Here is a 72,089-nt window from a genome sequence, read left to right on the forward strand (position 1 = left end):
TCAAAGATCTCCTGCATGGAACAATATAACAATATTGTAATGAAAACCTCTCTTCCAGAAGTAATTTCATTGTACAGTGAACTGGCAGGGGTGGAGAACCTCAGGCCCCAGGGCCACATGTAGCTCTTTAGGCCTCCCAATTTGCCCTCCAGGACTCTCCTTAAGCCACACCCTTTTCCCAGGCTTACCCTGCCTCCCCAGGCCACATACCATATTGGCCCTCATATATACACACACACAGGCCATATTCACACCATACACTTATTCCACTATTATTCCACTTTAAACAGTTATTACTTCCCTGAAAGAATCCTGGGATGTGTAGTTTGTTAAAGGTGCTGAGAGATGTTAGGAGATGCCTGTGCCCCTGACGGGGTTACAGTTTCCAGAGTGGTTTAACAGACAGTCCCTCTTCCTAGGTAACTCTTGGAATTGTAACTCTATGAGGGAAATGGGGTCTCCTAACAACTCTCAGCACACTTCACGAACTACCCTTCCCAGGATTCTTTGGCTGTTTAACATGGAATAAATATATGGTGTGAATGTGGCCCTATATAGATATGACTTTCATGTTGCAGCCTCTTATGCAAAGGTAAGAGTCACACCCACTGCTCCACTCACTTTTGCCTCTGGCCCTGCCCACCACTGGCATGTGGCCCCTGGAGCATTCTCCATGAAGGAATATGGCCTGTTTTCAGAAAAGAGAGGTGGAGATGCACTGGAACCAGTAGAACAGTAAGTGTGTCTCTACCCTTATAGAGATGTGGGGATTATGCTATGCACCCTGTGAAGAAGCTACCTTACTGCCAGTAGGTATATGAACTGGGCCTTAATTGGCTGAATTCTGATACAATAATCTGAGTTCTTTTCTTGAAGGAATAGCTTCTTCAAGAATGATGTACTTCTTTTGACAAAAAAGGGGGGCAAGAGGGGAAGAAAGAAAGAAAGAAAGAAAATGAAAGAGAAAAAGTAGCATATGTGGTATTTATAAGTGTCTAATCCGAGAATGAACATTTGCATTAGTATAAAGCAGATCATTCGGCAGAGCTCAGAGTAGGGATTTGTTTTCATGCAAGCTTATATAATTCACACTGCTTGAACAAATATCTGAATCAAAATCCAGGTATCTTTTGAAATGTGCACTTCACCGAATTTTGCTGTGCAGCTATTTAAAAAAAGTGTACAAAAACATATATTAGGAGAAAGTGTGCGCAAAAATGCACAGTGAAATTAATGTACAAAATGCATTACATTAGTGAAAATTGTGTGCAAAAATATGTATTCTATGAGAAATGCACTCAAAATGCATATGAATTTTCATTCCTTTTTAAAAAAAAGTTCACAGTTTGATGCAGAAATGGAACAAACTGAACTTACAATTGGAAAAGTGAGAAATGGAGATAAGCCCAAATGGACAGATTTATTCATCCTTAGTCCAGAGCTCAGTACTGTAATGCCCTTACCAGTAGGGATCAGTGAGGCAGGGCAGGGTGGGATTGTGTTGCTTACCTGGCTTCTCACCATAGAGGTTTCTGCCAGTAACTGAGGGAGAGGGGTGACAGGGAGGTCACCATGGTGCAGGCACAGTGTTAGGAGCTTCAGATTGGTTCTGCCGCTGCACCCACACCACACTGACCTCCCTGTTGCCTTGCTCCTCCCCTTCTCCATTACTAGTAGAGACCTTTGCATTTGGGAAGCCAGGTGAGCTACATCACCCACACTGCTCTGCTCTGCCAACTGCTGCTAGCCCTTATTAACACTGATGTGGTTGCCTTTGTACAGCTCTGCTTGCTACATCATCATCAAGAAGCTTCATATACCTGGAACAGGGCAATCAAAATTACCAAGGGCCTGGAGCACCTTTCCTTAGAAAGAAAGGCCAAAACGTTTGGGGCTGTTGAATTTAGGGGTATGAGAAAGACCAAGGAAGGACAATATTCTGTCTGGCAAAAGATTCAGGACAGACAAAAGAAAGTACTTCTCACACAATAGACAATTAATTTAATGAATTCACTGCCACAGAACATGGTGATAGCCACTAGCTTATAAGTTTTGAATGGTAGTTAAGATACATTTATGGATCAGTTACTGACAAGTACTCCTCATGATCACTATATGAAACTTCCAAGTTCAGAGACAGTATGGTACAGAATAAAATTTGCTGGGGAGCCTGATCTAGCAGAACTCCTCTTGTGTTCTTATGATCTCAGTGTTAGAGCACATGCTTTGCATGGTCTCATGCACACTACCTGGCATTTCTAGTTAAAAGGGTCTGAGGTGACAGCACTAGAAAATATCATTCTCTGAAACCCTGGAGAACAGCTTACCGTTAGATGAAACAGTTCTTTGCTAGATGGAGTAATGGTCTAATTCAATATAAAGCAGATTTGTATGGCTGTTGTTGTTATATGGCTTCAAGTTGATTACAACTTATGGCGACCCTATGAAACAGCGACCTCCAATAGCATCTGTTATAAACCACCCTGTTCAGAACTTGTAAGTTCAGATTCAGGATGGAATCAATCCATGCCTTGTTTGGCCTTCCTCTTTTTCTACTCCCTTCTGTTTTTCCTGGCATTATTGTCTTTTCTAGTGAATCATGACTTCTCATGATGTGTCCAAAGTATGATAACCTCAGTTTCATCATTTTAGCTTCTAGTGATAGTTCTGGTTTAATTTGTTCTAACACCCAATTATTTGTCTTTTTCGCAGGCCGTGGTATGCGCAAAGCTCTCCTCCAACACCACATTTCAAATGAGTTGATTTTTCTGTTATCCACTTTTTTCACTGTCTTGACTTTAGTGTTCAGTGATACATCTTTGCATTTGAGGACCTTTTCTAGTCCTCTCATAGCTGCCCTCCCCAGTCCTAGCTCTTCTTTGAATTTCTTGACTATTGTCTCCATTTTGGTTAATGACTGTGCCAAGGTATTGATAATCCTTGACAAGTTCAATGTCCTCGTTGTCAACTTTAAAGTTACACAAATCTTCTGTTATCATTACTTTAGTCTTGACACTCAGCTGTAGTGAATGTAGCTTTTGTGCTTTCCTCTTTAACTTTCATCAGCATCCATTTCAAATCATTACTGGTTCCTGCTAGTAGTATGGTATCATCTCCATATCTTAAATTCTTGATATTTCTCCCTCCAGTTTTCACACCTCCTTCATCTTGGTCCAATCCTGCTTTCTGTATGATATGTTCTGCATATAGGGTGATAAAATAGACCCCTGTCTCACACCTTTTCCATCTGGGAACCAATTGGTTTCTCCATATTCTGTCCTTACAGTAGCCTCTTGTGCAGAGTATAGGCTGTGCATCAGGACAATCAGCACCCCCATTTCTTTTAAAGCATTCCATAGTTTTTCAAGTTCTACACAATCAAAGGCTTTGCTGTAATCTATAAAGCACAGGGTGATTTCTTTAATTCCTTGGTATGTTCCATTATCCAACGTACGTTTGCAATATGATCTCTGGTATCTCTTCCCTTTCTAAATCCAACTTGGACATCTGGCACTTCTCACTCCATATATGGTAACAGCCTTCGTTGTAGAATCTTGAGCATTACTTTACTTGCATGGGATATTAAGGCAATAGTTTGATGATTACTGCACTCCCTGGAATCCCCTTTCTTTGGAACTGGGATGTATATTTTGTTATGTAAATTTGTATAGATATTAGCAGAGATCGGCAAAGGTCTGAAATGCTTGTGTGCCAGTGTGTGCATTTACCTAAGTAGCAGGCTTTTACCCTGCATTGAGATCACTGAGTCTTAAGACTTAGTAAAATAAGAAAAGCTACTTTACTTATAGAAATACATAGTAGATAGGAAAGGCATACCTGGTTCTAACTAGCTAAGTTGGAGGCACAGCACTCAGGTTTGGGAGTTGCCCTCATGGTTCAAGAGGGAGAGAGCAGAGACAAAAGTGTCTCCTCTCTCTTGGACAGTTGAAGAAGAGAGGAAGGGGCAGAAGGAGGAGGGGCAGATAAGCTTCCCTAAGCATATCAGTCTGACGGAAGGAAGTCAGTCAGAGCATCACAGGTAAAGGTAGTCAAGCCTAGCCATCTGGAGGACCTTAACTCTATCTCTCTTCTGGAACATGAACAAAAGAACAAAAAAGTAGTTGCTCTTGCCCCATTTCCAACATATTGAATGCTTCCAGTCTGTGGGCGATTGCTTTCTTTGCCATATTTGTTGATACATTTTTCTCAAAATTTGGACAGATTCAGTAGCTTGTAGCAACTCTGTTGATCTGTTCCTGGTGATTTGTTTCTGCCAAGTATTTTAAGAGCAGCGTTCACCTCACAATCTAAAATTTCTGGGTCTTCATGATACGGTTCCTCCATTAAAGAATCTGCCATCTTTGCATCTCTTTTATAGAGTTCTTCAGTGTATTGCTTTCATCTTCCTTTTATTTCATCTCGGTCAGTCAGTGTGTTCCCCTGTTGACTATTCAACATCCCTACTCTTGGTTAAATTTCCCTTTAATTTCTCTAATCTTTTGGAATAGGCCTCTTGTTCTACCCTTTTTGTTGTCCTCTTATATTTCTATACAATAACTATTGTAATAGTTTTCTTTGTCCCTACATACTAGTTGCTGTATTGTTGCATATAAGATTCTAGCCATGTTTCTATTTCCTTTTGCTTTTGCTTTCCTTCTCTGTTTAACGATTTTAAGGGCTGGTCCACACAGATTTTTAGTATGAGTCTGGTGCTACTCACATCCTTTTTTAAATTGCATGGTTCAGATGACGTGACTGGCAATCAGCAGCTAAAATGCAGTTTTCCCCTTTAAATCCATAGTAAAAACATGCTGTTTTAATCCGAAAAGGGAAGGTAAATAAGTCTCCAGTTCGTATCTCTAGGGGCTTCTGGACGCTTTACTCCGATGCTTCCCCTCTCCATGCCCATTCCCTCCTCCTTTTGTTCATGTCATTTCCTGATTGGCTGCTGACTCCCGTTCTGCAAGCCTGCATGGTCATTAGGAAGCTATGTGTTTGGTCCTTTCCTTTCAGTGTGAATGAAAAGCACTGTGTTTACAGCTGGTTTTGAGTCCCGTGTGGACTGTGCAAACAGAAAATGAAGGTAAAAGCAGCATTTTTAATGCAATGTTTTGCTCCCATGTGCATAAGCCCTAAGAGTTTATTCAGTCATCCATTGAAGTATTCTCTCTTTTTAACTAGAGGTATTGTCTTTTTGCATTCTTCCCTGATAATGTCTCTGACTTCAATCCATAGTTCTTCTGGTTCTCTGTCAACTAAGTTTAAAGCCTCAAATCTTTTCCTTATTTGATCTTTATATTCTTCTGGGATGCTATTCAAATTGTATTTTGGCATTATGATTGCTTTGTGGTTCTTCTTCAGCTTTACTCTGATTTTCAATATTAACTGTTCATAATCTGTACCTCAGTCTGCTCCTGGTCTTCTTTTTGGCAGAACTGGTATTTTGCAAATACTAGGTCAGGGACAATAAAAGCAAACTCACAAATAATCATAATTAGTGTAAGGTTGTGATTGGCTTAATAAAGTGTCATCTGGAGTCATAGTGCACAACAAATAAGTACTGTAGAAAATTTCATAAAACAATCTACATGTGTCAATCCCACTGTCCAGCTTCTGCATGTCACCATGCAATAGATCGATAAGCTAGCCAGCCTTATATAGTCTTAATAATTGAGCACAGAAAACAAGTGCAAATATTCAGTGTTGAGAGTTGTTTACTTCCATGCTATTGTTCATTGGGCTCCACAACTGACATATTTCCAGCAAATGTTACAAAGCTTCAGCATCCAAAACATGAGAGGTGAGGGTATCTTCATTACTGATAGGGGTTCATGGAGCTGTCTCAACTTCCCTATGAGGAAAGGTTGCAGCATATGTGACTTTTCAGTTTTAAAAAAATGTGTAAGAGGGAATAAGGTAGAGATGATGTATGGTGTGGAGAAACTTGATAGAGGGATGATTATTTTCCTCTCATAATACTAGTCATCTAATGAACCTGAAATTGGATGATCCAGGATAGACAAAACAAAGTACTTCTTCATAGTTAAATTATGGAATTCACTCCCACAAGATGAAGTGGCAGTTACCAGTTTGTATGGCTTTTAAAAGGGATTAGACCATTTAACGGAGGATAAGACTATCAATGGTTCACAGGCTATGGCTATTTTACTTCCAGTACCAGAGGTTATATTTCCTCCAATATCAGTATGATGCTAAATACCAGTTGTTAGGGATTACAGATGGAAAGAGCGCTGCTGCATTCATTCCTGCTTTCGGGCTTCCCCTGGGCATCTGGTTGGCCATTGATGGACCTTCGGTATGATCTGGCAGGGCGCTGCTTGTATTCTTAAATGTACTGAATTAAATAAATAAATAAATAAAAGTTTCCAATTAATTAGAACATTTACTAGTGAGAAGACAACAGTGTTTGCTGAAAACATGTTTCATCATGAGAATCAGTGCAGGATTGACTGGAGCAACAGTCACCAGCTTCATTGGAAACTGAAGGATCTTCTCAAATATCATACGAATTGCCAATGGTGAATTTCCCAGCTGGAGGAAAAATGGGGAAATCTCTGTCATTTCATTGTGACCTGCTTCCAAATAAGGTAGAGACAAGGTGAGATGAAGATCATGTGTCTACTACCACAAAAGCAAGAGCTTCATATCTTCTCCTCTTCTTTTTCCACACCTCCTCCCCAAGATCTTGTAAATTGCTTCAACATTGGCTATCATTTTTGAAAGTGGGAAAAGCCACAATGCAATGGTATCCCATGTTTTAGTTTACTTGATACTACTGAGGGAGGAAGATACTTTTAGCAGAACCACACAATGTCTAGCAGTTGCTGCTGAAAGTAATGCATAGTGCAACAACCTACGCCAACTACAATGCAAATAATATTTTCCTTCTGTTATTTTTTGCATTGCTCATATTTGTCTTTTAGACCCTTGGAAGCCCTGAAATCCAACTTGTTGTGCTTTGTATGCTCCTAATTATTAAGGCAGAACAAAAGCCTGCTGATGGAACATAGTTAGTCCTGACATTTCAGCTCCTGATCTGACAAGGGAATTTATCTATCTTAAGTTAACATTTTCTCATACAGTGGGAGCTCCTCCATTTGAGCCTACGTGAACCTGACTAAAGCTTTTTTAGAAGTCCCCTTGGACAATGCTGACACTCACTCAGGTTGCTGACAGCAATACCCCGCAGGTTGCTCAAGGGCCTTTCTGCATCGTTTCATCTACTGCTATGATCAGGTTTTTTTTAAAGTTCTCCTTGACGTTTTTGCCTATGAGGGTTTGAAAGGCAAATACTTCTAAAAGCATATTCGGCAGATTGGATGGAAAACCCAGAAAATTGCACTGATAGCCTTAATAGGGAGGGGGGTGAAGCACTTGAATCAACTACAAAGCAGATTTTAAGACAGTTATATGATGCTTCATTATATTAAAAGGTGGTGCAATGCATTATTGAATGATTGGTTTGCCTTTTGATAGGACATCTTACTACCTCTGCGGTCAATGGCCTTGATCCAAAGCTACACAATTCAGCCTTGCCTAGAGCCCCTCAATAAGCACGTCAGTGATTCAACAGGAAGGAGAGAGCAGGTAAGGACTAAATGCAACACTCTCACCCAAACAGCTGATTGGTGCTACTTAAAGACTCTGTATGGGGGTACATTTGCTTCACGCTGCTTGGCCAATCATTCTGTAAAATCACAATGGTGGCAGCAATTCATGTGCACAATGCCCAGTGCATTTGGGGATTCTGCATGCATGTGGCCCCCAGTCCCATCAGGGTGAATGTGTAATCATTTCAGTTAAACATTCTGCTAAATACTTTATAGCAGAGGTATCCCACATGGTGTCCTCATGATGTTGTTGAACTTCAATTCTCATCAGCCCCAGCGAGCATGGCCAATAGCCAGGCAGGATGGGAATTGTAGTACAACAACATGTGGACGGCAACATGTTGGCCATCCCTGCTTTACAGAATTCCTCACTAGGACTTAATTCTTCCCAGCTCCTGAGTTATATTTATTTTGAAGGATTGAAGTTATATGTTTTGAAGCTGAATACCTGCATGAAGATCACAGCAGCCTATATTATAATTATTCAAATATTCCCTCTGTTACACACTTAGAAATATCACATCAGCAATTTTAAATCTATATATTGCAGAAGAAATTTTTCCTCATAGGAAAACACAGGAATCTGCCACGAGTCCATCCAGTTTGGTATTATACAGCCACGAGATTAGCTGTATTCTATAGCCAGTGTGAATTTTTCACATTCCGCAATGTTAAATTGAAAATACTCCCATGCCATTCTGATGCTTCCCAAAAGCTCATTTCAAAACAAAGCTTTACAAAACTTATAGTCCTGAACTCAGAAACGCTTGCTTAACAACCATGTCAATTTTCATTGCGATACACAAAATAGTCAGAGAGAATAAAGAGTCCAAATTCTAAAAAGCAATTAAAGAAACCCAGAGCCCTTTTGGACTTTTTTCTGTCAGAGTTCTCATAATCTGTTGAAATTTATTAAAAATCAGCTATGTTCACAGAGTACCTGCTCAGAGGCACATGTTACCAAATTCTTCCAAGCTACACAGGAAGTGGATTGGACTGTGAAAGATCAACCCAAATTGTGTTTGCATTTTGACAACTTTGTAGGGCAGTCCAATATCTCAGAGAGGAGGTCAGGTCTCCTGCTCCCCTGGTGCATTCACTCTAGCTGCCCAATTTCCCTGCTTTTTAAAGTTTGATAGAAATTCACTAATAGGCAAAAAACCTTGCGGTTTAAAAATCTACCTATAGCCCACAGATATTTCTATCAAACTTTAAAAAGCAGGGAAATTGGGCAGCTAGAGTGAATGTACCAGGGGAGCAGGAGACCCCTAACAGATCTACAGTTTGCGGCTCCCTTAACAAACCAGAGCTCCCAGGATTCTTTGGGGGGTGGTAGAAATTTTCTTTAAATGTATGGGGTGTACGCTGCCACAAACAATGGCTGCTTGTGATTGGGGGTAAACCCTTAGTCTCTGGACCTGCCCTTACAACAGGGATGGGGATCCTGTGGCCCTCCAGATGTTGCTGTACTACATCATCCCTGATCATTGGCCATGCTGGCTGGTGCTGATGGAAGTTGGAGTCCAAAAACATCTGGAAGGTCTAAGCAGTATTCGGGTGAAAGAAATGGCATAGGGCAGTCTTTCTGCTTTCCTCAAAGAAGGATGTAACAATTCCAGCTAGGGGATGTAACAGTAACTTTAGCCTTGCCTCCTGCACAAACTGAACTGAAGTTCCTAAAACATTTGTCACCACATTCTCCTCTTTAAAATTTGATGGGTGCATATTCTTCAAGTAGTTTCCGGGTGTGTGGAAATTCACCAAATATTAACTGCACTCTTGTACATGTTCTTTGTCTTTTCTTCACCTCCTCCTCACTGCATTGCTTTAATATTCTCTAAATACAAAGCAGATTCTTTCAATGTGACTACCAGTGTCCCTTCCCAATCAAAATGCCAGGTAGCTTCCTGCAATGCATGCAAAATTCTCATTCACAGGCAGAAATCATTAAACTAAGACATTAGTTATATTATACATAATTCTCATGAAAAGGCTAATTTTCTGGATGTTCTGTAAGCTTCCCATCAACCTATAGCATTTCTCCTTCTTCATTTCAATTAGCAATCATTGCCCACAAAAACAGAGAGCTGAAAAAAGACAGCTGATAATATTTCAGAGAATGCAAGACCCTTTCGATTGTTGAATTAATGAATTGATCAGCTGGGATGACACCACATGCATTTTTACAGCTGCCAAGAGAGCGTAAGTGTATAGGATCTGGTGTGACATTAACTATATTCATTGTGATAATGGATGTATTGGAGTTTGACTTTCAGGGTGACTCATCAGCAACCATCCCATCATTTCTACATTTCAAGGTATATCTATACATATAGACACACACATAGCGGAAGAGACTAGGGGCATGAGGGGATGCAGGGGCAGCCCTGTAGTCAGGGTGGGGCAAATGGGTGCACCGTCCCCCCAAGCTGTGCTTCCCCCCCTCCGGGATTTTTTTTTTGAAAATTGTATTTTTCATTTGTGACATGACAGACAATGACAGCCTCCATTTAAAGAATGAGTTTGTTTTAAGAACATGAGCATTTTAAGAATAGGATCCTCTGAAGAATTCAGTGAATAAAGCAGGGCAATTGCACAACAAAAGCCTCATCTGGAAGAGCCCCCCAAAGTCTGCTCACTCAAGACTTTCCCTGACTGAGGATGGATTTTTCATGATCACAGTCCTCTTTAATTACATAGGGCAGTAGTGTAGTGGCAAATTCAGATGTGCAGGGCCCCTTCATAATAGTCATAGCCATGCCCCCTTCTAAGTTTATATACACTTCTAAGATTATAGAATAACCTTGCTAGGCTTAAATTCTGTTTTCTGCTTCTCTGTCATTGTCACCATTTGACTGTCTTTTCTCACTGTCAGAGTTATTGCTTGAATTACTGAATTCAGTGTCTACATGTTTATCTCCTGCTGCTACCAAACTGCTTCATGATGTAGATGGGATGCTATAATGAGAATTCACTATCTATTCTTCTGCAATTACAGAATCCTCACTCACCACAACTTGGCTTTTTAGGAACTAATAGTAACTCCTTTCACTCTGATTGGCTCCAGTCAGCAGGAAAAGAAAGGAAGTTAGAAGACTCTTCTCAGTGGCTAACACACTCCCCTTTCATTCTGATCGGTTCATGGGATGTTGGAGATGTAGAGACCCTGCTGGGACCTGGCTCCCCCCAAAAGTAAGGGGTTTAAGACACCCCCCCAAGACACTGGACAGCTATACCCCTGCTAAGTTATTCTGAAAAATCAGTCCATATTAATCACATGACCCTTGAAAAATTAAATATTCCAACATTGTTTTATGCGCTAGAGTTAGACTCCATCTCTTGGACTTTCCTTTGCTCTGCTTTTCAGTTTCAGTTGTGTTCTCTACCCAGCCAGCAATGTTTGTTTGCCTGAAGCCAGAAATATGAGCTTGTTTATTCTGCAGTTATTATGTTGACTAGAGCAGGATTGGGTGCTTATTGCTAAAGGGTAAAATAAAGATATAACAACGTGATCTGGAAAAAAAAACTACCCTAAGTCACCCTTTACTCTTTTAAAGCACTCACTATAATCATAATCATAGTGGCTATTTTTCTTTTTCTTGAGCACTTGATGGCAAAAGATGAAAACAGCTGTTTCTATTCTAGAGGAATAGAAACACTGTCGTACACGCTACAGTCAGCTGGCTGGCTGGCCACCTTGGCTGTATCCCTGGTCTAATTTCTGATTTTCTCAATGTGTGCAGCTGAGCATGAGACCCTTTCTTTCTCTCTGAAAGATGGAGGAAAATGGCGACCAGCAGGCAGTCGTTGTTTTGATAGCTCTGCAGTGTTTCTTCTGTTTTTTTCCTCTCGCTTGAAATGGCAACACAAAACTACTGAAAATTATTGAATTAATTACCAACCTCTGTCATCTCGCCGCCTCTTATCTTTCACTGCACCAACTATTCCTGAAAAGCCTCTAATCCTGCTTGTCTCTTGACTGATGGACTGCAAACTTTACAGTGTCTCACCCCACCCTCCCCTCACCCATCTGGAATGGTCCTGCTCACAACGAGGAACACTAACAAGTAAGCAAAGATTATAAGCTATTTTACAACAGAACTAGCTTTAATATCTCCACCAGCGCTGGGGATTAGTTTGTTTACTTAGCCATGAAGGTCAAAGGAAATTCTCCCTGTTTTAAGCTGCTTTCTTGCTTAAAGAGACAGCCTAGAATTATGGTCCACACTAGGAGGGACTACAAATCTTGGGGCTGGCCCCCTTGGAGTCTATCCCTTTTGCCAGAAAACTTAAGCAAGCAAAAATTAATCACTTTTTTACCCCTAAAGAACATTTGCTTTCAGCGGATATGGAGGACGGAAAGAGGCTCATGGGGAATAAGGCTAGCAATCCCAGTAGATTCAGCAGAGCCAGCAGTCCTACAGTAAAAGATGAGGACTCGCCAACCCTAGCAAATACCCCCCTGGATAGGTCGCTGGATTTCAACAGAGTGCTGCAAATGGAAGCTCCTGCTCTCTCTTGTCCTAATCTCACTTGGGAGCTTGCCACAGCGGAAAAGCCAGCCCAGACAGGGGCTTCCCCCCCATCAATAGTTGAAGACTCGACTGAGCCGAAAGCTGGGTGCCTAAGTCCACTTGTCTACCCAACTTGCAATGACTCATTGCTCAACACAATCTCACACAGCCTTCCCAAATCACTTAAGGGGATGAACCTATTGATTGTGGCTGACAAGTTTCCAACTGAATGCTGGCTTTTTATGTTAGCAAGGGACATTGACCTCATCAAGACCTTCCTCTCTAAGTCCAACAAGCTTTTAACCACCCTAGTGGAGGCTCATAATAAGCGTACCCTATGGCCTGGCAGAGCATCGCAGGGAGCCCAGACCTGCACAAGCTTCAAGCAAATCATGCAAAGAGCCAAATCTAAGCGTTGTGGCAGTAGGATGCACAGGAATCTCCTTAGAAATAAATGAGGTAATACCAGCAAGAAGAGCAAAAAACATCAAAAACCCAAGGACCAAGCACTACAGCAAAATGAACTTTGCCAAACTCTTCCGACTTCTAGACACCACCCCCAATCGGAAGAGTGCACAGAGGACAAAACTTATAGCATACTCAGAATGGACAGAGGAAGGCAATTATCTCCCTAACTGTAAAGCTGTTTCCCCCCTCCCACCCTCTTTAACTGCTAGCCCCCAACAGTGTCAGACTCCAGACCAGCAAGATCTCTCACCGCATATACTCCTGGAGGTCAAACCAGTCCAGAGCCGGTCCTCTCTGGCTAAATGGAGTTTAGTCCTAGACCAACAAAAGTTTGCGCTTTCCAACTACCCTAAACCTCCGGGTCATATTGCACATAATGTACGCAAAGCTGATCTCCTGGGAATACTTGAAATTATTATGCCAGGCCTTTTTTCTCCTAGAGATATATCCAACGTGGAATATTTTTACTTCAACCAGGTCACGGCTCAAACTATAGTGACTTTCAGCTCTCCTGAAAAAACTAGTCAGCTTCTCAAAAATAGAGACATCTTACAATCAATCGGCATAATAACAACAAGAGTCTTTGAAAACACAGCTCTCCCACAGGCTTTAATCAGCTGCACGAGTATACCAACCAAAAGATCCCCGACAACGATAGACCCTCTGCTTGGAAAAAAATTTAATAGAGCTGGAAGTCGAGCCTGATCCACCCTTCCCTCTGCGGGTGCGATCTCAGCTCGCCAATGCCAAATCAGAGGCCCCAGATCATGATTCAGCCCGCAGCTTTGGGAGCGCTGATGGGATTGACTTGTTCACCGAAGAAGAAATGAAACTATTTGAAGCCTTTGTTGCTCTACCGTCACCAGCCCAAACAGACATTGTTTTAAGGCTACAGAGATTAATCACACAACTAAAATGCTTGCCGGCTGCGAAGACCAAAAACAGTTCCCGGAAAGGAAATCAATGGCTGGGGGACCCTATTAGTATGTTAGGGGCTGACCCTATGACTATGACTTTAAGCCACAGGTCCCCAGCAAGTAATAAACATGCCCTCCGGGCAACTACAGCATGAATCAACTTACTAGCCCCAAACTCAGTTCCAGCTCCCATAAGGAAGAATCAGATCATTACATCTTTCAGGGCAACACCTGCAACATGTGTAACTCCCTCCTGGACAGAAATGAGATGGTTAGACAAAAATGAGGAAGGTTCTCCCCAGAAGGCATATGCCTATAGGGGTTCCTTCCTTAACTCTAAGCAGGCACTAATATCTAATGTTAGCCGGATGGATCCAACTCTAGAGTCAATGGAGCCCTTGCTGATCAAATTGCCTCCTGTGGCCAGTACTCTTCACCAGCAGAAAACATCATCATTTCAACAAAACATGGGAGGCCAACCTCCCAAGCCCTGAATACAAGCGAGCCATTCTGCATCTCGGTTGCTCTTTCTTTCTTGGAACGTCGCAGGGCGGAAATCCAAAGTCGCTGACCCCTCCTTTCTAGATTATGTAACCAAGCATGACATTGTCTTCCTCCTTGAGACCTGGGCTACAGAGCCACTTGAACTGAATGGATATTCTGTTTACTTGCTGGCGGCAGTGCCAAATGACAAAGGCGGCTGCCCCAACGGTGGCCTGTGTGATATTCGCTACTAATCTTAGAACCAGTGCCACCAGACCAGACTCTCTGTCAGGGCTAGCCATGGCGCTAGTCCTCAAGTTCAACTGGGCTTGCCTACTAATAATAAATGTTTACCTCCCTCCAAACCACCAAAAAAGGTGAGTGAATGACAGCTGCCAAGAATTAGAGACCTACATAGCCAAGCTGACAACGCTATACCCTGAAGCGACGGTGGTGATAGAAGGCGACTTCAACGCTAGGATAGGCCCTAATGATGAGGCCCTGTACACCCACTTCCATGAAATCCCCCCTGCCCTAGATGAGACCCCTATCTTACCAGCGCGACATTCTAAAGATCCTGGGTTCAACTATGCTGGCCTTTGCCTCATGCAAGCGCTATATAGACTAAATCTTGTTATAGCAAACGGGTCTGTGGATGGTGATAGAAGTGGTGAATACACCTATTTCGCCAGCACAGGAGCATCAGTAATTGATTTCTTTATAGCGTCTACCGACTTACTAAGCGGCTGTGAGAAACCCTATGCTAACTCACTAGAGTCCCGAACTATACTCTAGACATGCTCTGCAACGTGTGAAGGAAGTTGACTCAACGACCCCCCACTGGGAGTGGCAGGCTTATATAGGAAATGTTTTCGAACGTAATCTCTGACTCCTTCATAATTCCTGTCTTTGCCCTGTCCATTTCTCATGGCGATGGGAACAAGGAGACAGGGGACGCGCATCCAATGGCTCATCTGAAGACACCTGCTCCCGAGCAACGGGCTCAAGGTCAGGGGGCGGCGCCACACTGGAATCCCCCTGGGAACTGCTTGGCAAGGGAGGAGCTGGCACTGTCTCTGAAGCTTCCCCCCACAAGTCCTCTGCATCAACTGGGGTGGTGCGCTCGGCTCTTCGGAAAGGACGTTACTCGTGGGAACTGGCTGGAGAGCAGGCTGCCCCCCTCCCGCACGATCCTGCTCAGACACAACAATCCCCAACTCTGCTTCTTCTGGCTGCGGAGGCGCCTGAAACTCATGCCTCCCCCCTTCCTGTCCCTTCTGAGTTGGCTGCAGCGCAACATCATTCCCCCCTCCATGTTTTAACCCTTCCCACCCCTGAGATCTAGGTTTCTCTGGATAAGCCTCATGGAATTCTCTCACCAAAGTCAGAGCATGCACATTCTCCTCTGTTTCCCAGGAACGTTCAGTTGGATCATACCCCTTCCAATGAATCAGGTACTGAAGACGCCCTCGGCGTTTTCGCGAGTCCAAAATGTGTTCTACTTCGTATTCCTCCTCCCCCTCTACCAACAATGGCGGTGCGGGCTCCACTCGCGGACGGTGAGGGTCGGGGGCAGAGTCCTTGGTCAACAATGCCCTGTGGAAGACTGGGTGCATCTTGAAGGTGGGCAGCAATTTTAGTCTGTAAGCCACGGGGTTAATCTGTGCCACCACCTCGAAGGGCCCTACATGCCGATCCTGCAGTTTATGACACCGGCCAGGCATAGCTAGGAAACGTGTAGAGATCCAGACCTGGTCTCCCACTCGTATGAGGTCCCTCTCTCTCCGATGCTGGTCAGCTGCGCGTTTGTAATCCACTTTGGCCTGTTCAAGTTGCTCTTGGAGTAGCTGTTGCATAGCGTGAAGTTCCTGCAAGTAATCCTCAGCGGCTGGGACTGAGAGACTGTCTTTTGGGACAGGGAAGGCTCGGGGGTGGTAGCCAAAATTGTCGAAGAAAGGAGTCTGTTGCGTGTGCGAATGCACAGCATTATTATAGGCAAATTCTGCTAAATGCAGGTAGGACATCCAGTTGTCCTGCTGATACCCCACAAAACAACGTAAATATTGTTGCAACACTGCGTTGACCCTCTCGGACTGCCCATCCGTTTGGGGATGATGGGCAGACAACAGTCTCAGCTCACTTTGCAGCAACTTCCACAACACTTGCCAAAAACGCGAGGTGAATTGTGTGCCCCGATCGGAATCCAGGCTGTCTGGCAGACCGTGCAGCCAATACACATTTTGCACGTACAACTTGGCAGTGTCTTGAGCGCTTGGGAGCCCTGCACACGGAATGAATTGAGCCATTTTCAAGAAGGCATCAATGACCACCAAAACTGTGGTTTTCCCCTGTGAAGGTGGAAGGTCTGTTATAAAATCCATAGCCGAGGTCCTCCTGGAGTAGGAAGGGGTTCCAGTAGCCCCGGTGGCTTCCCAGTGGCATGTTTAGCCCTCATGCAAGTGGGGCAAGAGCGAACATAATGCTCTACATCCTTCTTCACCTTGGGCCACCAGAACTCCCGAGTGACAGCTTGAATGGTCTTAAAAAGCCCAAAGAGGCCTGCCGTGGGGGCGTCATGGCACTGACGTAGTACCCTCACTCGCAGTTCTCCAGGGGGCACATAAACAGCTTCCTGATGGTGCAGTATGCCATCCTTCCATATAAGGTCCTTCTGTTCTGCCTGGGGTGATGCGCCCTCTTCAACCCGCTGCTCCTGCACAAAAGGGTCTGGTTGTTGCGCTTCACGCACTTCAGCTTCCCAAGAATCTTGGCAGGCCCCTACTACTCCCCGCTTGGGAGGGATTATGTACTGTAACGGTCTTGGGGTGGGATCCCTCAGAAATTCTGGCTTCCTTGAGAAGACATCAGCCCACTTATTCTGTGCTTGGGAGATATAATGAATTTTGAAATGGAACCATGCGAAGAACTGAGCCCAGCACACTTGCCTCTGATTGAGTTTATGGGCGGTATGAAAACTCTCTAGATTACGATGGTCCATGCACACCTCAATTTCATGCTGTGCCCCTTCCAGATGGTGTCTCCAGGCTTCAAAGGCATCTCTAATGGCTAATAACTCCTTTTCCCACACAGTGTAGTTTTGTTCAGAGACGGTTAACTTTCTGGAAAAGTAGGCACAAGGCATCAGTTCTCCCCCTTTCTGGGCTGGTTGCAAAAGAACCCCTCCGATCGCGATGTCCGATGCATCCGTCTCTACCACAAAAGGGAGTGCCGGGTCGGCATGCTGTAGTATGGGTTCAGTAGCAAACCTTTGCTTCAGGCTCTCGAAAGCCTCTTGTGCAGCTTCTGTCCATTGGAAAGGTCCTGAGCCCTTCAGGCAATCTGTGAGCGGTGCGGTCTGATGGGAGTAGTTGGCTATGAAACGATGGTAGTAATTCGCAAAGCCCAAGAAGCATTGCAAATCCTTCTTGGTCTTGGGGGGTTGCCACGTGAGTACACAATGAACTTTTTCTGGGTCCATTTCTACTCCTGCTAGAGAGATCCGATACCCCAGAAAGTCCAATGTGGTTAGGTCAAACCCACACTTTTCCAGCTTTGCGTAAAGACGGTGTTCCCGTAACTTCTGCAGCACTGCACGCACATGCGAGTCGTGTTCCTCAGGAGTATTCGAATAAATCAGGATATCATCCAAATACACTATCATAAAGCGGTCCACAAAGTCCCAAAAGATGTCATTCATAAAATTTTGGAAGACTCCAGGTGCTCCCGACAACCTGTAGGGCATCACCAAATACTCAAACTGACCGTAATGGGTCTTAAATGCAGTCTTCCATTCATGACCTGCCTTAATCCTCACCAAGTTGTAAGCTCCTCTCAAGTCCAGTTTCGTGAAAATTTTGGCGGAACGCAACCTCTCCAATATTTCCCTAATGAGCGGCAGCGGGTAACTATTGGGGATAGTGAGCTGGTTTAGGGCTCGATAATCATTACAGGGACGGAGCTCCCCCCTTTTTTCTTCACAAACAGCAGGGGTGCACCAGCTGGGGACTGTGAAGGGCGAATGAAGCCTTTCTTCAAATTGGCATCCAAAAACTCCCTTAACGCTGCCAACCCTGGTTCAGACAGAGAGTAGATCCGCCCGGCGGGGATGCGTGCCCCAGGCATCAAATCAATGGCACAATCATAGGGCCGGTGATGAAGGAGTTGCTCTGCTTCCTTTTTATCGAAGACGTCCCAAAAACTCCCATACTTGGTGGGCAAAGTTATCTCCCTTGGGGGAGGCGCCCCTGCCAACACCTGTGGCTCATCTTCAGGCTGGCAATGTTGATGGCAGTACTTGGAGGTAAAAACCACCACAGCTTCATCCCAAAAGATTGTGGGGTTGTGCCTAACCAGCCAACACATACCCAACACCACCGGGAAACACGGCAAGGACGCCATGTAGAACGACAGGTCTTCCCGATGCCCAGGGACCTTCACTTCCATGGACTCAGTCACCCGAGTCACCCCCCCCAGACTTCAGAGGCCGGCCATCTATAGTTTCCACTGCCACGGCTGACTCAGTTCTCTTGTGGGAATAGCGTAGTGTAGCGCCAACTCTCGGTCTATGAAACAAGAGGATGCTCTGCTGTCGATCATAGCCTTGGCTGAGAAGCTCTCGCCTGAGGATAGGGTGATGCGAATGGGCAACAGAAGGGCCCCTTGGGAGGGAAGGGGTCATAACGGAGGCTCAGTGTCTGTAGCACCCCCCAACTCTCTAGCCTCTATGAGAGCTGGGATGTGAAGTTTTCCGGCGGCTGGGATCTTCCGGTTTTGGCTGCACAATTTCTGGCGAGGTCTCCAGACTTTCCACAATAGAGACGCAGTCCTTCCCTCCGGCGTCTTTCCCTCTCCTCCTCTGTCAATCTCAGTCTAGCCCCCCCAATCTGCATGGGCTCCTCTCCTGAGACAGTAGGGATGCCAGGATTGGGCACGGGGTGCGCACGGGGCAGCGGAGCAGCAACCTGACTCCGTGAAGGCTCCATTCTTCGCTCCAACTTTCTTCCTTCTAAGCGGCTGTCTATCTGCAAACTCAGTTGAATCAAACCCCTCAGTGAGTCAGGGTGTGTGGAGCGCGCCAGTTCATCCAACACTTCTGGACTCAGTCCATTTCTGTAGAAGTACATCAAGGCTGGGTCATTGTACTCTGTCTCCTGAGACAAAACTCAAAAAGCATTTGTGTATTGCCCTACAGACCCCCTTCCCTGTCTCAGGGTCCCTAACTGGCGGGCAACTGTCTCCTTCCTCTGGGGGTCTCAGAACATGTCCCCCATCGCATTCTTGAAGGAGTCAAACTGGCGCAATATCTGGTCATTGTGAATCAAATACGGGGTGGCCCATTTTGCCGCTTCCCCTTCCAATAAACTGATGATGAATGCCACCTTCGCATCATCAGTTGGGAACTCAGCTCTGCGCACTTGAATGTACAACTCACATTGGGCTAGAAATGTGGCAAACTGTTCACTCTGGCTCCCGTATTGCATGGGGAGCCCCACTGGAGACTTCACAGGGGCTGCCACCCCGGGGGGCGCAGCCTGGACTTGGGCGACCAAGGCATGGAGATTCTGGTTATCCACTTGCAAGGCTTGTGTTGCAGCTCTGAGGTTTTGGTTCTCGGCTTGTAGGGCTTCCGTAGTCACTCGGAGGTTCTGGATCTCGACATACAAAGCTTCCATGGTGATAGGTACTCCCCCTCTTGCTCCGTAATGGTCCATGTCATCCGCCATGGGAACAGGTTTGAGTAGGGATGGTGGTTGAGTCAGTCTGTCCTGTCCAGAGCCGAAAGAATGAGGCTGGAGTGTGTGTGCAAGTAAATCTCATTTTATTAGAGTAATGGATACATCAAAGGCATTGTGCTTCATAAGAAACCCTACACTAACTCACTAGAGTTCCTAACTGTACTCTAGACATGCTCTGCAGCGTGTGAAGGAAGTTGACTCAACGACCCCCCACTGGGAGCGGCAGGCTTATATAGGAAATGTTTCCGAACGTAATCTCTGACTCCTTCATAATTCCTGTCTTTGCCCTGTCCGTTTCTCGCGGCGATGAGAATGAGGAGACAGGGGACGCGCATCCAATGGCTCATCTGAAGACACCTGCTCCTGAGCAATGGGCTCGAGGTCAGGGGGCGGCACCACACTGGAATCCTCCTGGGAACTGCTTGGCAAGGGAGGAGCTGGCACTGTCTCTGAAGCTTCCCCCCACAAGTCCTCTGCATCAACTGAGGGTGGTGCACTCGGCTCCTCGGAAAGGGCATTACTCGTGGGAACTGGCTGGAGAGCAGGCTGCCCCCCTCCCGCACGATCCTGCTCAGACACAACAATCCCCAACTCTGCTTCTTCTGGCTGTGGAGGCACCTGAAACTCATGCCTTCCCCCTTCCTGTCCCTTCTGAGTTGGCTGCAGCGCAACAGCGGCATATCCTCATGCCTCGTCGACAAACGGCCCGACAGTGACCATCTCCCCTTGACTCTCTCGTTGTGTTGCGACACTCACATTACTCATAGCGATCAGCCTCCATCTTTGACAGTGATTCCCAAAGTAAGGGCTGCGCGGGTCAGATGGTCGACTAAGTTAGAGAAGGAACTGAAACAAATACTCTACTTGCCCAGCTGTCTCCGTCACCACAAAAATCTGTTAGCAGCGGTCCCCGGAGAAGCAATGCTTGCCGCTTACAACGATTTAATTACGGACATTCAACACTGCCTGATACCAAAAACCATCAGCAAGGCCCCTTATCTGTCTACAAAATTCCAAACCGTGGTTCGACAAAGAATGTGTTGACTTTAAAAAAATGCTAGTTGAGAAATAGAGGGAGTACAGAACAAAGGATCTTCCGGCACTGCCCGCTGAATGCCTAGAGCTAAAGAAGAGATACAAACTTCTAATTAAGCAAAAAAAAAAAAAAGATCAGGACAGGCTTACCTCTGGCAGTCCCTAATTACAGCCTCAAGGACCAAGGATTCGTCGATTTTCTGGAGGCTAGTGGCCAGGTGTTGGCCCAACAATTCTACTAATTTGAATTACAATATACCTGTGAACTCCTGGGAATCACATTTTTATAACATCTATTCAAAGGGCTAAACCAGGGCCCTGTGGGTAGAGAACCCTATAACTGAACTCCCAAAGTGGCCCCAAGTCTCTGCCAAGGAAGTCATCTCCTTAATTGCCAACCTGAAGCTGGATAAAGCTCTAGGGCTTGATAATATCCCCCCTGAAGCAATTAAATCTAACCCAGAGTGGTGAGCTCTGGTCCTGGCAGCCTTATTTACAAGTATCGACCAAACTGTTTGCATCCCCAAGGACTGGGGCCTTGCCACTATTATTCCAATCTTCAAAAAAGGTAGCCGTGCAGACCCAGCCAACTATAGACCTATTAGCTTGCTGAATATCGTCAGCAAGCTATATGCAAGTCACCTACTTACAAAATTACAAACTTGGATGAAACAGGAAAATATTTTGGAGGAGGAGCAAGCCGGCTTCAGGGCGAGTCGCTCCCCATTGGATCATGGCTTCGTCCTCCAACGTCTTGTTGAAAAATACACTTCCAAGCTGGGCAGCACCCTCTATGCTGCTTTCATCGACTTTAAGTCAACATTCGATCTCATTCCAAGAGATAGACTTTGGGGAAAACTCGAATCCACCAATATTGATAGATGCCTATTAGCATTGATTTGTGGGTTATACCAGAATACCCAGGTTTGCATAAGATGTAACAATGCTGGCAACCTGTCTAAGCCCATTGCCACCCAAAATACAGGGCTGTATTTTAGCCCCTACATTGTTCAACCTATATATCAACTCCCTAATTAAAAGTTTGGCGTTGTGCCCCTCGCATCATCCTACCCTGTCAAACAGGCCTCTTTCTATCCTATTATATGCAGATGATGTAGTTCTTTTGTCCCTCACAAGTACTGGCCTCCGACACCTGCTCAGAGCCCTCTCCAGTTACTGTAATAGAGAACAGTTGATTATTAACCACAACAAATCAAAGGTCGTAATATTAACTAGGAAGAGAGTGAAACATCGATGGCGATTAAATGGTACCCCTATAGACCAAGTATCATCATATAGGTACCTTGGGATAACCCTTCACTCCTCAGGAGCATGGCATCTACAGGCAAAAAATGCCAGGGCAAACACGATGAGGAGCACAAAGGCGCTTCTCTCCTTTTTTTACATGAAGGGTGGGCAACATGTTCCATCTGCGCTACAGGTATTTAGCGCCAAAGCCATCTCTCAATTACTTTATGGTGGCCAGATAGGTGTGTATGCCAAACACACCTCGTTCAAAAATATCCAAACTAAGTTTCTAAGGAACATATTGGGCACCCCCTATGTGTATTGAATGCCACCTTACATCTTGAAGTCGGGTTGCCTATGATCAAGGCTCGTATGTGGGTGCTCAAGTTTAAGTACTGGCTTAAACTGATCTTTCTACCAGTTGGTTTGGCTCCACTAGTGTTATCTGATACGTTTCAGTCAAAACGGAAGAAATCACTACTCACCCACCAAACTCTCAGCTTTAGGCTTTTCTCCTGCTAGTGTCCTCTTGGGTGGTTTTTTCAAAGCGAAATCAGCTATCACCCAGAGAATATTCGATATAGAATTGCAAAACCATTTGCCTCTTGCTGGCTCCATCTCTGACTCTTGCCTTTCTACAAAAACCTTTACGCCTGCGCATTATCTGGCCTTCCTATACATCTCCAGACTTAGGAAAGCCTTCATGCTGGCCAAGCACAATGCCCTACCATCGGCACTTTTAGAGGGCAGATACCAAAAAATCCCATTCACAGAATGTTACTGTCCATGCGATGTTGGCGTAGTAGAGACCGTGAGCCACGTTTTATTAGAATGTTCTCTTTATCATGATGCCGATTAATTACCCCCATACTGCGGAAATTCCCAGGTAGAGATGCCGTTTTCTACGTACAATATCTTCTACAACTAGGGTTGCGAGCTTTTGTGATGCAGCCATTAAATACCGAAAAACGTGCCAACCCAACGACTGTTATAGCTTATAGATTGGTTTTAGATTGACCATGTGTCAGTATACAGTCTATTGTACTAACTTTTTATACATTTTGCACTGTTAACTTCTTATGATGTTTTATACTCTGTACTTTGGTCTCTGCTGGTCTTTGACCATAATAAAGCAATGAAACCATTATCTCTGAAAGGGTGTATTGTGAACCTACCATTCAGAAAATGTTCTTGCATGTTTATCAAACACGTTTGTAAATTTATCAAAGGAAATCTACTATGCAGTAAATATTTTACAAAATTAAGGACTCAGTCTCATTGACTTCAGCAAGTCTCATATTGGTCTCAGCACCACTCTCCCTAAATGCTTGACTATGTTTGCATTGTGTTATGGGCTGACCCCATGTTTAATGTAAATTTCCTCTGGAAGAGTCCTGAAAATGTATTAGTCCTTATGTATGGGATGTTAAAGGCTGGCACTCTCCTTTCTTAGCATATGCAGTTAGAGCAACCTTTCCCAACCAGTGTGTCTCCAGATGTTGTTGGACCACAACTCCCATCAGCCTCAGCCAGCATTGCCAATGGCTGAGGCTGATGGGAGTTGTGGTCCAACAACATCTGGAGGCACAATGGTTGGGAAATGCTGAGCTTGAGTAAAAGGAGACATTTTTTTCCTTTGCTCCCCCTCCATTTCTGGCCAGCCAGCCAGCGCAGAACACATTGTTCTGTAAATATGTGATAATGCACAGTCCAGCCAATGGACAGTGAGAGATACCTCATTTGGAGAGTCTGGAAACTGCACCTGTCCTCCAGCTAGTTTAGCTAGTTAAGTACATGATTAGAGATGGAGGTCAGGGATGGAGATCAGAGATGGAGCTCAGGGATGGAGCTCAAACAGCTGTGACACCAAGAGATAATGTTGGAACACTCCTATAAAAGAAGGAGAGTTTAGACAGTAAACTATCAGAGTTTTGTTTGTTTTAGCACTGGTTGAAGCAAGAAGCATGTGTCCCATCCATGTCATCTGATGATAAGTATTATTGTATGTTTGTGTATTTCCAATTACTTTGTAACTCTGACTTAGTAAGACTTTGAGCTTGGACTCAGTCTTTTGCAACAGACCTAATAGATCTGTACCTAATAGATTCTGTAACGTGAAGGCTTTAAAGTTGAACGTTTCTGTACTTTGTATATTGATTGTATATTGCAATATATCTGCTTTTGAAATGTATTACTGATTTATGATTCTGAAATGTTGGCCATGGCTGACTAGAGTGCATTTAATAGTGGTAGTGCATAAGACAAGAATAAATAGAACATTATAAGAATATTCCACTGTCAGCTTCCCATTTATTTTCCTGTTATCTTCACCAAAATTACCCCTCCCCCAGTCATTAGCTCAGGCTGGGAAAGGGAGGAGTGGGATGTTTTGCAAACCCATGCTTGAAACAGGATTAGTTCCTAGACCTCCTGCAATGCTCTAGCTCTTCAGGTATTAAAGCATTTTGACCCAGAACAACCTCTGGGCCTACATACAAGCTTTTCACACCAGCCCACATGGTGTCATTGACATCAAAATGCCTGCTTGTATTTTTTTTATGTTTTAATCCAGATTCCCTCTTACCACAGAAAATCTGTTAAGCAAAACTAAAACATTCCACATCTGGAATCATTGCTGGTGTGAAAGGTCATTAACACATTGTTTGGTGAGTGGCTTCAACAATCCAGTTTGGAACAGCTGTGGAACAGCTGTTCCTTCAAAATCTCAACACATGTGGGGTATTATCCTGGAGATGGTAAATGCACCCAGACTAAAATAAAAACAACAGAAGTGTTGCACAAGACATCTTTATCTTAATTGCAGTATAACTAAAGATCAGACTCATTCAAGACCTCTGTATTAACAACAACAAAGGAAATGGAGATTAACACACACCCAGAGCTTGGAAGTAACTCGTTATTTTTAATGAGTTACTTGTAATTAGTTACAATTTTAAATAACGAGTGGGTAATTCCATTACATTTGGCAAGTAAAGGAACGACTAGTAATTTCCCTACTTTTCAGCTGCAACTTTAACGTTTCCACATTAGGTTGGACGTTACTTGGGGGCGGGAACAAGGGGAAGTCAGCTCCTGGCTGTGATTGGTTAACACAAGACATGTGCCTCACACTGATTGGACCTCTGCGCAGACTCTCTCTTCCCTCGTGATCTGTGTTAGGAGGCACGAGGGAAGAGGTGAATAGGCAGGGCCTGCTGCTAGCGTCTGAGAGGACAAAATGGATGCCGGAGGAAAAAGCCAGTTGAAGGACAACGGAGAAGGCAGCAGCAGAATGGCGAAGAGCTGTGGAGGTGAGTGATGATGATTTGTGTGTGTGTGTGTGTGCCCTGGTGTGTGTGTTTTTGGCTGGAGTCTCTGGTTTTGGGGGGCCCTCCGGCTCTCTGGCTACCACCCCTTACTCTCCAGACTCTCAGCTTCAATTTAAAAAAAAAAGTAAGTTTCTAGGTGGTCTAATTCCCGAGATATACACCAAAACGTAAACCCCCACACACAACTTTTTAAAAAACAGATCCATGCTCTAGCTACAACTCCCATCAGCCCAATCCAGTGGTCATGCTGGCTGGGGCTGATGGGAGTTGTAGTTTTAAAAAGTAGCTTTTCAAAGCTCTAGCTGTAACTCCCACCCTTTCATGATTGTAGCCAATGACGCCAGAGTTGTGACTTGTTGATCCAGGCATGCCTAGGCTGAACGTCAGAATATGGTGGCTTTGAGTTTTTTGCAGTTTGCGTAAGTAATATGGCTTAATGTTTTTTTCCTCTTCTGTCCAAGAGTCAGAACCTGGGCTATGAAATATGAAAGTATTTGATCCAATATCTGCTTTTCTGGGAGTAAAGCCATTTCTGGGAGTAAAGCATGTACCTGGAGTAAACCCCATTGAACTCCATTAGGACTTGCTTTTGAGTAGACATGGTTAGGATTGTGCTGTAAATTAATGGGACTTGTGAGTAAACATAGTGCAGACTTGTGTTTGTGTTGTAAATCTCTCTCCCTCCAACCCTATTTTTAAAGAAATTAGGCAGGGTTTATCACAGTTTTTATTATGTAGGAAACTAATACTCATTTTTTTAAAAAAATGAATGAAGTTTATTTATTTATTTTTATTATTTGATTTATATCACACCCTTCCTCTCAGTAGGAGCCCAGGGCAGCAAACAAAAGCACTAAAAACACTTTAAAAATCATAAAAACAGACTTTAAAATATATTAAAACAAACATCTTTAAAAACATTTTTAAAAGCTTTAAAAACATTTTTTTTTAAGAAAAAGTTTAAAAACATTAAAAAGCAATTTCAACACAGATGCAGACTGGGATAAGGTCTCAACTTAAAGGACTTGTTAAAAGAACAAGTTCCTTATCACTTGAGGCTGCAGTTTTCCCTGGTTGAGTAAGCCCCATTGAATACATTGGGACTTGCTTCTGAGTAAACAAACATAGGATTGCACTATAAATATCTTTACAGGTTATATAAATAAACATATTTGATAGTCATGCTTATATAAATATTTTCATAGAATCATAGAATAGTAGAGTTGGAAGGGGCCTATAAGGCCATCAAGTCCAACCCCCTGCTCAATGCAGGAATCCAAATCAAAGCATTCCCGACAGATGGCTGTCCAGCTGCCTCTTGAATGCCTCCAGTGTCAGAGATCCCACTACCTCTCTAGTAATTAGTTCCATTGTTGTATGGCTCTAACAGTTAGGAAGCTTTTCTGATGCCCTCCTCTGTGTGGCAACCTTTCAAGTACTTGAAGAGTGCTATCATATCTCCCCTCAGTCTTCTCTTCTCCAGGTTAAATATGCCCAGTTCCTTCAGTCTCTCCTCATAGGGCATTGTTTCCAGTCCCCTGATCATCCTTGTTGCCCTCTTTTAAACCTGTTCCAGTTTGTCTGCATCCTTCTTGAAGTGCAGAGACCAGAACTTGACACAGCACTCAAGATGAGGCCTAACCAGTGCTGAATAGAGGGGAACTAATACTTCACACTGTTGGCTCATATTCAGCTTGTGATCAACAACAATTCCAAGATCTTTCTTGCATGTCGTACTGCTGAGCCAAGTATCCCCCATCTTATAACTGTGCATTTGGTTTCTTTTTCCTAAGTGTAGAACTTTGCATTTATCCCTGTTAAATTTCATTCTGTTGTTTTCAGCCCAATGCTCCAGCCTATCAAGGCCCCTTTGAATTTTCTTTCTGTCTTCCACGGTATTAGCTATGCCCCCCAATTTTGTATCATCTGCAAATTTGATAAGCATGCTCTGTACCTCGTCATCCAAGTCGTTAATAAAAATGTTGAAGAGCACTGGGCCCAAGACCGAGCCCTGTGGTACCCCACTCATTACTTCCACCCAGTTTTGTCATGCTGTGTCCCTATAAGTATCCAATTGCATACTATGGTTGTACAATACTTCCTTTACATTTTAAGTATGCCTTGGGGTAGTCATGGTTCTCCATTGTTTTCATCCTGAGGGGCAGATAGGCTGAGAAATGGTGCGTAGCCCATGGTCACCCACTACACTTTATAGCTTATTTCCATTTTGAAAAATTAATTAAAACAATTTACATGCAGGCAAAATTTATTAAGCGGATTCACACAATATGTGTAAAGCACATCCAACTCGCATTTAAAGCGCATGACTTCCCCTAAAGAATTCTGGGAAGTGTCATTTCCCCCTCACAGTTATAGTTCTCACCACTCTTAACAAACTGCAGTTCCCATGATTCTGTGGTGGGATTCATGTGCTTCAAATGGGTGTTGAATGTGCTTTAAAGGAATGGTGTGGATCTGCCCTAAGTATGATGTTCATTCAAGAGTGAATTGAAAAGAACAATTTTAAAAGATACTTCTTGCTCTTACTCATTTTTCAGACCTCTTTCTGAAGTAAAGGGTCAAATCTGTAAAAACATTTGGAGCAGCCACATTAAAAGATAAGGGCAGGGGGTTGCCAACCCTGCTTGGATATGGATGTCTTTGCAGAAGAACCCTAGTCAAGGTTTACCAACAGCACAGTCCAAACTATATCTACTTAGAAGTCAGTCCTGTTGAGTTCTACGGGGCTTAATCCCTTAGTAAGTGTGTTTAGAATTGCAGCCTTCAGGAGCCTCCATCTTTACTCCCCAAAGCTCCCATCTAACATCTCCACAACACTAGGCTCCTTTGCCTCTGCTGTGGCCTTCTGGTGACTGCCCTAGCCTGAAGGCACTTAACCCTTCTTGCTGAAAGCAAGTAGGCTAGATTAAATGTTCCCTACCCAGGCTCATATATATATATATAATATAAAATATAAAAGATAAACGGCATTTTGTCAAAAGTATTTTTGTCTACATTTTATACCTCATCCTTGGTTTTCCAAGCTTGGCATGGAATGCTTCTCATACAGAATTAATTTGAAATGCTGCATATTTATTATCATAATCATCATATTCAAAATAAAAAATATATGTACTGCCTTCAAGTTGATTCCAACTTATGGTGACCTTATGAATAGGGTTTTCATGAGGCTGAGAGGCAGTGACTGGCCCAAGGTCACCCAGTGAGCTTCATGGCTATGTGGGGATTTGAACCCTAGTCTCATTTTGTTCTCACAACAACCCTGTGAGATAGTAGGTTAGACTGGCCCAGGCAGGGTTATTCAGTGAGCAAAAATGATGCAAATAGGATCTCTTTTAATTGTGCTATCGACCTGCTTACTTCCACTCTGACTGGGGGATCTTGCAGCATGGGGAAGAGATGGGGGCACATCACAGCTGAAGTTCACCCATATAGGAGCATTATCTCTTGTTTATTACAGAGACGCCTGTTGCAGGTTTTGCTGCTGAGAGCAGCAGTCAGTTAGTGCGGCCACTTGAGTCACAGCTTGTTGATCCTGAGGAGGCAAAACTAGAAAGTGAGGTTCAGAAAGGAGGCCCTGTGCACGAGGAGGAGGAGGGCATGAAGCAGTGCCAGTTGCCCACAGCCACATCTGCAGAACAGCAAGTACCATGGTTTGGCTTTGAGAAAGCTTGTACATTTGTGAGCCAGAGTGGGAAAAATGTTGTTGTACGATGCAATTAATGCCTTCCAAGGATCAAAAATCTGAGATCAGCTGTTTCCTCCTCATCCAATGTGAAGAAACATTTTGAGATAAGCCTTTGTCATGCTGGTCCTCAAAGAGTGTCCATTATCTATTTATGTTTAAATTGTGAAGTTCCTCTTCCATTTTTTCTTGGATTCATGCTTTGTTCTTCTTCCTCAGAGGGCACACCCTGAGAAGCTGAGAGCAATTGAAGAAGCAATAAAGGCAAGGAGACGTGGCCTTCCTGAACGAATGCATGACACCCCTCCTCCCAAAATGCTGAAGCAGCAGCAGACAACCCTTGAGAGGTGGGGATATGGCAGGGAGCCTGTCACCCAGAGCAATCTCGACAGGAGAATCATTGATTTCATTGTAGAGGAGACATTACCACTTCAGACTGTGGACAAACCATCATTCATTAATCTGGTTCGCATTGGACTCCCCAAAGATCTCACCATCATATGTGCCAAGACTCTGAGAGACAGAATTGAGAAGAGAGCATGCCACATGTGAGAAACTCTTGCAAACCGAATGGGTGCTGTGGCATATATAGCAACCACTGCAGATTGTTGGACCAATGGCAAGAAGAGTTACTTTGGGGTAACAGCCCACTGGATCAACCCAACTACCCTGAAACGTGAGGTCGGGGCCTTGGCTTGTAAGCGTCTGAAGGGGTGCCATACATACGATGTCCTTTCAAAAGCACTGAATGATGTACATGTGCAGTACAGGATCCACAACAAAGTTATGTGCACTACTACAGACAATGGCTCCAACTTTGTGAAAGCATTCAGAGTTTTCATGGCCAAAGAACCAGTGGAAGCTGCAGGCACCAGTGACGATGATGGTGATAACCAGGAGGAGGAGGAGGCTGAGGTGGAGTTTGTGCCTATCTGTGAGATCCTGGACACAGGACATGAGGCAGAGGAAGAAGCTGCAGACTCAGGAGAGGATTTTGTTTTACCACCACACCAGAGATGTGCTAGCCACACCCTCAACCTTGTGGCAACACAAGACATAGAGGCCATGCTTTCTGACTCCTCCAAAAGTAGTCTTCTTGGTCCTTTCAAGAAACCATTTCGTTCCTTGATGGGAAAGTGCAGCAAGTTGTGGTCCAAGCAGAACCAGTCAGCCCAGATTGCTGAGTATATCCATGCGCAATGTGGTGTGTATCTGAAGGTACCGAATAAGACCAGGTGGAATTCCACCTTTGATGCGTTGAAGCAACTTCATGAGCTCCTGTCAACTGTGCCACTAAAAATGCATGCCATAATGGACCGCTGCTCCTTGTCCAGGATCACAGCTTCTGAGATTGAAGTGGTACAGGAATACACAGAGATTATGGAGCCACTAGCCCAGTCCCTAGATATCCTGCAACGGGAGAACGGCATGTTCATGGGGTATTTGCTACCAACGCTCTGCAATCTGGACCGCAAGTTAGAAGGACTGGAAAACAAACCTGAGAGGTACACATACTGTTTTCAGCTGCTGAGAGGTGTGCGCGAAGCCCTAAGAAAGTGGTTTGCAGCTATCTGGGAGGACAATAGGCTTCTTCTGGCAGCCTGCCTACACCCTCGCTTCAAACTAGATTGGCTGGAATTGTGTCAGGCCACCACCCATACCAACAAGTAAGAACATTAGGGAAGCCCTTTGGGTAGATTACTCCAAGGGAAAGGTTGTCTCAAGGGAGGCATCAGAGGGCTTAAGGTGGTAGGCAGGGGCTGGGCCTTTTCTTCCTGGGGCTCCTCATCACAACCTTGGGTTGCTGCAGGTAATCCTTAGGGATCTGCTGTGCTGCCCCATGAGTGTGGTGACTTGGTCACCTTCCTACCTTCCATGTCATCATCCACAGGCTCAGGCTGGACCCTGAACCAGGGGACATGACAAGAATCAGGAAATGAAGAGCAGATGATGGTTTCCTAACATATATGTGTTAACATATCCTCTCTCTTTCTTGGATACACAATGGAAGCCTTGCTGAAAGCTGAAATAAAGATGGGTGTACTTAATGAGGACAGTGATCAGTCTTCAGATAAAGACCAGGAAGGAGATGACTTAGAAGATGACTTCTTTAACTTTCTGCCCCAGGGCAAGAAGTCAGCAGTGGACACTGCTGAGGAGGAACTGGTGAGGTACCTGAGGTCTCCCAGCAGGGAAGTGTCATCACTCCATGGCTTTCCATGTGTGCTGCGGTGTTTTTTGCAGCACAACACAGGCATGCCTTCAAGCGCCGCAGTAGAACGCCTGTTCAGTACTGGTGGCAACGTAATGACTGTAAAAAGACATTCTTTGTCTGACATGCTCTTTGAGTATCTTGTTCTTTTGAGACATAACAGAAACATATTATAAAAGCATTTCAAGTGTAAAATTTGATTTCAAGAGTTGGGGTACCTTCATTGCTTGGGGGGATGTGAGATTCTGTTATGCCATTATGTTAATCTTATGGATAATTTTTTTTATTCTACTACCCCCTGTGTGTGTGTGTTTATTTTTAATATTGTTTTAGGCTTCTTAGATGTGCAGCAGCCAAGGCCAGCACCTTGTAGGAGTTTTTTTTAAAAAGTAACTGAAATGTAATTGTAGTGATTACTTTTGAGAAAAAGTAATCAGTTACTTTCAGAGCAATTGTAATTGTAACGGTAATTACTACTTTTTGGGCCAAGTAATTGTAACTGTAATTTATTACTTTTTAAAAGTAATCTTCCAAGCTCTGCACACACCCCTCCAAAAACACAAGTCTCCATTTTGTCTATTGTGAAACATGATAACTAGGGGCTTATAACATTTGCTCTTGTGCTCCTGTACACGTCCTGGGTTTTTTGTTTTTTAAAAAAACTTTTATTAAAGGTGTTCATGTACAGGTACAGAAATATTTGTGCGCATGTCCAGAATGGGAAAAGGTACTGGAGGGTGCATGAGTAGTGACTGGGGAGAGAAGCCAGAAACACAGCGCAGAAACATTCCATCAAGGGATGTGTACTGATATGGATGGGCAATAATGGAATCATGAATGAAAAATCTAAGACTAAGAAACAGAGTGTGTGGCTGCTTGGGTGCCAATTGGGTGCCATTTCCAACCCTCACCCTCCCCAAGGACTCACTGTAGCTATGGCAACCAGTAGACCATGGAATTGAACCAATCAGGAGAGGGGGCAGTCTGAGCAGGCAATTTTGCATGCCCGAGCATGTTCTGAGCCTTGAACACATTCTGAGTTTTGAACATGGAAGCAGCCAGCACTCCTGAGTCCTGAGGAATTAACCAAGCAGGCAGCATATGGACTACTAGGTTTTTCCTATCCTCCAGCACCATTGAAAGTGCATTCAAAGAGGTCTTTAAAGCCTAGGCGTTTATCATTTCCACCAGCAGATGTGAAATCAGACCTTGGAAAGAAAGAGCCTGGGCAGTTCGGTAAAAAAAGGTTCCGTTTCAACAAGAAGCTTACCGGTAGCAGTGTTTACAGCTGGACAAGATCCAGACCCCGAAACCATGTTCCTGGCAAATTCTAGTGATATGAAGACTTACTTCGCAAAAGCTGAAGAACTGCCAAACCGTGATGAGCTCTTAGAGTGTGATTGTGGATGTAATCTGAAGATGAACTTTGCAAAAGTTGAAGAAGAACTCATGAAACCTGTAGAGTTTATGGTTGGGGGTGTCTTTTTTCAACCCTTGGAGGAAATGGACGATAAAGAAAATGTGCTGCCAGAAGAATTAATTGAAGACATGGAGCATGGGGGACCCCAGGTAAGTGTTTCTGAGTAGTGATTTAATAGCGTGTTGTTTTCCAGTATGCTGCAACCTCAATGCTAAAAAAGTGCCTTTTTTTTCTACAGGAAGATGTGCAGACTGATGGTGATTATGAAAATCCACACATCAAGAGTTCAACAACTGTTAATATTTGCTGCATTTCATGTGTCTGTCCTCAGCCTGAACCCTGAAAGCAGAAGTTTTTGTACCAATAAAAATAGTTTGTTTTAATGACAAACTCTGTGTCCATACTTGTATCAATCAGCAATATGGATGAGCATGAAGAAATTCTAAAAAACATATATTACTCACCTTGGGAGGTTGGGAACTTTGGGGGTGTGAATCCTCTATTTCAGGAGGCAAAAAAGCAGAGTAATACCCTAAGAAGGAAACATGTTTTGACATGGCTTTCAGACCAGGATGCTTACATGCTGCATAAACTGGTCAGAATCCGTTTTAAAAGAAACAAGACTGTTGTGGTGGATATTGATGCCCAATGGCAGGCTGACCTAGTAGATATGCAACAATTTTCTAAGCACAACAAATACTATAGGTACATTTTATCAGTCATAGATATCCTGTCTAAGTATGCATGGTCATTACCTTTAAAAGACAAGACAGGCAAATCAGTCTCTAAGGCTTTTAATGTTATATTCAGTCAGAGTGGAAGAAAGCCCAGAAAGCTCCAAACGGATCGTGGCAAAGAATTTCTAAACAGAGCCATAAGCGGTTTGTTAAAACAGCATAGTGTTCATCACTTTGCCACCAATAATGAAGTAAAAGCAGCTTTCATTGAAAGATTTAACAGAACTTTGAAATAAAAAATGTGGAGGTATTTTATAGCTAACAATATGTATAGTTATATTGATGTCCTGCCACATCTTGTAAAAAGTTATAATCACAGCTTTCACAGAACTATCAGAGCAAGGCCTGTTGATATTAACCATTCTAATGCCTTGGCAGTATGGAAAACAATGTATGGAGATTACATTTACAGAAAAGATGTACCACAGCTATTCACTAAAGGCAACCACGTGAGGATTTCTAAAAGCAGAGGGATATTTTTCAAGGGCTATGAACAAAATTTCACCACAGAACTGTTTATAGTGGATCAGGTCATCAGAAGAGGTGGGGGACCCGTCTTCCTGTTACAATATTATGCTGGGGAGCCGGTAGTTGGTTCTTTTTTTCTGAAGAATTGCAGAAGGTTAATGCTAATCAGGACAAGGTGTACAGGATTGAAAAAACTTTATCAACAAAAGGCAGGGGTAGGAGAAAGTATCATTTAGTGAAATGGTTAGGCTGGCCCAGTAAGTTCAACAGTTGGGTACCTGCTTCTGACCTTCATGAACCTACCCAGAAGAATGGAAGTTAGTAGTTTTTACATTACCCTACCTAGCAATGCCTGTATGACTGTTTTCCCACAGAACACGAGCTCCACCTTTACTATTCGCCTAGCAAGGCCTCTGGATCTACCAGGGGCTTGGGAAGCCAGGTTAGTTGAGATACAATACCCACACAGCTGGAACAATCTGATGGCTGCTTTGAAATTTCTAAGGGAAGAAAAGTATGGACCTGCTATCTGTGACGTGGCTATTACTCAAGCATCCCTGAACTGGTGGAAAACATGAACAGCATTATACGAAGCCAGAGTGGCGAACACCCCGCTGCGGTCCTACACTATGACCAAGTGACTAGAAAGGTTAGCCTTAAATCAGATGGTGGTTACGCTGTTAAAACCGGCAAAGAACTAGCCTACCTATTAGGGATGATACCCAACACCCTAGCACTACAGATGCCCTATACAGTAGACATTACAGGAGGGTTCAACACGCTGTACCTATACACAGACATTGCAGAGCATCAGGTAGTTGGGGACTTCTATGTACCCTTATTGTGGTCCATACCGGTGCATGGTCAGAATAACGACTGTGTTAACATTGTTTATGACAAACCACACTACATTCCTGTGAGTAAGCATCATATTGACACCATTAATGTTGAGATAAAGATGGACCAGAACAAAAATGTGTTATTTCGTTATGGAAAGGTGATTGTGAAGCTACACTTTCGCCCGGCAGAGCTCTGTTGGTTTAAAAAATGGTGATACTGAAAACTTATGGAGACCCAACCCTTTACCAGAATTATTATAGGGCCCAAGCAGGAATTGCTCTTCTGGGTTACCATGGCACCCTGGTTATGTATGGGGCAGGAATAGGGGGAATATTCAGGAGCCTTTTTTGAAAAGCCATGCCACTTTTGAGAAGAGGTCTAGAGATTCTTAAACCACATGCTAAGACAGCTGTTCGGAATATTGCTAACGATGTGCTTGACCAGGTTACTCGGGCAGTTTTGAAAAGAGTTAATCCACAAGAGGGGTCAGGGCTGATGTATATTAAAAGGAGAAAAGCCCCAAAAAGAAAAGCATCACGGGTACAACTAACAGGCCCACCCAGACCTTTTAAAAGAACATCTCTGATGTGGAAAAAACCTCAGAAGCAGAAAGCCGCAAGAAAGAAGAGGCGTACAGCACCAGCTCGAAAAGGAGATATATTTTAAACCATCATGGCTTTCATCCATGGCAGTTCTGAGGAATGCACTAAATCTGAATTAGATCTATTCCAGATTGGACCTACGCAGACCTGTATTGAGAGAAGCCTGTTTATCGAAATGCCACCTTTGGCAGCACTGACAGAAACTGCACTGCTAGAATTTTACATCACTGGAAATGGCGAAGATTATATGGACTTAAACAATACATTGCTATATGTGAGTTGTAAAATTGTGAATCATGATGGAACAAACCTGGCCAGAGGTGCTAATGTGGGTCTGGTGAATTATCCATTGGCATCCATTTTTAGCCGATTGGATGTGACTCTGGGAGACTGACTCATCAGTCAGAGCAACAACTGCTACCCTTATAGAGCCTTCATAGAATCTGTGCTGAATTACAGCGAAGACACCCTAGCCACACAATTTTCTGCAGGGTTATTTGACAAAGACACAGCCGGACATCATGAGGCGGCAGCCCTGGATGGGGAAAATTTAGGCTTTGTTAGAAGGGCTGCTCTGACAGCTGAAAGCCAAAAACTAGACCTCCTAGGTCATCTCCATGCTGATCTGTTTTTTCAAGAAAAAATGCTTCTGAACGGAGTGGATGTGAAAATTAAATTGACACGCAACAAAGACACTTTCTGTTTGATGGCTGATGATGCAAACAGCCAATACAAATTACAAATTGAATGAATGTACTTTATTACAGTCATAGGACCAGCCATGGATAAATACATTTTGATCACATACAATTAAATTTAAATAAGAACAGCTTAAACTCTTAACATCATCTGTTAACAGTTATACATTTTGCTCACGTACAATTAAATTTAAATACATACATCTTAAAACTCTTAACAATATGAAGTGAAGCATATATTACGATCAGACTAGGCGAATAGGGATGAGAATAAATCTCTATAAGTCAATCATATGGAGCTTAAGCCATATAAATCTTTTAGCTATCATAAAGATAACTAAATTAAAACTAATACAACTTAGAGTTTAAAATTAGTATTAAAAATTTTAATATAAAATCCTGATCATGTAAAAGCTAATCAGTATTGTTTAGCATATCTTTCCTATGGTTTAGTGCAGCCAAACTATACTTAGCAACTGCTAAAGTCGTCTCTAGCGAGTGATCACCTAGTAGATGTTCCAACCAAAAAGATTCAGGTCTATACAAATAAGGGTCTAGGAGGGGAGAAATTAAATGAAGTCTCTGAGAATGATAGAATGAACAACGTAGTAACACATGAGCATTGGTTTCAATTTCTCCCGATCCACACGGACATATTCGCTCCTTGTACGGAGTTTTGTTAAATCGTCCGTCAAGTAGGGCTGAAGGAAGAACATTGAGTCTCATTCGGGTAAAAGCCTTCCGATATTTAGGAATGGCTAAATCTGATATATATGGCATTGGCCTTAAAAAACTTAAATTACATCTTTGATTTTTTTATTAGCATTTGCTGGTGTTGAACATCAATATCTTTTAGGCACTGACTGATATTAGACTGAGCGGCTTCTAGGCCCATAGCATAGATTGCTTGTATGGAAAAGCCTATTTTTAGAACTTTATTTTGTATCACATTGGCCCATATGGATTTACACTTGTCCCTCAGAATGAGGGGAGCTAATCCTGTCAGTTCCAAAATAAGTTTTAACCAAGTATTGATCCTATAGAGCCATATTCTGGATTCAATAGATTGAACACCCAGCTCTAGTCTTAGCACACAATTAGAGACACATGAAGGAACTGCCATAATCGATCTTAGGAAACTATTCTGAACTGTTTCAAGTTCAGTTAGTTTTTCATTGGTGCCCACTTGAGACCCAAATATCAGTTGCGGAATAATTTTGGCGTTAAAAATTTTCAGAGCGGGTAGGATAGATTGTCCTCCTTTAGTGTAAGAAAAAGTTGTCAGTGCTTTTGTTGTTGTTTTTTGCATTGAGAACCGCCAATTTGGTGTGTAATCGATAACTCCCTGATGCTTGAAAGGTTATTCCCAGATATTTAAAGGAATTTACCTGTTCAATTTCTTGGCCTTCTATGTACCAACGGTGTTTGGTTCTTTTTTTAGTGAAAACTTTTGTTTTTTGATAATTTATTTTCAATAATTCGGAAGAGCAGTAGGAGGCTATTTGGGACAGTAAGCATTTTAAACCTATTGGGGTCCTTGATATTAATACTATATCATCTGCATAAAGAAGAATGTTTCTCGGACTGCCTGCTAAAATCGGAGAGTGGGAAGATACAGAAGCCAGTTTTGAAACATCATTAATATAGATGTTAACCAACAGAGGTGCCAAAATGCAACCCTGCTTAACACCTTTGAATGTTGGTATAGGGTTTGTCAAATAACCCTTATTGTTCCATCTCACTTGGAGGGAGGTATTTTTGTGAAGTCCTTGCAACAGTATAAGCAATTACAAACTGTGTTGGCCTCACTTTTTGTAAAGAAGGTGAGAGTGGCACCAGATGTCCGGTTAGGACATGCAGAAGCATTGTTGACATCCAACGCCAAATACCCCGTGGATTGTGTCAGCATGAAAGTGTTTAGTATCCCCCGAGGAAGCCGCATCAGCAATCAGGAGAATTGCAAACCCCAAACTCTGACTCCAGTGGCTACCATTGCATGTTTTTTCTACAGCAGCGTTGTAAGGGTCTAACATTTTAACAGATTCAAGAATTGTATTATCATGATTTAGAGAGAAATGACTGGATGGTGGAAGAAATTGTAAACAACAAGAGACACATGGCCAGGGCTTCCTCAGTTGTGTTTCATCCAACCCAAAGCTGTATATCCTGCAACGATTTTCATAGACGTGTTTACCAATAAAGCACCCCTAGAGGCTTAAATAATTTACAGTGTTGTTTTTTCTTTTATACCTGTAAAACAATCAATCACAGACGGTATATAAGGTTAAGTACACTTTTGAAAATTTTTATTGCTTTATAAAATATACATCAGAGATACTAGAAATCAAGCCATGCAGCGGTCTTTTTCTTTTCTTTTTTTCTTTTTCTTTTCTTTGGAAGAGATAGGGGGGTTCTTTAGATTGTCTAAAGCTTCTCTATTGATAGGATTGCCCACAACAGATGTAGGTACGTTTAGTTCAGCTAGGGCAGCCAGAAAAGCATCCCAGTCTTTAGGGATATGTTTGGCGGATAGGGCCTGGGTTTGAGTGATTCCCTTAATCAAGTCCAACATATCTGAGCCATCTGTAGCAGCGCCCTTATACACAAAAGCGCCTTTTTCATTCCAGGAAGAAACACTTTTGTTCTGCATCATTTTGTTTAACAGCACCCTTGCATGATTCCTATATCTATCAGGAAGATTGTCCAGTACTTCCTGAATGAGCGCATCAGAATTTACAGAGGCTTCTGCAGAGGCCTGGAGCAGAATCAGGTTTAGTTTTTCTTTCTCCACCTCCCTATGTCTTACATGAATGAGATACCTTTGAAGAAGAGCATCATAAAGTTTGACTTTTTCAAATTCTGTTAAGTTGGTCCTGTGAAGAATCCCCAGCATTTCAGTATCAAGGGTGTTGATGGCAGCTTTCCTGATGTTTTCCTCCTTAGGAGGGATTCCCTTCAATTGCTCTAACTGATGGCTGGGAACCAGATACATCTTTTCAGTATATTCTATCTCCGTTTAGCTAAAAGTCCAGTTATTATGGGGATGGTGATACTCAATAACAGCGCAAGATACCCCCCAGACTGCTTCACTAATTGTTTCTTCCTTCTTAGCGACACTCTCTTGCTGCTTAGGCTTTTGATAAGGGTGCACTTTTTCCTTAATATACACACCTGCTGGGGAGTCAGGAGAACTTTGCCTTTTAAAGTGTTCAGAGCTATCTCAAAAATCGCCTCTATGAGCTCATCTGATGCTGCACATAAAACAGCTTTCCTCTGATGTGGAGGGGCCTTAATAAGAAGATTTAATAGGGTGAGGTTTCTTTTTATATGACTGGACATGTTGACTAGTCGGGTAGGCAACTCAACAGAATGCAGGGAGATGAAGTCACCGCCTTTTGTACCTGTGTGTGGGCTTTTTCATGGTGTATACCACAGGCCAGTCTGGAGGGGAAAGTCCAGCTCTTAATCTGTATGGTTCAGGTGTGGAGGCATTTAAATCCACAACCAAGTAACCGTAAGGTTTTTGTGTAGCATCTGCAAAAGCCTCCATGAAGAACTGGGCATTTCTGGGATACATCTGCCATGCTAAAGTTGCAATCTGTAATTTATCTCTGGGATTCTTAAACAGCACCATATGTTTAGCGTTTAGGCTAATGGTGTGGTTGCTTTTTCCCTTGCAGAAAATATTCTGCGTAATGAAAAAAATACTCAGATTCCTATGATGTACATATTGAGTAAAAGCTTTTTCCACTTCTTGATCCTGTGATGCACAATTCATCAAATCATCAATAATAACATAATTTGTTCTATTAGGAGGTAGTAAATTGTCATCATCAAATTTCTCAGGCAAGCCCTTCACAAAATTAATAAAAGGGTAATTACATAGTAATTCTTGGTATAGAGGCTGCCAAACATTGTAAAACCATAGAATATTATCAGGAGGTGGTGAAAGTACACTATGAGCATTGTCCAACATGTTTTTTATATAAAAAAATGTTTCCCACAGTTACTAGGTCCTGCTAAAATGGCTGAGAATGGATGGTGCCATCTTGTATCCATGACTTAAAATCCTTAAGGAACGGTTTTAAATCCTTGGGTAATTACCCTTTTGTCATACACAACTTTCTGTGTTTTCTTGAGAGTTTTTGTTTCAAGAGTCCAGAGCCGTTTGTTTCAAACAATACCCTGCTGATGCACTACTATCTCGCACTGTGGCCCCTCTTCCCTGTCTGGGACATAGGCAAAAACTAAGTCTTTCAGACTGTTGTAGTTATCCACTGTCAAGGTTAACCCTTTGACCTTCAGGCACGCAGTCCCTCCGGACAGCTTGTAACCATATGATTTAGGACCTGCTGACACATACTCTGTGATATATTGTTCGTTAGTGACCTCGCTTGTGAGTTCGCCTAAAAAATCACCTAGAGGTGGATTCCACTGTCCCTTCCGACTCACAAATATAACAGAAACTGTTTCATGATACAGGCAGTGCTCTTGCAGCTTGTCTAGCAAGCTGTAGAGCTTCAGACAAGCATAAGCAGTTGTTAAGCAGGCTATGAACACGTTCTTACCCCCTGAGACCACCATGTGACCTTTCAAGTGTTTCCAAGTCATACATGCCACTTCATCATCAATAAATTCACACATTGAAACCTCAAAAGCATCAGAGAACAGAATGTTAAACAAATCATCAGGATCACTTACCACCTGTGTGTTAGGTAGATCGGATTTCTGAGCAAATTTCCCCCACAGAGAATTCAAAAACAGTTTGGCAATATTTTGTTTGGCTTTGTTTTCAGAGATCAGCTCGTGGCGCAATAGCACCCCCTCTTTTTTGAGAAACTCCTCTACATATTTCTGTTTATCATCTCCGCTGACACACCACTTGGAATACCCTGATGCCTCCTGTTTCTGACAAAGGTGCATGTCTATATAGTCTGAAAACAGGCCTGTAGATTTTAAAATGCCACACTTCATAGATTTCTACAACCCTGTATCCCTTCTCTACAGCAACGTTCAGTTCCACTGTACACCACATTCCTACTAGAGCCCTCTCCTCATCCAAATGGGTGCATGTTTCCAACTGTGCTTTTGCACAAGCTGCACACAGGGGAAACATGAGTTTTCCATTTGTCTTGAAAGGTAGCACTGGAAAGAAAAGGCCTCTGGGAGGGTACACTTTTACCTTTGCAATCCCAAAATAATTAGAGAGGGGTTCAAAGTTCTAATAGATTACCTGCAGATGCGATACGGGGTAGGTTTTTCATTTAAGTATGAACAGATATAAACTGCAAAAATCATAATAATGTATCTGCTCATCTGCATTTGGTTTATAGTAAAGACTGATAGCGTTAGTTCACCCACCGTAGAGAGTGTCTCTAGGTTCTAGAGGCTCAGGAAACTGTGCTGCAGTGAGAAAGTTTTTAAGTTCCTCATCTGTTTTCAGCATCTGCCTCCATTCATGCTCCCAAGTGCTCCTGACTTCATACCCCAACCCTTTCAGTTCAGCAGCTTTTTTCTCTGTAGAGTTGTAAAGAGACTCATAAGATTTACCCAACAGAGGATTCCTTTTTTCTGGAGGAACACAGGACACAGCCATGCCAAAAGCATCTGTTAAATTCAAAGGCAGCTTTCTTATTATCTAGTATAGCATAACCATCAAGAAAATAAGTCTCAGCCTGGAATTCGCCACCCTTCAAGGCATGCGGAATCTGAATATTTTCTTTATGCTGTATGTATGAGAGCCACTGGATTGAAGGGGTAGAGAATCTCTTGCGCTGCTTGTGATAGTTTGTCAGGCTGGGGGATGGCTATGGTATTCTGCTTCAGAAACTTAAACCTGTACATGGCCAGGCTCACACTAGCCAGAGCAGAGCTTGGAAAAGTTACTTTTTTGAACTACAGCTCCCATCAGCCTAATCCAGTGGCCATGTTGCCTAGGGCTGATGGGAGTTGTAGTTCAAAAAAGTAACTTTTCCAAGCTCTGAGCCAGAGTAAGGTATTGGAATGGATATATAGCAAGCAATTTAGTCACACACTTCTTCCCCCTCTTTACTTCTCTCCTCTCCTTTGTCATTTCTATGATTTCATGTCTGTACTTGGTGGACCCCTGCACCAGAATGGCTACATCTTGCTTGCAATAAAATGCCAGCTGTTTCTGCATGTCAAAAGTGTTTGATTTGTTCTTCTCATACCACGATAAAAATTTCTCCCTTTCTTCAGGCAACATCTGATGTACACCGTAGTCCTCAACTCTGGGCATGGGCCCTACATAATTCCAGTTCTCAGGAGTATTAAAATAATGGGGAAAATAGCCCTTACATCCTTCAAACCCCAAAGCTGTTGGAAACTTAGAGACAGCCATGGGTAGATGACTAAGGGAATCAATGAAAATGATGTCTAAACTTTTTAGTTATACATATCAGTTTCCCCCCCTGAGCAACAACATCTACATCCAGTTTTTCTCTGATCAGTTGATTGATTATAAAATAACCATCATAGCCGTTTGAGTTGTGAGCTATAAATGTGCAGTTGCTGAAACGACTATCCTTAGTGAAAGTCTTGATAAAGTCAGCAAGGCATGACTCACCTTTAAATCCCCACAATTTGCCTGCAAAGGGCCACTCGTTCTCAGCATTCTCCTTTTCATTTGTCTTGTTCTGTTTCTTTCCCCCCTTTTTTATGTCCTTGGGCCTAACCTTAAAGCATTTCACAGTTTCCCCTGCAAATGCTTGTGCAAAGCAATAGTTTGGAATGTGAACACCTGTTGATTGGTGACACTCAAAATCATAAAACACATATTTTACAGAAACGTCAGGTTTCTTAATAGGTGCCATGTGGCACTGATGGTTTTTGTCCTTTGTGATAAATCCCCAGCAGATGGTGCACTGCCTACCCTTGCATTTTTCCTCATCATGCCTTGATTTCTGGAAAGTACTGCAGTTTACACAATAGTTTCTACGTTCGCATTTTACATCTTTCTTAGAGGCCAATTGATTATGTCTATTTAAACAGGATTTAGATCTGCAGAACATCTTACAATTATTACATTTCTGCACTGTCCCAACATTACTAGCACATTCTGTACTCAAACAAAGTCTGCAACAATACATACAGTTATGCGTGTGGGTGTATAATGTTCTGCAATACGCACAATAGTTTTTAGAGCCAAAAAGTGCTTTCACATTGAGCACTCCATAGTAATGTTCATCATGGAGAAACATGGCATAGGTTTTGGGGTAGTTTGAACCTGATGTGTGAAGCAGATTCCAACCCTTTTTACCAAAACACCCCACCTGAATGTTGACCTTTAAATGGTCTTCCATAATGGAAACATCACTAAAGGTAACTTTCTTTTGTTCGCTCCATCCTAATTCCCTATGTAATTCCCTGGCTGCTGCCAACAACTCAACATCTGCGGGGATCTTGTCAGCCATAACAGCTAAAAGCCCTCCAGCAAAGCTGAGATTGTTACCTAGGGTGTTTAAATCTACCAAGTACTGCCTTTTTTTTACTGATGATTTCGATGTAGGGTATAGAGCCTATTGCCCTATGACCTCTGCCGTTGGGTGACTTCACAATGGTGGCAATCAAACGCAGAGAGACATTTGCAAGTATTTGTGCATTGCTCTGCAAGAGATTGGTGATGTGTGCTAGAAAGTGCTCAGCATTCAATGCATCCCTGCCCCTTCTAACAGAAAACAATGGATTCGATAGCCCTGCGCCATCCAGTCTCAGCTGAACAAAATCCCCAGGCTGTATTCTCTGATGAATGTCAATGAAAATCTGTTGAATCCCATCCTATAACCCAGCCACAGCCTGGGCATAGGAAGTTATGCACTCAAGATTAATAAACTGGAAGACCTCTGTAATACGTAAAGCACGAAACCCCTCAAATTCCTGAGGAAACTGGGCCACGCGCTGTATGTATACCCGGGGCTGGTTTTCATGAGCGGGTGCACATGCAGCTTCGCTATCAGGGGGTGGTGTAGATGAACCGGCCCCTGTAGGTACATTGTCTGGTTCAACATCCTGAGAAGGTGTAGACAGGTGTGAACTTGAAGGCACACTATCTGGCTCAACATTTTTAGAGCCTTTTTTACTGGAGCGCTTTTGGTTTTTAGAGACTGAGAGTGTTTTTTTAGCCCTACTTAATATTTTTGAACCCTCCTTCTCCAGTACAACTGGTGCTGGGTTGGTTTGCATTTCCTAAACCTTTTTTGGGGGGTTTACCCCAACCCCACTGCTTAGCAATACTATTATGAGAGATGTGATACTGTTGGTGCTTTTTAATCTCATTAACAAGAGTCATCAGAGCTGATGAATCAGAACACCCACTACAAAGTTGAATCATGGATAATCGATACTGGTTAGCATTCATCTTCATCATGTTAGATTTTTCAATCAGAATGTTAGCTTTTTAAATCATATTCTCTATAGCCTCGTATGTATGCGCTATCAGCCTGTGGTGCTCAGCACAACTGTGTAAATCTTGCTCAATCCCTTGGGATGCCTGTTGAGGGTCATCACACCTTGGCCACTTAGGCACTGGTCCTGGAACCTCCTGTATCGCCGCACCATCACACTTCTTATTCTCATCTGGAAAGTATAAAATAATTTATTTATTTATTTATTTATTAGATTTATTAGTCGCCCATCTGGCTGGTTGTCCAGCCACTCTGGGCGACGTACAGAATAAAAACATACAAATACATTAAACCATTAAAATCTCAACAATATAAAAAACCTAACCCACCCCAAAAGCCTGTCTGAAGAGCCAGGTCTTCAAGGCCCGGCGGAAGCGCATCATAGCGGGGGTGTGATGGAGATCCTTTGGGAGGGAATTCCACAGAGTGGGAGCCACATTTATACCCTGCCCCTCTTTCCTCTTCTTCATTTATGGCTGTAACTAGGGTTATGTTTACACACACATACACATGTCTTACCCTTGCCAGTGCTCCGGCCACTTGTAGCTTTAGGGGATAGAGAAGGACTTCCTGTGATGTACACTCCCAAGGAATAACATATTAGTTGTTTTAGGATCTGTGTTTACACACACACACACACACACACACACACACGTCTTACCCATGCTAGAGCCCTGTCCCTTGGTAACGCTAGGCATCAGAGACAGACTCTCGGGTATGTACACTGAAAAGATAACAGGCACTTTAGCTGATTCCTGGGATGTCTTATGGACCCCTTTTAAACTTAAAAATGTCTTATATTTACCTATATGTTCCTCAAAATGTTTCTTTTTATTTTTTTTCTTAAGGTGAGGTCCTGATCCTTCAGCTTGCTCAGTCCTTCCGTCACCTGAGAGCAAGGAAAACATATCATCATTTTAAAACTGAAATTAGAATCATGCTTCTTTACACAGCTGGCCACAGGTTTTCTTAAGGACCCCTCTTCCAACATAAAAATGTCTTATTTACCTGCATCATCAGTCCTCTGATGCTCCAAACAAGCTCTGTTTTCTTAAGGGGCAGCCCTGATCCTTCAGCTTGCTCAGCCCCATCCGCTAAAAGCAAGGAAACATATCAGCATTTTAAAACTGAAAACAGAATCATTTCAGTTTAGAGGAACCCCTAGCATTTGACCCTGGAATTTCTGAAGGAATACATGCAGGCATGTTGAGACTTGCCTGGCCAGGAACCTGTATATAGCACAGCCTGGGTTTATCTGTGTATCAGTAGCACATTCAGAAAAGATGGAGATACAGACATTGCTGATGGTTGAAACAGCTTTGAACCTGGTTTGTGGGAAACAGTACCCATGATACAACAGTTCAGACTTGTGTGAGTTTTTCAAGATATTGCTCCCCAACTTTTAGATGAGCTTCAAAGAAAAATAACCCCTCTTTTGGACTCTCTAGAAATTAAATCTATCGAGACTGCATGCAAAACTTTTAGCAGAGTGGCAGAATTAGAATTTGCTGATGGAAGAACAAATTGGGGCCATATTTTAACAGCTTTGTTGTTTGGAGGTCTTCTGGCTAAAAAATTACAGTTGCAAGGGATTCCTCTGACACAGAACAATGAGGATCAGCTTTCACATTATATCACAGAATATATAGCGAGTGCAAAATCAGAATGGATTTTGGGAAATGGAGGTTGGGTGAGTATGACAAACAAATTTTGCTCTTAAGTTTGAGAAAATTAGCTGACTTCAGCCATAACAATAACTGCTATCTATCTTTTATTGTAGGAACAATTTGCTAAGCATTTTGAGTGACCTCTCTATCATGTGAAGACCAGAATATTCCAGGTTTTCAAGGATTATTACACCATGCTTTGGTTAATAGCCCCTGTTTAAATTTCTAACTAAGAAATAAAAGGTACAGAAAATTCAAAAGGACTCTACTTGTTTTTACATGGCTTCTGTTTAAAATGAACAGTTTCAGGCAGAGGGGGGTCTAGCAGACTTACATGGCTTCTGTTTAAAGTGAACAGTTTCTGGCAGATGTTGGGGGTTGAGGGAAGGAGGGGGAAGGAGGGGTGGGTGGGTGAGGATTGTTTTAACAGTCTTACATGCAGACAGAGTTTAAAAACAAATAGCATTCATACAGGCGCTGGGACAAAACAGAATAGTGGCTTGATTTACCTTCTAATAGATTAGTTATATCTGGCTGATTAGAATCTGCTGCAAAATAATCTGTAAATATAAAAAGAAAGTTTAATACCTATTTTCCAAAAGGAATATACATTGCTGCCTACATAACATGCTAAGATCTGACATCTGTTTCTGATATATCTAGCATCTAGCAGCAGAGTGGTCATCACTCAGTTTTGACAGGTGGACTGGCATAGCTTTGAATTTCAAGAATCTTTTTAAATAAAGTACATATAAAGTTCTTTCTTTAAATACAGTACACATAAAGTTCTTTTTAAATTAAAAGTTGACATGCATAGAAAGATAGTTCTTACTTTTAAATAAAATTTTAAAAAGTTTGCATTTCTAGCTAAGAAATAAGAGTAACCCAATCTCACATCTGTTTCACATTTAGCATCTAGCAGTGGAGGCATCATCAGTCATTTTGACCGGTGGTGCTTTAACAAATTCTTACCATAGCTAGTTCTCTTAAATAAAAGCTTGCTTACATAAAGAAATACATTTTAAAATTGAAAGAAACTGATTTTACACATCTAGTTCTTAATTTTTCTTACTTTTAAATAAAATTTAAAAAGTTTGCATTTCTAGCTAAGAAATAAGAGTAACCCAATCTCACATCTGTTTCACATTTAGCATCTAGCAGTGGAGGCATCATCACTCAGTTTTGACAGGTGGTGATTGTGCAGCTTTTTACACAGCTAACTTTGAATTTCAAGAATCTTTTTAACTTTTTAAATAAAGTTCTTTTTTAAATAAAGTACATATAAAGTTCTTTTAAATTAAAAGTTAACTTGCATAGAAAGATAGTTCTTAATTTTTAAATAAAATTTTAAAAGTTTGCATTTCTAGCTAGGAGATAATACAAGGCATTCTCACATCTGTTTCTAATAACCCCACCATGCTTCTAGCAGCAGAGGGGTCATCACTCATTTTTGACCGGTGGTGCTTTAACAAGTTTTTACCATAGCTAGTTCTCTTAAATAAAAGTTTGCTTACATAAAGAAATATATTTTAAAACTGTTTTTATTTCATATCTTCTAATTGATGGTCATGCATAGGTTCTGTTAACAATGCAGATAAAGATACTTCTGCAATACAGATAAAAAACAAATATTGTTCATAACTTAAAAAAAAAGATTAGCTTATTTGCCAGTAGCAGGGTCTAACATTTATTAAATAAGTCTCATACCATCTAAGGAGCTTTCCATCACGGTCTTTGCCCTGGTCAGCCCTGGAAAATCAAAACAAATTGTTCTTGTGGGCTTCCCTGCTTTTTTAAATAATATCAAGTAACTGGCACATGCAGTTGGTTACTCACCTCAGACTGACATGAGTACAGGGGAAAAATGGATGTGCTTGAACACAGCTACCCTCATGGACATAAAGTTATCACATTATGTATGCAGGCCTAAGCTCCCCTATTGGCTTAAGGTATGGAATTTATTTAATTATTTCCCATCATGTTGATTGGTTGTCCACATCATGAGGTTATCCTTTGTTCAGAGCTATATGAAAGACTTTGGAAATTCTTTCCACATGCTGTTCCTACAACCTGAGGATTACATCAGAATTTTTTTTCCCCTTGCCCATGTAGTGGAGGCTTTTTGTTCCCAAAACTTTTACAGAGCTGGCATGGATTTTTTTCTGCTTTCTAGGATGCTTTTGGAATTTCTAACTTTCCACTCAGGATAACTGCATTACAAGGTTAGCTGGTATGTTGCATCCTCTATGTGCATCTATATATTTTTAGTTAGGCTATGACTGCATGGCTTTAAACAAAATGTTTATTTTCTTTTGGCAGTGAAGTGACTAACTGACAGCCTAGTTCATTAGAGCTTTATTGATATCTCAACCTGTTTTCAATATAACCTTTTTTATTCAGTGGGTTGGGGGGTTAGCTCCTCTAGATTGTTTGGGGGCTTGGAAATTCTAACATTTCTATAGGCATGGTTTTACTCAAAGCATGCTGAGGGACTGGGGCATGGGGCATTGCTGGGAACCTATGTATTTTATTGTTTCTATTTAAAATAATGAACAAAGGAAGGCTGTCTTAGGATTAGGTATCAGTTCATGGTTTTCACAGACTTTACACACACCAAGTTTTCATAATATAAATTATTATTCAATAACTTTAACATTCATAGTCTTAGGGTTAGAACAAGACTATTCAAACTGTTAAGATAACAACATGGAGCATGCATTCTCAATTTTAGAGGACAGATTTTGTCCTCTAAAATTGAGAGTTGAAAAAACTTCTATAACCCCTGTTGCTGATGACACTTTCAACATGTTGTAGAAATGACTGATCAGTGCTTTTCAGGATCTGATCAACAATTTTAACAGTCCTGGGAATGGGCTACCTTCATGACCAAAATTAATATCTCATTAGCAGTTTATTGTGTTAGAACAAGACAATTCAGGCTGTAAGCTGTTAAGATAACAACATGGAGCATGCTTTTAAAGCAGATTTTTCCACAAATAAACCTTAGCTTCCTAGAGAGGTTACTTTGTGTTCAGAAAAGACACTCATGGGATGTTTGTCCTGGGGCATCAATGACACAACTGGAACAAGCCTCATGCATGTGTTGCCTTAAACAGTGCTTTAAAATGGCACACACAACTGATCTGACAATCCTTTTCATTGCTCCCCTATGTTTTCTTGGTAAAATATTGTCCGTTTCACCCACTTGAATGCTGAGTATGCTTCTGAGGATGAGATGCCCGGGCTGATTTGATGTCAGATCTGCAGAATCCTAAAATAATAATAATAATAATAATTTAGAAAAAATCATACACAGATCTTTCTTTGGTTTTATACTACATCTTGGAAATAATGACTCCACAAACCTGCATTTGAATGCTTCCTATCGCTGCCATTTTCCACAGAGCTGATGGTGGTGGTGGCTGTGGATAAATTTCAGCAGAGTTTTCATTTGCTGAAGGTCCCTAGAAAATTAAGGACATGCTTTAACATTTTTGTATCCTTTATTTTTACACCTCCCCAATCATTTACTTTCCAAATAAAAGCTTACTGGCATTACAGCATTATCAGAGGCAATCATCTCCAACATGCTGATCCATCTTTTGTTGACCTCAATCACTTTCTCTTTTAGCAATTTAGCATGTGGAAAACCATCATCTTCATCAGAACTCGTGCTAATATAGCACTTTCGAGGGTTAGGGACCTCTACTGGTGGCTGTTTGGTTAATTCCTCAGGACTCTTAGGAATGCTTTCCTCAGGACTCTTAGAAGTGCAGGCTGCTTCCATGTCTACAGTTGGCTGTTTGGTTAATTCCTCAGGACTCTTAGGAGTGCTGGCTGCTTCTATGTTCAAAACTCAGAATGTGTTCAAGGCTCAGAACATGCCTGGGTATAAAAAATTGCCTGCTCTGACCGCCCCCTCTTCTGATTGGTTCAAATCCATGGTCTACTGGTTGCCATAGCTACAGTGAGTCCTTGGGGAGGGGTTGTGATCTATACATATCCTTTTTGTTTTTTAGTCATCCATGGAACCTTATTTATCATTGTTCTGAGTTTATTAAAATCAGCTTTCCTGAAGTCCACGGTATGTGTGTGGCTACTCTCAGTTCTTGCTTCCTTTAAAATCAAGAGCTCAAGTATAACATGGTCACTTTCCCCCAGAATTTCCGTAACTGCCACTTCATCTACTAAGTCATCTCTATTGGCTAGAATCAAGTCAAAGATAGCTGATCCACTAGTTCCTTCCTCCACTTTCTGTAGAAGTAAGTTATTTCCAACACAAGTCAGGAATTTCTTGGAGGGGCCGTGTTTGGCAGAATTTGTGTCCCAACAATTATTGGGGTAATTGAAATCCCCCATTACTACTACATCATGCCTCCTCAAAACATTGGCAATTCGCTTTGCAAAAGTTTCATCTTCATCTTCTCCATGATTGGGTGGTTGGTAGTAGACTCTAACCACCATGTTCCTTATATTCCTTGCCCCATTAATTTTAATCCAGATACTCTTGGTGGGGCTACCAAGCTCATCCTATATTTTTATATATATATTAACATATAGTGTGACTCTGCCTGCCTTTCTATTTCTTCTGTTCTTTATGAATGAGTTGTATCCTTCAGTTGCTTTATTCCAGTAATAGAAGTCATTCCACCAAGTTTCAGCTATACCTATCAAGTCGTATTTGCCCTCCTATATTAAGAGTTCGAGTTCGTCCTGTTTGTTTCCCATACTCTGGACATTAATATACCAACATTGAAGACCATGTGATTTATGGTCTGGCTTCATCCCTACAATTTTATGAAGACATTTATTGGCCCCATTAGAGCTGCTCTCTCAGTTCCTGTTACTGTGCATAAACCTTTGTCAATCATTACCTCCAAGTTTACACCTCCCTCCCACTTAGGATTTTGTTTAAAATCCTCCTGATGAGGTTCTCTATGCTGTGGCCAAACACATTCTTCCCAGTCCTTGTGAGGTACAACCCATTACTTGCTAGCAGTCCATCTTCCAGGAAATGTAGCCCATGGTCCCAGAATCCACATCTCTTGCATTGGCACCACCTTTGTAGCCAGTCATTCACACAGAGTATTTTTCTTTCCCTTTCCACTCCTCTTCTAATTGCCAGAAGGATGGACAAGAAAACTATCTGGGCTGCAAAGTCCTTGAGTTTCCTTCCCAGAGCTTCAAAGTCTGATGTGATTTCTTCATAGCTCTGCTTGGCAGTATCATTTGTTCCCACATGGATGAAAAGAGAACTTAATCATCTCTTTTCTACTCCATTTTTTCTCCCATTCCACCCTGCTTTGCTTGTAGAGTCAGCATTCTGTAGCCACTGAGCATGTTCAGTCTTCACTGGGCTATGTTTGGATCCCCCCTCTTATTTAGTTCACCACCTTCTGTTTTATGTACCCCTGCAAACCTTGGAGTTTACCTGAGCCACCCTCTTGGGTATGGATGGTGCTATTCTGGCTACAGAAGGATTCAGAGTCAGAAAATGAGTTTGTGTTAATGTATAGAATCTGAAACGTGCAATACCATGAGGAACATTTTGTACAAGCTTCATTAATGTATTTAGGCAGTAGTAAAACAGATGTGAAATATGTGGAATATGTAACCTTTCTGAGCAAGAGAAAGCATGATTGGATGAAGTCAAGATCAAGGGCTTGTTGCTGTTTTTTTTTCAGTCCACAACAATATTTAATTGGTGAACTTTTCCTCCTATTCAAATTGTGTTTCCTTTGCATTGACATGAATAGCCTTTGCACTAAAATGAATGGTGTGGAATTATGTCCTTAATTATATAAAATTTGTAACTTATTTTAAATACTAAACAGTGAGATGAGTAAGACAGCCTTTGGCAGAAAACTAACCACAACAGAATGGAAACAGCACTGATTGTGACCAAGAGAGGTTGGAATGCAAATCGCTGCCTTCTTACATCCCTAATTCCAAATAGACATATATATCTTGATAAAGCATTACCAGAAAATAAACAACAAACAAATTTTGATGTGATCATGATCGCATCAAGTTCTTTTTGCAGGGTGCTTTACTGAGGCATTTCTAGGACTGTGGGGGGCAGTTTGCTTTATGGCAACATCTGATCTTTTCCCCTAACGATCATGGCATCTGGATTTGAAAGCCAACAGAGTCTAGCAGCACATAAGGAACAGAGGCACCACAAGTTCAAGGCATTGTTGCTGCAAGCAAAAGTGGGTTATGGAAAAGAAGAGTGAGAAGTGAAGTGACCACAAAGTGAGGATTGCTATCTGATGTAAACAAGCATTTGGCAAAACTAGGAAAGGAACATTCTGTTACAAAAAAAGAAAGGAGAAGCATTTATAAGAAGAGGAAGAGGAAGAAGCATACAGTTGAAAAAATATGATTTGATAGAAGTTCTGTACATTTTATCATCCGAGTCTCCAGTTAGGGAGAAGGCTATTCCCACTGGTATTTGAGATTACGCATTCCTAAAGGATAAATATGTTGTTCTTTTAAAGTTTGATTGCTGGTACAATACAGCATCAATCCCATTTTACATTTTAAAAAGTGTAGATGAATCCATGCTATTAATGAGCAGCAACTGAATTAAGGCAGGTACCAACATTGATGGCATTTCAGTGTCTGCAAAAATTGTTTGACTTTCTTAGGCATTGTTGGACTTTGATACAAATTGACTGTAAGAATGTAATATACCTGTATTGGTTTAATGTTGGCTGCTATTTTTTATTCCACAAGGTTTAATATAATTTTAAAGCATTTTTGTACATTACCTTGCGATATTTACATGAAAGGTGGCATAGAAATAGTTTAAATAAATAAAATAATAAACTGGTAAAACACAGAAACAAATCAAGCTTGATGTGATCGTATACAATCACATCATTTTCTCCCCTTGTTGTGTCATCAAAGTTCAGGAACGCATGTCCATTTCATGAAAATATCACAATAAAAGAATATGGATGCAGTAATACTAGTACTATTACATCAAGATAGCAGCTGTTTTTGGCAGTGCTTCAATTAATGCACATGTGCACATGGTGCAAATTAACTGGAAAGAATGGAAAACTCTGGCAATCTGTATTCAAACCAGTTTTGGAATTCATGTTTAAAATTCTCCCAGTTAACTTTAGGGTGACAGAAAAACCAGGACAGAGTGAATACATCAAGCAACAAAGAATGGTATGGAGAAAACTGCATTCTTCAGCATAAATACTGTGGAAAGTATGTGTGTGACCTACTATACACTGTGCACTGATTACAAGATGTATTTGGACCTCACTGGCACTTTGGAAAACTGTCCATCTCAGTCCGAGGAGCCTCATAGGATGCCCAGTTCAGCTCAAAATCCATCCATGTCTGCTTTATTCCCTTCATTCACTACTGGGAATAATTTTTAAAGGTTATGAACCATTAGTGACATCACAATAATCTGGTAAACTGAATCCCACACCCACAGAAATTCTAAATAAATTCTAAAGCTCCCTGTGAATGAGGCAGAAAAAACAGAAGGCTCTTCTTTTAGGGAAAGAACACTTTTGGGAAATTGGAGAATAGGTGTCAGTACAACACTACTTCCAGGTAAGTGGGTACAGGATTGCAACTTGTGCATGCTGAACTGTGCCTGCTAATAAAATTCCATCCTTTTTTATATATCTACACATGTATCTTATCGTTTCCATAACTACATCAAAGACAATTGTGATAGATAGGATCTACTTGGAAAACATAAATACTTAGAAATACTCATTGCCATCAGAGAGACATGTGTATTGATATAAAACTTAGATGCGGAAATGTCATTCTCAGTGTACTTGCAGAGAAATTTATGCTGTCTTTTTTAATGCTAAAAAGACGAGTCACAGAGGAACATATTCTTATGCTTGTTGGGACAAAAAAAAACGGTTATAAGAATGATCAGATGCAAGAAAATGAGTACCACTTCTGTGACATCAATGCATGAAAGTACAATCTACATTCATCAGCAAAGATGCATTGGGAAGCCTTGTAGGACACACATGCATGCCAGAGACAACAGGAAATGGGAACACACAGAGAAGCTGGTCCAGTATGTTAGACATGAGAAGCATTGCACATTCAAGGTCATTGTCTGACTTGACAGAGTCATGCACTGATGAAGAAAGATCTAAGGACAGCTTGGGGAAAAGACGGTTCAGTTCAACCACAAGATGACACATCCCTTGGAACAGCCGTGGGAAAGCAAGGCCTTTGCATCAAAGAGGCAAAATAAAGTAGGTGAAGTGACTGCAAGCAGAGGGCTGGGATTTTATACCAACTCAGCAGAATGGGAATGAAAGATTAATGAGCTAAAAGCAAGGACAGAGGAAAGGAATGTAACGATGAAGGTCTTCTGTATCGGCAGAAGAGGATGCTCAGTGAGTGGAGTGACAGTTAATAATTGAAGTCATTAGGAGCTCCACTATGCAGTAAGAAAAGTCCCTTTAGATGTGTAAAACTGAGGGTCTGCAATTTTTTCCATAGAAAAGTGCAGACACTTCATGGAAATTTTAATGCACACATTTGGGTAACATACTGGCCATGATCCAAAGCTCCATGTGGCTCCAGAGTTTGCCTGGAGCTCTTCAACATCAGTGAGTACTCTCTGTCAACTTGACCTCTGTAAACCAGGTGTGGGGAACCTTTGGCCTTCCAGATGTTCCTGAACTACAACTCCAGTCAGCCCCAGGAAGCTTGGCCAACGACAGATGTAGCTCAGCAACCTCTAGAGGGCTAAAGACTGCTGTAAACCATACTGGTAGTGCAGAGTTTTCTTTGAGTTTATCCGAGTAGCCACAGCAGAGGCTACCATGTGTCCTGGTAAGCATTTGCATGTGCAAAAGGACAGCAGAATCAGAGCTTTTTTCACAATTTTCAGACTGTTAGAGTTTCCTGGATTCCCCAAGGATATTATATTTTACACGGTTTTTAATTCCTCATTTCCCAAAAGGCAAGAAGTTCCAGCAGATTTTATGCTTTCAGTTTCCTTCGGAAGAGGACCACTGGGACACTGTATTACCTTTATAATAATCTGTTTATTTACAAATGATTATCACTGGGTGCAGGATCAAGCACACAGGCAGGCAGGTTCACAGTAATATGACTACTCTGAAATTGTAAGACTCAACTTGTCCACTAAAACTTCCTGATATTGACAGTGTAGCTTGCCCTGCTATTTTTAACTGCCACTATTTCTGTTTATTTGTTTATTTACTCTTTATGTATGAAGTTGGTTCTTACATTACTTCCCCCCCTCTTTTTGTTGTACCCCGTACTGGTATCAGTACTGATGAAGGGCAAGTTATAAATCTTGTTAATGAATGAATGAATAATACTCTCTGAAAATCAACTCCAAAATCAGAACTACCACCTACGTTTTTTCTTATATATCCACTTTTCAAGGCAAATCTTGCCCTTTAGGCATGTGTGACTCCAAATACATTTCAAGCAGGGATGATTAAGGGATTTAATCTTTGTGAATTCCCTGGATTAATATGTGGATCATCTGCCGACTTTTTACAAAGTGTTACTGAACCTCTCCACCCCTTGTTTAACCATACATGTGCTTTCTCACGCATGGTTGCAAAGGGACATTTTAATTTTCTTTTCAATATACAAAACATTTAAAGTTTCACTGATCAGGTTCCACATGCTTTCTATCTCATGAGCATGGGATTTACTTCTAAATAAATATACTTAGGCATAGCAACAGGTGTTTTGGCTGTGACCTAAAGTCTCTCATTAGAGAAATTTAATCCCCCATAAATTAAATTTAAGGGAAAATAAGATAAAATGCATATTTAAATATAAATTGCCATGCAGATTTTTAAACTGCAAATTAATGTGGGAAATAGATGGAACAAATGTACACATGAATACATGGAAAAATTCACCTATCCCAAATTTCAAGGTAGGAAAGGTCTCATTTGTACAACTATTCCCAAAGATATGACTTCATATGGGGTTATATACATATCCAGTGTGGGATTTTTGTGTGTGATACACAAATCATGGTAGTCATGTAAACAACACTGGTTCATGCAAAAGGCATCTCCCTGGGAACACCAGGCCATTCCAACCAAAAAGTTCAGTTCAAACATGAACTAGTCTTCAGGCTGTATTCCTTACTTTGTTTGAATGATGCTACCAATCTCATACTTATTTCAGCCATGATGCTTATTGGATTTGAGGTCATGTACCTCAAGCCAGGAAGTGAGCCTGTGCTGTTTTCCGAACAAAAAAGAGCTTTTAAATCAAAAGTAGGCCTGGACATACTTTTTGAGTGTTGTTAAACTTAATTTATATGCAAATTGCAAGTCTTTGAGCGATGGGAGGGTTCTACTGCTTTTTATTTTCAGATGTGAGAGATAATTTTGTATTGGATGAACTATAGTTTGTAACAAGTTTTTATTGTTAAGTTATACATGTGCAATCATTTGCTCTATATTATGTTGTGATCCACACATAATTTTTCAGAAGACTCAGGTAAGTAAGCACACGTGGATTACTTCAGGGAATAATTTCAGTGAGCATGCACACTCCACACTAGATTACTAGAATAGGTTTGTCCAGCAGATCACAAGGCTCCCAGATCAAAATAGGGATAAAGTGAGCATTTTATGCTGGCTATGGGAGCAGTTGCCACCCATGTAGTGGGGCAGAGCCATGGAGCCACCCTCCCAATGCCGGCATCACTGCAGTTTACCTAGACAAGGCTGGGGTGGGATGGTATGGGATGATATGGTGGTGAGGTTGGGTCTGCATGGGTACACCAGTGGAGCATCATACAGCCATGTAGGCACTACCCTGCCTCATCCTATTTCCAATTATGTACACTTCTGTGATGCCAGTGTCAGAAGAGTGTCTCATAGCTTTGTCCCATTACATGGGCTCTGCTGCATAGAAACACCACTAGTTAAGTTTGTGTATGCAAAATTGATGCAGGCACAGGCCCAAGGATGGGGGAGAAATTTGGTTTGGTTCAAACTGTAATGCAAATGAACCTAACTTGCACTTTCTGATATAATATGTGAACCGAAACACATCCTATGAGGGTCACCCATGGTGGTAAGGTCAAGGGAGAGGAACCAGACAAAGAACGATCCAAGAATGTCCTCAATGGCAGAACAGGCGGAGGATAACAATGTGTATGCTACAACAGCTGTGAAAGCGGATGAAGGCTACAGCAGATAAAAGACTTCCAATCATCATGGTATCCATGCCATTGGATCAAAGCCTTTTTCTGTCAAGATTGTGTGTTGATTGTCATGCACCGATCTCTCCACATAAAACAAATTCACACACAGGCATCTTCAAACCAAAACAAAAGCCCCATGGCGATTGGCAAATGGCGACGGGGGCAGGACTGTGAAATCCGGAAGCCCCTAGTCATGGACCGGCACATGGGCAGTGGATACAGACTCAGTCATCCTGGCTGAAGCACTTAGGCAGTTGAGTAGTTCAGCAGCTATATCCACAACTGAGCAGTCCTATTCAGGATCCACTCTGTTCACCCCATATGGGGAGGGGGCTAGAAAAGGTGCCCTAAACATAGTCTGCCTCATCTGACTGACTGGATCCCTGACTGGATCACCAAGTCCAGTGGGGTCACCACCTAGTGGTCACAAAAGACAAATGAACTTTGGAACATGGAATATATGGACATTGCTAGACAATACTGATAGTGAACGTCCTGAAAGTAGGACTACCATCATCGGGAGGGAGTTGACACTTTTTAATATTGACATAGCAGCACTCCAAGAAACTCAAAGAGCAGGAGAGGGACAACTGAAGGAAGAAAAAGGAGGTTACACCTTCTTCTGGAAAAGACTGCCTGAACAAGAATGACGAATACATGGAGTAGGCTTTGCTATTAAAAATAATATTGTGAAGCTCTTGTCAGAAGTTCCTATTGGCATTAATGAACGACTCTCAACTCTCCAATTAAAACTCACCAAAAACCAGCAGGCAACTATTCTAAGTGCTTATGCACCAGCATTAGATGCTGATGAAGACATCAAGGAAAATTTTTATATCCAGCTGGACACCATCTTATCAGAGATACCTAAGGAGGATAAAATTATCTTCCTGGGTGATTTCAATGCAAGAGTTGGGTGTAATTTTGATTTATGGCCAGAAACCACTGGGAAAGAAGGAGTTGGCAATAGCAACCTGAACGGAATTCTACTTCTGAGTAAATGTGCAGAGCATAATCTTGTTATTGCAAACACACTTTTTGCCAGAAAGATAAATTTAAAACATCATGGAAGCATCCTCGGTCAAAGCACTGGGATCTCCTGGATTATGTAATTGTCCGTGCCAGAGATCATCATGATGTACTCCTCACTAGGGCCATGATGAATGCTGATGACTGCTGGACAAATCACCGATTAATTCAATCAACTATGGCCATTAATATTGTTTCTCAATGCAGGCTCCAAGGAAGAAAACCAAGATGTAAAATGACCATCCACACCCTTCAAGATCCTATTAAGTGAGCCTGCTTTCAAACAACTCTCAAGAAACATCTACCTATGGAACTCCCTGAAAACGTCAAGGAACACTGGAGTAAACTGAAAACTTCCATTATTGCAGCATGTGAACAAACTATTGGATACCAAACTAAGAAACATCAGGATTGGTTTGATGAGAAAGATAGTGAGATTGAACATATCATTGACAAGAAAAGGAAAGCCTTCCAGATATGGCAAAAAGACATTAACTGTGCTGCTAAGAAAAAAAATCTATGCCAGTGCAAAGGCTGAGGTCCAAAGAAGAATTAGAGAACTTAAGAACACCTGGTGGATAAAGAAAGCTGAAGAAATACAACATTTTGCAGATGCTCATGATGCACAGGGCTTTTTTTAATGCCACAAAGGCCATCTATGGACCAACAAATTATGGTACAAATCCCTTACGCTCAATAGATGGTACCAAACTTCTGTTGCACTGCATTGGAAAGAGCATTACCACAACCTCCTTAATAGTAACTCTTATGTGGCTGGTGAGGTCTTCTCGCAAATCCCACAACAACAAATTAGAGATGAGCTTGCAGTATCCCGTAATTTGGTTGAAGTCAGTAAAGCCATTAATCAAATGAAGAATAACAAAGATAGTGGTCCTGATGGGATTCCTGCTGAAGTTGTTAAAGAAGGTGGGCCTGAACTTACACAACAACTTCATAAGCTCATCCGGATGAAGGAGGAGTTCCAGGAAGACTTTAGGGATGCCATAATTATTACTCTTTTCAAGAAGGGTGATAGAACAGATTGTGGGAACTACCGAGGCATCTCTTTTCTAGCTACCGCAGGTAAAATTCTTGCAAGGATCCTTGCAAATCACCTCCTACCTATCTCAGAAGACATCCTCCCTGAATCCCAAAATGGTTTCTGCCCTTCCAGGGGGACAGTGGACATAATATTCACTGCACAACAGCTTCAAGAAAAATGCAGGGAGCAAAACCGACCTCTGTATATGGTGTTTATTGATCTGACTAAGGCCTTTGATACTGTAAATCGAGCTGCTCTCCGGACCAGCCTTCTGAAAATTGGATGCCCTGATAAATTTGTGAATATCTTGTGACTCCTTCATGACAACATGACGGCAACAATTTTGGATAACAATGGCTCTCAAAGTGATCCATTCAAAGTGGGATCAGGTGTCAAACAGGGATGTGTCATTGCTCTGACCTTATTTGCTATTTTCATTGCCATGGTTCTACACCTTGTTGAGGGGAAACTTCCCACTGGCGTGGAAATCACATATCGAACACATGGAAAGCTTTCTAATCTCAGTAGGCGAAAAGCAAAAACTAAGGTAATTACAACCTCCATTGTAGAACTTCAATATGCCGATGATAATGTAGTCTCCCACACATTCAGAGGAAGATCTTCAAACTAGCCTAAATGTCTTTGCAGAAGCATATGAAAAGCTTGGCCTCTTGATTAACATCAAAAAAACCAAAGTGCTTCTTCAGCAAGTGTGAACCAATCCCTCCATAGCACCATCAATCCAGCTTAATGGTGCGACACTGGAGAATGTCAATCACTTTTCTTGTCTTGGCAGCCATCTCTCTGTAAAAGCTGACATCAATGCTGAAATTCAGCATCATCTCAGCTCTGCAAGTGTGGCATTCTCCCAAATGAAGCATAGAGTGTTCAAGGATTGGGATATTTGCAGGGAGACCAAAATGCTTATTTACAAAGCCATTGTACTACCGACCTTACTGAACACCTGTGAAACATGGACCATCTATAAATGCCACCCCCAACTTCTTGAAAGATTCCACCAATGCTGCCTCTGGAAACTTCTGCAAATTACTTGGGAAGATAGGTGGACTAATGTTAGCGTATTGGAAGAAGCAAAGACCACCAGTGTTGAAACAATGATCTTCCAACACCAACTTCGCTGGACCGGCCATGTTGTTCGAATCCCTGATCACTGTCTTCCAAAGCAGCTACTTTACTCCCAGCTTAAGGATGGAAAATAGAATATCGGTGGACAGCAAAAGAGGTATAAAGATGTTCTCAAAGCTAATCTAAAAAAATGTAACATGAGCATCGAGAACTGGGAAGCCTTGGCCCATGTGTGTCCCAATTGGAGGTAGGCCATTATCAAAGGTTCTATGGACTTTGAAGAAGCATGAGTACAGGGCAAATGGGACAAACGAGCTAAGCAGAAGGCACATCAAGCAAATCCTCATAGTGACCATCTTCCATCTGGAAACCTATGTCCTCACTGTGGGAAGCTGTGGGGATCCAGAATTGGCCTCCACAGTCACTTACGGACCCACTGTTAAAGACCTTACCCTGGAAGACAATCTTACTCGGCCATGAGTGATCGCCAATGAATGAATGAATGACACAAATGTGTATACTGGAGGAAAGTGTGCATTAAAATGCATATATTCATGAAGATATGTCAATTAGACAAGATTTGCCCACTTCTAGGCACCATCCACCTTGAGCAGGCCCCAGCCTCAATTCTGCCCACCAGTCCTTGCCAGCCTGCTACTTCCTCTGTCTTCACCAAGCAAAAAAAAAAGACTCACCATGGGAAAGAGGGAGAGGTGTGAGCTGTAGAAGAGCTCTAACACTGATAAGACCTATCTGGCAGGAAATGATGCACTTTTCTGTCCTTGGTGAAGGGGTAGCAGGCAGAGGTTGGCTTGCATCTCATCGTTCAAATGTTAAGTTAAATAGTCAGAGAATGCCTTGAGGGTTTCCAAGTATCTAACTTTAAGGAGCAGCCCATTTTCAGGATGGGTGTAAGGCTTCTCACGCAGCCCTTGTTCAAACCTGACATAATGGGAGATTAGCAATTGATCATCTGGCATATAAATGCTGGTGTGTCTGGAGGGAAATCTGGAGTAAAATTAATGCTTGTTGAATGCTAATGTTATTACTTAATTGGAACCAGACACAAAATGTTTCAAACAATCCATTTTCAAGCTACATGATATGCAAAAGTGGCTCCCTAGGAGGGGGAGGAGCTACTATGCTAGTCTCCTGGCAGGTGTTCACTGTTGCTTACCAGGAGGATGAAGTGGCAGGGAGGACGGCGAGGTGCAAGTACACAAGCAGGGCCAATCTGGTGCTCCTGCCAGTGCATTTGCAACTTGCCAACCTCCCTGCTGACTTGCCCCTCTCCCTTCCAGTAAACAACAGTGACCCACTTGCTGGGAAGCAAGTGTAGTGACTCTGCCCTACTGGACAACCTGTTTCTGATGATATCTTAAAAAGGGAAATTTGGAGAATGGTGTCAGCATCATCTTCCACGATACTTTCATGTTCACTCTTGTAAGGATATGTAGCTTTGAACTGATGAGACACTATGCAATTTAAAGGGATGAGTTCACTGAAATGAAGCACTTTTCAGTCCCATTGATTTCAATGGGAAAATTAAGAACATGCTTAAATCTTTTCCACTGAAATCAATGCAGCTTAAAGGTGCTCAACCTTGGCTGAATCATGTCCTAATGTGATAGAACACTGCATAGCTAGAAATTGCTATGCAATGTTCCATTTAAATGGGTAATGCATCTCTCCTCCCTCCATATACACAAATGCTGTCCCAGTAAAATAAAGTCCTACAATAAAAAATCCGCATATAAATTATGCATGTAATTACATTTTTATCTGGTCATCATAATTTAGCAAATAAGACTTGAAAATATCATCATGGGAAGAAAACACAAGTCAAAGTTCAAAATTCATTATCATTTTTCCAGCCCTCAATTAAAATTAGCATTTGCTTTCCACATGCGGAGCCCCTATATGAGTTATCAATTCCTCTTCAAGAAACAGATATCTTTGTTGATGCTTCAGAGACTGATTTCAGGAGGGGAAAAATAAGAAAGAGGATCCTTATCTTTATTTAAAAGTTGCATTTTTTGTACCTTGGGGCTTTTGGAAGTCTCCAATGTCAGTATACCTTTCTGCTGATAAAATAGAATTTTGTTTACTAGACATTTTTACAGCCTTGTAAATAAAAATGTGAATATTAGGAGAGGCAGGCACACATGCATTTAAACAGTGATGTGTTCAAATGTTGGCTCTTGCATTTAAAAGTGTATTTTACTGTGAACCAGCAAAACATCAGTCATTATGACAGGTAGAATGTGTCTGGAAAGAGGGTTTATATACAGTAATACCTCAGTTAGCAAAGTAGATGCATTCCTGGACATTACTTCTTTAACAGAAACTTTGGTACCAGAGGTAGGAATAACATGGAAATAAAATAGATAGGTTCCTACACCCACTCATAGATGGTGGGGGCAGCTTCAACAGGGGCTTTAAAGGGTGCCTACCCAGCACCCACCCACTCCCACTCCTTCTCCTCCTCCTCCCCTACATCATATTGGATCCTTCCCTCTCCAGCCCTGGGAGAAAGCAAGAGATCTCCTTCATACAAAGCAAAGGCATAGGCTGATCAGTTTCACCCTAGCAGAACAAAGGCACAGGCTAATCTATTTACTGACAGCAAAGACACAGGCTGGTCAGTTTCACCTTAAAGCAAAGGTACAGCCTTGAAAGTTTATCCATAGCAAAGCCAAGACACATGCTAGTCAGTTTCACCTTAAAGCAAAGGCATAGGCTTGTCAGTTTATTGATAGCAAAGCAAAACCACAGGCAGGTCAGTTTCACCTTAAAGCAAAGGCACAGGCTTGAAAGTTTATCCATAGCAAAGCAAAGCTAGTCAGTTTCACCTAAAAAAAACCCCTTTGTTAAAAGGAGCTTCATTCCTGGAAGATTCATTAACTGAAGTGTTACTGTATATTGGAAGGGAAACCAGGAAGCTGCCTTATACCAGGTCAGACTATCTGTGGCACTCCAGGATTGCAGGCAAGGGTTTTTTCACATAACATTTTACAGGGTCCATTTTAACTAGAATTGCCAGGGATTTGAACCTGGGACCTTCTGAGTACAAGGTATATGCTCTGCCTCTGAGGTATGCCTTGGGAGGATGCTATGCATTGCTATCCCTGTGAATAATATTTTTAAAATCATTTAGAGCTTTTGTATCTCACTCTTCAACCCAAAAAAGATCCCACAGTGACTTATGTAAAATCGATTAAAACAAGACAGTCCCTGCCTGCAGGTTTACAATCTAAAAAATATGACACACAAGGGTAAGGAGGAAAGGAAGAAAGGGGCGAAACCAAACTCAGGCACCAATTCTTAAAGAATTATATCAGACAAACAGTTCCAGTGGCTAAAGTGTTATGCGATTTTTCCATCAAGATAAAAAAAAAACCCTGGAAAAGCTACTCAGAGAGAAAAAGAGAGAGTGCAATGGTTTGTAACCATTTGTTAGGAAAAGAAGGTTTGGGAAAGAAGCAGCCCATCACAATAGCATATCTTCACCACTTAAACTCTGCTCCTGGTTCCAGGAAGGTGATGACCCATGTGTTTATCATAGAGTCATAGAATAGTAGAGTTGGAAAGGGTCTGTAAGGCTATCAAGTCCAACCCTTTGCTCAATGCAGTAATCCAAATTAATACCTGACAAGTGGCTGTCCAGGTGCCACTTGAATGCCTCCAGTGTTGCAGAGCCTACCACCTCCCTAGGTAATTGGTTCCATTGTTGCACTGCTTTAACAGTTAGGAACTTTTTCCTGATGTTCAGCCAAAATCTGGCTTCCTGTAACTTGAGCCCATTATTCCGTGTTCTGCACTCTGGGATGATCAAAAAGAGATTCTGGCCCTCCTCTATGTGACAACCTTTCAAGTACTTGAAGAGTGCTATCATATCTCCCCTAAGTCTTCTCTTCTCAAGGTTAAAAATGCCCAGTTCTTTCAGTCTCTCCTCAAAGGACTTTGGTTTCAGTCCATATCCTTGCTGCCCTCCTCTGAACCTGTTCCAGTTTGTCTGAATCCTTATTAAAGTGTCGTGTCCAGAACTGGATGCAGTACTCCAGATAAGGCCTAACCAGTACCAAACAGAGGGGAACTAGTATTTCATGCGATTTGGAAACTGTACTTCTGTTAATGCAGCCTAAATTAGCATTTGCCTTTTTTGCAATCACACTGCACTGTTGGCTCATATTCAGCTTGTGATCAACAACAATTCCAAGATCCTTCTTTCATGTAGTATTGTTGAGTCAAGTATCCCCCATCTTGTAACCGTGCATTTGGTTTCTTTTTCCTGGGTATAGAACTTTGTACGTCTCCCTACAAAATCTCATTCTGTTGTTTTCAGCCCTAAGCTCAATCTCAATATCACTATCCCTGCTATCCTCCCAATTTTGTATTATTTGCAAATTTGATAAGCATTCCCTACACCTCTTCATCCAAGTCATTAATAAAAATGTTGAACAGCACTAGGCCCAGGACTGAGCCCTCTGTTACCCCACTCATTACCTCCCCTTACTTTGAGAAGGAACCATTAATAAGCACTCTTTGAGTACAATTCTTTAGCCAACTGTGGATCCATCTGATAGTTGTTCCATTTAGCCCACATTTAGCTAGTGTGCTAATCAGAATATCATGAGGCACTTTGTCAAAAGCTTTCCTCGGTGTGACAACCTTTCAAGTACTTGAAGAATGCTATCATATCTTCCCTCAGCCTTCTCTTTTCAAGGCTAAACATGCCCAGTTCTTTTCTTCTCTCCTCATAGAGCTTTGTTTCCAGTCCCCCAGTTGCCCTCCTCTGAAACTGTTCCAGTTTATCTGCATCCTTCTTAAAGTGTGGTGTCCAGAACAGGACACAGTACTCAAGATGAGGCCTAACCAGTGCTGAATAGAGGGGAACCAATACTTCACGTGATTTGGAAACTATCCTTCTGTTAATGCAGCCTGGAATCGTATTTGGGGTTTTTTGGTAGCCACATTGCAGTGTTGGCCCATATCCAGCTTGTGATAACAGCAATTTCAAAATCATTCTCTCATGCAGTATTGCTGAGCCAAGTATCTTATCACTGTGCACTTGGTTTCTTTTTCCTAGGTGTAGAACTTTGCAGTTATCCCTGTTAAATTTCATTCTGTTGTTTTCAGCCAAGTGCTCCTAATGGAGAATGTTATATATCCACACATATAATCATAAATATTAGAAGGTATATGTTTTTAAATCACAAGGAATAATCATAGACCTGCAGACCTGTTGAGACCCTAAGATCCAGTCTCACAGAGAACCCTAAAAATCCATAGGCCTTAGAATCAGACCTGTGAGTAAGGGCCTATGGAAGCAGGCAAAGTCAACTCAGTTTGAACTCTTGTTTTATTGCCAAACCTTGGCTGATGCATGACTGACATATATTAATTGGTGTATTGTTTAAACCCAATCAGCATTTAACATGTGTAGCTATGATTGATATATCCTTTTGTTTTGATCTTGGGAAATGGTTTCTTGTGTAGAGCAAGGACGCCAACTAGGGTGAAAATCCTGTAACAAGAATCAGTTTTAATGAGAGAGATGTTGAGATTTAACCATGATTTCTAAAATAACCAAATATGCTAAATTGTAATACAACTGTATAAGTGTGTTTTCATTGAGGAAAAAGGTACTCTGAGGTGGCCTGCCTCTTCTATTTCTCTGAGGCTGAGAGATACTAGTTAGCCAGAGTCACCTAGTCTTTTCCCTAGTCTGTGTGGTCTTAAAATGTAGCTCAGTGTTTTAAACGTAATCCTCTCTCATAAGTAGTGCATTTTATAAGCTAGGAGTGGGATTTCTAAGAATATATAAGACCCCTATAGGTATTAAAACCTGTGGTGCTCATGAGATTTCAGTTACCCTGAGTTGAGGTAAAACCCAAGCAGGTGTACCTGAGTCAGCCTGACCCATATGAAACAATGGATGTACCGGGTTTGCTTGAAGGCACATTCACAATAGTAACTGGTTTCAACTGTCTTAAAAGAGCATTAGTCAAGGTGGACAGCAGAACAATTGTGATATTAGTAAGACAGACAGAAAATTGGAATAAGAAGTATGTTACCTAATGTTTTCTGATTGGTTTGGAATGATTGCAGGAAGGAGGAACTGTGATGTTATGTGGAAAGGAACTTATGGGATTGGTGAACTAATGTCACATGCTGTATCTGTACTGCTTAAAAGAGCTTGCACACAGTGCCCTATTGCACTCTCTCCTGGATGTCTCAGGTAGACTGACCCTGCATATGCTTGTAAAAAATAAAGGCCTGCCTTTTTGCTTCAAGCCTGTGTCTTAAAATTTCTTCAAGGACCCCCAGCAAAAGATCCCATAGGAGAAAATTCTCCATCACTCCAGCCTATCAAGATCACTTTGAATTTTGTTTTTGTCCTCCAGGGTATTAGCTATTCCTCCCAATTTTGTATCATCTGCAGATTTGATAAGCATTCCCTACATCTCCTCATCCAAGTGATTAATAACAATGTTGAAGAGCTCTAGGCCCAGGGCTAAGCCCTGCGGTACCCCACTAATTACCTTTCCCTAGTTTGAGAAGGAACCAAACTAGTACGATTCTGTAACCAATTGTAGTTCCACCTGATAGTTGATCCACCTGATAGTTGTTCCATCCAGCCCACATTTGGCTAGCTTGCCAATGAAAATATCATGTGGCACTTTGTCAAAAGCTTTGCTAAAGGTGAGATATATTATGTCCACAGCATTTCCACACTCTGTCAGGGAGGTTTCCCAATCAAAAAATGATATAAGACTTGTCTGGCAGGATTTGTTCTTGACAAATCCATGTTGGCTTCTAGTAATCACTACATTGTTTTCAAGATGCTTATATAATGACAGCTTTATAATCTGCTCCAGAATTTTCCCAGGGATTAATGTCAGGTTCAGTGGTCTGTAGTTCCCAGGTTCTTCCTTTTTGAAGATAGGGACAACATTAGCCCTCTTTCAGTCAGTCAGCACTTCACCTATCCTTCACGATTTTGCAAAGATAATAGACTGTGGTTCCAAGAGTTCTTCAGCCAGTTTCTTCAATACTCTGGGATGCAGTTCATCGGGCCCTGCAGATTTGAAGTCATTCAAAGTAATTAGGTATCCCTTGATCATTTTTCTATCAATCTCAAGCTCCAATCCTGCCCCATCAACTTCAGAAGCATCATAGACCATTTTTTGGGAGAAGCCAAAGTAGGAATTGGACACTTCTATCTTTTCTTTGTCATCTGTTATCATTTTGCCATCCTCATTGAGTAGCTGTAACACCATTTCTTTTCTCTATCTTTTACTATGCATGTTCCTGAAAAAAGCTTTTTTGTTGCTTTTAGTATCCCTTGCTAGCCTCAGCTCATTCTCATCTGTAGCCTTCCTGACGCCATCCCTACAATTCTGTGCTACTTGACTGTATTCTTCCATTGCGGTCTGGCCTTCCTTCCACTTCCTATATGTGACCTGTTTTGCTTTTTGGTCGTCTTTAAACTTTTTGTGAAGCCACATGGGCTTCTTCTGCTGACTTCCCCTTTTTTCCTTGTTGAAGTGGTTTGCAATTGCACTTTTAGAATTTCCTTTTTTAGAAACTCCCACCCATCTTGGATTCCTTTTCTCGTTAGAGTTCCTTGCCATGGAACCTTACTTATCATTGTTCTGAGTTTATTAAAATCAGCTTTCCTGTAGTCCATGGTATGTGTATGGCTACTCTCAGTTTTTGCTTCCTTTAAAATCAAGAATTCAAGTATGACATGGTAACTTTCCCCCAGAGTTCCCGTAATTGCCACTTCATCCACTAAGTCATCTCTATTGGTTAGAATCAAGTCAAAGATAGCTGATCCACTAGTTCCTTCCTCCACTTTCTGTAGAAGAAAGTTATTTTCAACACAAGTCAGGAATTTCTTGGAGGGGCTGTGTTTGGCAGAATTTGTCTCCCAACAGATATCAGGGTAATTGATGTCCCCCATTACTACTACATCATGCCTTCTTGAAACACTGGCAATTTGTTTTCAAAAGTTCCATCCTCGTCTTCTCCTTGATTGGGTGGTTGGTAGTAGACTCCAACCAAGATGTTCCTTTTATTCCTTGCCCCATTTATCTTAATCCAGATACTCTCGGTGGGGCTACCAGGCTCATCCCCCTGTATTTCTGTGCAGGGATATATATTTTTAACATATAGTGTGACTCTGCCTCCCTTTCTATTTCTTCTGTTCTTTTTGAACAGGTTATATCCTTCAATTGCTTTATTCCAGTCATGGGAGTCATCCCACCAAGTTTCAGTTATATCTATGAAGTCATATTTACCCTCCTGTATTAAGAGTTCAGGTTCATCCTGTTTGTTTCCCATACTCTGGGCATTAGTATACAGACATCAAAGACCATGTGATTTACAACCTGGCTTCCCTCCTACATTTTTATGAAGACTATTATTAGGCCCCATTAAAGTCGTTCTCTCTGTTCATAGGGTTTTCATGGTAAGAGGTATTCAGAGGTGGTTTACTATTGTCTTCCTCTGAGTTTGGATGCATCTTAGTCTGATATATCAGTTTTGACCATTCTGCCTTGGGTGTCCCTGCTAGGAGTCTAGCCACTTGGTCTAGACTCCTGATGGCATTGCTCTCAGCTTCTTCAAAGCTCTCAAACCCCCTCGCCACATTAAGGTGTGCATAAGACTTCATTAATCTTTACCTCCAAGTTTATGTCTCCTTCCCCTGTAAGATTCAGTTTAAAGCCTTCCTGATGAAGTTCTCCATGCTATGGTGAAACACATTCTTCTCAGTCCTTGCGAGGTGCAACCCATCACTTGCCAGTAGCCCATCTTCGAAGAAGAGTAGCCTGTGGCCCCAGAATCCAAATCTCTCACATCTGCACCATCTTCATAGCCAGTCATTCACCCAGAGTATTTTTCTTTCCCTTTCTACTCCTTTTTTAAGTACTGGAAGGAAGGATGGGAAAACTATCTGGGCCCCAAAGTCCTTGTGTTTCCTCCTCAGAGCTTTAAAATCTGCCATGATTTTTTCATAGGTCCGCTTGGCAGTATAATTCATTCATAGAAGAGAAGAAAGGGATATCTGTCAGTGGGCTTTATGAGTGATGGCAACCCTTTCCTCGCATCTCTAATCCGTCCCCCAGGGATACCGCATGCCTGCTGAATCCATTGGTCTTCTCGGCATTTTGGGGTTTCAATCCCATGCTCTAGGGAGTCTCCCACAACTACTACTCTTCTCTTCTTGTTGTGGGGTGTGGCTTCATTGCTTGACTAAGCTCCAGCCTCTCACTCGTTGCGTAGGGCCTCCTGTAATTCTTCCTTGGCAGGCTGTTGTCCAGTCTCATCCTCAAGTGCCTGAAATCAGTTCCATAGTTCCACTGGTGCAGCCTGTCTTCTAGCTCTTCTGCTCCTAACAGTCACCCTTTTCCACACAGTTTCCACTACTTGGTTGTTTCTCTTCTCAACACTTTCCTTTTCTGCTTCAACATGTTGTTCTTCCACCTCCGGTACTTCTGTTTGCTGCTGTTGTTCTAGTGTTCTGCCTAAGAATTCTTCGTCTTCAGACAAGAAAACAAACATTGCACACACCTTGCAGGTCATCACCACTGGAGTTTCCTTTCCATCCATAATTACTATGAACTTTTGTTTCTTTTTTTCTACTTGTATTGGAATGGCCTGTATTTTGTCCTGTCCTCCTCTTTGCCTTTTGTTTCTTCCTCCCTACACCTCTGCTGAGAAACTATTGTTAGCTCTCCTTGTTCACTCACTCTGTTTGCTCGTTCTCTGACAGCTGGCTTGCTTGTATATCCTCTGGACCAGCTGAGACAGCTCCCTCTGCTCTGGAGTCAGGAAACAGAATCAGTTTACAGTTTACTTCAACATACATCCCCCAAATCACTGTGATTGGAATGCCCTGAAGAAATAATTCACTGTGATTAAAGGCTGGACCTGTCCATCAAAATGAAAGATCCCTCATATCTCCACCCCTCCTCTACCTTCTCCATCCTCTTCTCTCTTAAGCTCTGGATGTTTTCCCCAGTCAATTTGCTTTCCTTTCTCTGAAAAGAAATGGGGGAGGAAGCATTTAACTTTATGGAAAAAGCAAGCAGAAATGCTCAGAAGGTTGGACACTACTACCTTAACATGTCTGTCTTTTGTAAATCACTTAGAAGGGGTTTTTTTACAATCAGCTTTTAATAAATAAACAAACATGCCTTGATAATGGCACAATCCAACCTGAGAACATGAAAGATTATCACAAATCCACCTGATTTGCCTTATTACTCAGGGTACACGCAGAGCCAATTCACACCCCTGGACCCTAGCCATTGAAGGTCAAGCCTTGTCTTATAGACACAACCCCACCTTTTCATGTGGAAAGCCTAATCCAGGCTAGCATTTCTTGGCCATGGGAAAGTATGACATTAGAGCAGAATATAACATTGAGAACTGCATTTGCTTTAGTTATCTCCCAAGTGCTGAGATTCTGAATGCCTAACATCATGTAGAGGCTTTCAATTATTGCAGGCATGTACTATAATAATAAATGAAACAGGCAGAAAAACAAACAAGTTTCTTTTCAATGGGGAAACAAATTATGTTAGCATCTCTAACACTGAGACCAATTTATGGCTAAGGTGTAAGAAGAACTTTCCCAGTGGTGTAGAGCCACATTCATAGCTAGATATCCAATGAAAATACAGACTGCCAAACAGAAGACTCAGAAATATTATGGTTGCTGTAGAAACCTCTGGCTTTCAGGCTTGAAGAATCTGCCCAGCTAGGATCAGGGATGGACAAATCTGTACATTTTGGCTTCTCCTACTTTCTTATTTTCTCAGTCTTACGTTCAGTTGGGGGGGGCTTAAACATCCACATGAATATTTGTATGCATTTTTGTGCACTTTTCTCCTTATTTTTTTTATCTAATAGACACATTTTTGCATGCAACTTTCCATAATATAATGCCTTTTTGTATGTTATTTTTACCAATATATGCCCCTTTCCCTAAAATATACCTTTTCAGAGAACTTTTTTTTCTTTTTGATTGGAGAAATGCCTAGCAAAATGCAGAGAAGTGCAAATTTCAAAGGATGGCTGCATTTTGATTCATGGATTGATTCAGGAAGTGCAAATTAGGTAAGTATGCATTAACAACCCAAACGAATTCCTTCCTACCCCTTAAGGCAGCCTTTCCCAACCAGTGTGCCTCCAGATGTTGTTGGACTACAACTCCCATCTTCCTGACCATTGGCAGTGCTGGCTGAGGCTCATGGGAGTTGTGGTCCAACAACATCTGGAGGCACACTGGTTGGGAAAGGCTGCCTTAAGGAGTGCTTGGCTATTGTGCATACTGTACCAGGGTCTTCTAATCACCAGTTCATGTGTGGTGGTCTTCTCTTGAGTGCTTGGGACTGTGTATATCAGGGGTGGAGAATCTGTGGCCTTCCACAAAGTGTTGGGCTCTGCCATCCACCTCGGCCAGCATGGCCAATGATAGGAATGATGGGAGTTATGGTGAAGCAATGTCTGGAATACTACAAGTTCCCCATCATTGGTGTATATGATCTATGTGTTCATTTGTGACTAGGTA

Source organism: Rhineura floridana, chromosome 6, assembly GCF_030035675.1.
Source record: "Rhineura floridana isolate rRhiFlo1 chromosome 6, rRhiFlo1.hap2, whole genome shotgun sequence".
Classification (NCBI taxonomy): domain Eukaryota; kingdom Metazoa; phylum Chordata; class Lepidosauria; order Squamata; family Rhineuridae; genus Rhineura; species Rhineura floridana.